The sequence below is a fragment of the Orcinus orca genome, chromosome 16, assembly GCF_937001465.1.
Source record: "Orcinus orca chromosome 16, mOrcOrc1.1, whole genome shotgun sequence".
Lineage (NCBI taxonomy): Eukaryota > Metazoa > Chordata > Mammalia > Artiodactyla > Delphinidae > Orcinus > Orcinus orca.
This window is the reverse complement of record NC_064574.1, coordinates 56,657,843-56,728,477: the sequence shown is the minus strand read 5'-3', so window position 1 is coordinate 56,728,477 and position 70,635 is coordinate 56,657,843. Positions and strand designations below refer to the sequence as shown.

General features: G+C 49.5%; 2 protein-coding genes and 1 pseudogene across 12 annotated transcripts in view; 2 read left to right on the top strand and 1 right to left on the bottom strand.

Moving 5' to 3' along the window:
• The window catches only part of METTL22 (methyltransferase 22, Kin17 lysine), a 17,640-nt gene extending 11,823 nt beyond the window's left edge, over nt 1–5,817 (bottom strand). For 7 of the 11 annotated variants that reach the window (XM_049699931.1, XM_049699927.1, XM_049699935.1 and 4 more), the window contains exons 1-4: nt 5,715–5,808; nt 5,009–5,150; nt 2,713–2,879; nt 792–1,148 (exon numbers count right to left, since the gene is read on the bottom strand). In XM_049699931.1, coding sequence (XP_049555888.1) covers nt 792–1,148; nt 2,713–2,866 — 511 coding nt within the window. In that variant the 5' untranslated portion in view covers nt 2,867–2,879; nt 5,009–5,150; nt 5,715–5,808. Of the gene's footprint in view, nt 1–791; nt 1,149–2,712; nt 2,880–5,008; nt 5,151–5,714 lie in introns of all 11 variants that reach the window. The other 4 variants (XM_049699937.1, XM_049699932.1, XM_049699929.1 and 1 more) reach the window with 3 other exon arrangements.
• Nucleotides 5,818–10,677: 4,860 nt separating this feature from the next.
• LOC117201539 (NADH dehydrogenase [ubiquinone] 1 alpha subcomplex subunit 1-like) lies at nt 10,678–11,161 on the top strand (annotated as a pseudogene).
• A 23,734-nt stretch (nt 11,162–34,895) lies between these two features.
• TMEM114 (transmembrane protein 114) lies at nt 34,896–49,624 on the top strand. Its single transcript, XM_004270201.2, has 4 exons — nt 34,896–35,168; nt 35,427–35,507; nt 45,449–45,586; nt 46,716–49,624. Exons 1-4 carry the CDS (start codon nt 34,949–34,951, stop codon nt 46,946–46,948), a joined length of 672 nt encoding a protein of 223 aa, XP_004270249.1. The 5' UTR covers nt 34,896–34,948; the 3' UTR covers nt 46,949–49,624.
• Nucleotides 49,625–70,635: the final 21,011 nt, after the last annotated feature.

The window sequence follows — 70,635 nt, the reverse complement described above, 5'->3', positions numbered from 1 at the left end:
ACCAAAGCCCTCTGCCTGCCCCTACGCCCGGGCATGGACCCTCTGAGCCCTGCCTGAGTGCCTGCTGAAACCTCCTTCCACCCCACCTCTCCTGCCACTGCATCCCTGCCTCCTCCACCCCCCACGCCCCCAGCTTCTAGCTCCCAGCCCATCTGATGGGCCCACACACTCCTCCAGGTTAACTCTGGATCTCCCTCCCCCTCCCTCCCCCTCTGCCCTGCTCCAGCTCCAGAATCTGCCATGGCTCCCTGCTGCGGGCTCCTGTGGGCCAAATCTTCCACAAACAACCCCGACCCACACCCTGGCATGCTACGTAGGATCAGAGTACTGATGCAGGAGGCAGCAGCACTGAAGCTTCCGGAGCAGGGGACGGCCAAGCTGGGACTTGTACGATCAGGAATGTGTTAGGGAGCGAGCCCTCTGAGAAGGAGGCAGAAGCAGAGGTGCGCAGGGAGAAAGCGCACAGAGGCTGAGCGGGTGAGGCTGGTGTGAGTTGAGGCTGAAGAGGAGGGCGGAGCCACCTCACACAGGGGCCCCGGAGCTATGCTGAGCCTGTGGACTGTGTCTCGAGGGCAATGGGGAGCACTGAAGAGTCTGGAGCAGGAGGGTGACCCGACAGCACTTTGGCAAGCTCCCCTGCTGCCAGCGGCACTACTGGCTCCCAGTGTCTGGACACCGGTTCTGCTAACCTGTCCTGCCCTGAGATGCCTGGATGGGCCCGTGCTCAGCAGCCTTGCGCCCCGACCGACACTGTGGCGCCGCCTGGCGGCAGGTGAGCAGCCCTTTATTACCTATTTTGATGACATCGTAGGGGCCACTCTCTCGTGCTTCGTCTCCCAGGACGTCATCTTCCTCCTGCGTTAGAATCATGGGATGTACCTTGTCTCTCGGAGGCCCCGAGGGCTTGGAGGGAGAGGCAGCCCGTGGTCTTCTCACAACGTCCAAATCCCCATCCTCGTCCAGCTGAGCTGCCACCCCCTCCTGGCTGGTGGCATCAGCCCCAGCCTGGAGGGAGACTCCCTCACTGCTGCAGCCGCTTCTGGCGGGAGGAGTCGCCTCTGCGTGATGGGCTCTGTGATTGCCACCCTCAGCCCCCGAGTCTGTCTGAGGGGCTTGGTTCCACAGAAGCTTGAACTGGGACAGGAAGACTGAAAGGCAAGACAAAACACAAAAGCAGTATATTTCCAAACCGTCTCCTTTTCTATTTCCCTTCCTCAATTTCCACCTGGGAAGAGTTTTAAAGGCCAGGCGGAAAAAAAAAAAAAGGACAAGGACCTACTGTATATATAGCACAGGGAACTATATTCAATATCCGGTAAATAGACCATAATGGAAAAGAAAAAAAAAACAAAGGCCAGGTGGAAATATCATAAAACCAGCAGCAAAGGTCTGTCTGATTCGGCTGTGACGCTGCAGCCTCCAGCGCAGCCCCGCTGATGAGCACCTGCGCTGCAGGCGCTCGGCCCACAAGACCGCATTTACTCCTTCCAGCGGCTATGGAAGTGGCAGTGTCACTCTATTTTATTTTTTATTTAAAAATTTTTTTGGCTGCGCCACACGGCTTACAGGATTTTGGTTCCCGACCAGGGATGGGACCCACACCCCCTGTAGTGGAAGTGCGGTGTCTTAACCAACAGACTGCCAGAGAAGTCCCAGTGTCACTCTGTTTTACAGATGTGGAGGCTGAGGCTCAGAGGTTACGTGAGCTGACCAAGGTCACACAGCTGTGGGCGTGGCTGAGGATTCAAACCCGGTCTACTGAACCCCTGCGCTTCTGCCCTCCTCACCGCACTGCTCAGCCTTAAGGTTGGAAGTGAGGACAAGGATACTGTGTCCCTTACCACCTGGTGGCCAGAAAGTCACTGGGACAGGCTTTGGTAAGAGTATGGGTGCCGGGAGAGTTGGGCTGGAGGCAGGGGGTGTCCTGGGCCAGAGTCCTCCACGTCCCCCGACTGTCTGACCCTGGGGCAACTCGCTTATCTGTTCTGAGCCTCAGTTTCCTGAATCCAGGAATCCAAACTGGGACATGAGGGAAAGGGGAGTTATGAACTGCACCAGAACAACAAGCAAATACAACAGAGTGATCGGAGCTGGGGAGGGCGGCCAGGGAGGGATGAACGTTCTAGGCAGAGCGAAAAGCAAGAGCAAAGGTGCTCAGAGAGGAAGGTACATGCAGTGTGTGAGGGGCGGAAAGGGGCAGAAAGCGGCCACTGAGCAGCAAGGGCGGGAGAGAGAAGTGTGGACACAGGGGCAGGGGCTGGGTGGGGCTGGGCCTCGCAGGCCAAAGTGAGGGCTCTGATTTCCTTCTAAGAGCAAGGGAAGCCACTGGAGGGTCTAAATCAGGGCAGTGGTATGATTTGTATTTTTCAAAGGACCCCCTGCGCTGCTGGGGGGAGCAGTGAGGGAGTGTGTACAGGAGAAAAACCAGGGAGCCCTGGTGGGAGGAGTCAGCCGGGGGTAGGGGCAGTGGGCTGGGGGAGCACTGGAATCGGGGCCTCCCCCAGGGCAGAGCTCGACTCATTCCCTCTGCCTTCCCGGCATCGCGTCCAGGTCTGGCACAGAGCAGGTGCTCGGGAAAGCACAGGGGTTTGCTCAGTGAAACAAGGGCACTTAAGAAATGGTGTGAGGATAAGCTAAACAATCCAGTCTTCCCAATCTTTTCTGTGAGAAAGCAGGAAACACAATGGGCTCCCTGGGGTGCAGGGACCTTACCGGGCTGCCCCACGCCACTCAGCCGCACCATGAGGTGTCTCTGGTTTGGGGTGTGGAGGTGGACATCTGACAGCACGGTGTCGCTTTTGAAGGTGATCTCGTCCATGGCCGGGGCGGGAGACGGCAACCATGGCCTGGGCTCCCCATCAACCATGGGACAGCAGCACCTGAGAGGCGAGAGCAAGTCCTCAGGACAGCAGGTCCCAGAGGGGAACAGTGCAAACGACCCCAGCCAGGTGGCAGAGAGCTCCCTTTTAATCCTCTCTTAATTCTTCCTGAAGGAGAAAGTCTCAGAGCCTTGGCAAGGGAACAGAATCCAGCTAGAACTGTTATTTTGTTTTTCACTGTGTTCATTTTCATAGTAATCGTTTATTTATGGTAAGAGATCTACATTTCCATTTATACTGATAAAGTTTTCCTTCCTTTTTTATTTTTTCCAATTTTTTTATTATGAAAATTTTCAAATAGCAAGTTGAGGGCATAGCATAATAAACAGCCATATACCCACTGCTTAGATTCAATGATCATTAATGCTTTTTCACATGATCAATCAATCCATCTATCTAGGTTTTTTCTCCCCTGAACTGAGCACCTTCTAGACATCACACCATTTAACCCCTAAATAATTCTTCAGCATCTGTCTCCAAAGAACACGCTCCTACATAACCATAAGACCATTAGCAGACCTAAAACAATGAACGGTTCCCTTATACCATTTAAAACCCAGTTCATGATCAATTTTCTCCATTTGACACCCAAACGTCCTTTGCAGCTAGTTTTTCCTAAACCAGTATTCAATCACAATTTATGCTTTGCATTTAGAAGTTGTTTTCCCTATAACCTTTTTCTACTAGAAGTTGGCCCCAGCTGCCCATATGTCATTTGTTTTTAAACCTTCTTTTTAAATTAAAAAAAAAAACAGTGGATTTAAAGGAAAAGCAACTAAGGGAATCACTGTACAGGTGATATACAGATGTGGAAAAATTATGAAGGCGACACAGCAGTAACTAAAATTTGGAAAACCATGCTGGAGGCAAGGTGGTCAAAAACAGGAAGGCTTTCCCTCCATCCAAATGTTCCACCTCATCAAAAAGCATTAAACAGCAGCGGCCGCGTGCAGACAGATCCTCGAGCTGTGATGCTGGGCAGAGCAGGTATAAACCCAGTCTCCTACCTCCTTGCTACATGACCTTGAGAAAATTACTCCACCTCTCTGGACCCGTTTCTTCAGCTACATTCTCACCTTGCAGGGTTGGCAGTAGGTGGGGGGATGGGGGGAGATATGTGGGGGAAGGGTGTTAAGTGCTGAGCAGAGCCCTTGGTCCGCAGCAATTGTTAATAAATCCTTGGTTTCAGATGCTTAACCCAAACCTGCCCACAACCCCTGACCTCCTACGGGAACCGTCCCTACTTGGGTGGGTGCGTGCACTACGTGTGTGCCCCACGCATGTCATGAGACCTCTCGGGCCTCCATGTCTTCAACTGGAAAATGGGATCGTCATAACCCAGGCTGTCCACAATCTGAGTCCACATAACTGGAGTGCCTACATTTAAGTACTTTCCACGGGGAAGCAAAAGTTGTACCAACACAAACATTTTGATACAAGAGTCGCCCCCTGCTGGCTGGCTTTCCTATCTAACACTATACGCCAGCACAAAGCAAGCGGCTTGTGAAGTGAGCCTGTGAATCTGGCAGATGGATGCAGGATTTCATGGTGTCAATGAAAGCAATGGAGAAGAAATGCTCGACCCTCAGGTAGAAGTCCTCAACCAATGTGGACTGGAAAAATTAGGACGGATCCAGGAAGCGTATCCAGTATAAATACAGCTTAGACCTACTATGACCAATCGTTTTAAAGACAGATCTGGCTCTCCAGGGACTGAAAGAGGTCCTGGGGGAAAATACTGCAACCGCATACCAAATTTTCTTAAATACTGAGAAAAGCCAAACCCGTATTCTTAATTTCTAGTTGAAATTTCAATTTTAAAATCCAACCTGCACAGGTCTCCCAGGAAACGCACTCTACAATGGAGTACTAGGTTAAGTGGATTCCCTTTAAGGGGCTTTTCCTAGAACCAGACCTCTGGGAATGCAGTAGCACTTTGTACCTGTCTCAGCGTCTGTGTGAGGATTAAGTCAGACAATGATCATTTTCAGGGTTCAGGACATAGTAAGTGCTCAATAAATGACAATAGAAAATATTATCATTATAGTGTTGATAAGAATAATTATTAACTGATGTGCTGGAAGATGTAATAAGGCAATAGCTTCTCTATTTAGGAATAGCTGACTCACAGTCTCTGTCTGGGAATGCTGGGGCTGGATGGGCTTCAGTCCCCTCTTCTCACTGGGGAGGAGGGAAAGGACACCCCGACTGCAGATGGGACCTCTGCTTCCTCTTTTGGGCAGCTGACAAGTGTCCTTGGCTCCTTTAAGGCTGTGGGGGCCAGACGCAGACGTTGTCATCCTAACCCCGTCAGGAGTGCCCACTAAAAGCAGTTTGCTGGGATCTGGGGGTTGTAATGCCTCCCCGCCTCCCAGGCTTTCTCTCTGCCAGGTGTCACAAGGTCATCAACAATCAGGAAGTAGGAGGGATTCTGACACCGAGGCCCGGGTCTGTGGGGCAAAGACTTGGCCCTGGCCGCGGCGCGGAGCCGTAGTCAGGGGCTCCAGGGTCCTCGACCCTCGGGGCTCTTCGTTCTCTCTGTCTTGCCGCTCCCTTAACTCCAGCTGGCGAGCTAAGCATTGCCCTCTCAAACTGCAGTCACAGCTCGGGCATACCCTCCCTTCCTAATCCAAAACCGAGGGGGCTGCGTGGACCGCGAACGGAAACCCAGAGGAAGGCATGGACTCCTCCCAACACCCTGGCTTAGAAGGGGAAACTGAGGCTGAGTGGGGACTTAGGCTTCAGGCCCGTGGGAGCCCGCACTTCAAGGCCAGGCTCGGTGCCAGGAGGCTCCCTGCACCCTTCCGCGTGCCGCCGCCTCTCCCACGGGCTTACCCACCGCCGGCCGCCGCCTGAAGTCCCAACCGAAACGCTCAGCACGGTGCGCAAGCTGCCGCCATTGCAGGCAGCCTGCGCAGGCGCGGCCCCACCCCCTGCGCGTGTGTCCCTCCTCGTCGCCCGTGACCACGCCTATCTGCCGAATCGCGCATGCGTGCCAGCCTCGCTGGCAGACTGGTGCAGCCCTGAGGAGGTGAGTTTCGCACCTGCACAGGTCTGCTCTCACCTGCCCTGGTTTAATGGGGTGGCCGGCCTGGGTGGGACGGGTCTGCGAGAGGGGGGCCGTTAGGTCGCCCCAGGTCACCCAGCTAAGTGGCAAGGCTTGGATTCGAACCCGGGTAATAGGGCTCTAGAGCCTGTGCTGTTAACCAGCATACTAGCTATATACTAATTATCGTTATCCCTGCTCTTAGTACTTATTAATATAATAGCTGGTACTCGTTTCATTCATTCAACCACTCGTCAAGTCTCCAACACCAGGCGAATGAAGAACCTCAGGTTAATTAGCGTCTAACAGGAAATGAAATCTGATACAACTGTTGCACTTCAAGTAAGCTTCCAAACACATAGGACCACAGATGTAAAATGTGCACACATTTACATGCACATACGGAGGGTCAACATCAGTTTCATGGATAAAACATGAGGGGGTGGTTAATAGAGTGAGCAAGCAACATAAATAAGTGTTTTTAAAGGAAACAGATTGTCTCTTGAACTCCCCAGGACAGTACAGGGGGAGCCGGCTGGGCATCTTGGGACCCCGTTCTAGTCTTGGTTGGGTTGTTCCCAGGGGATGTCTGGGTGCTAGGAGGGCACCGAGGAAGGTGGTGTAGACATCTCTGGGTTTTTGTCTAAAAGCTTGTGAGAATAAAGCAGGCAGAGCCATCTTTTAAAAACAAAAGTCAGATTACGTCCCTCCTCTGTTCAAACCCTTGGAGGCCCCCACCTTGGACAGAAGGAAGTCAGTATTCTCACAGTCATCCCCTCCCCATCTCATACCCGACTCTGCTCCCTCCTATGCACCCGGGAGGCTTCTCTCCAGGACACCCACCTGCCTTGTTCCATTCCCTCACCTCCTTCTGGCCTGTGCTCAGGCATCATCCTCTTCTCAGTGAGATCTTCCCAGACCATCCTATTTAAAATAACCGCTTCTCGGGGAATTCCCTGGTGGTCTAGTGGTTTGGACTCTGCGCTTCCACTGCTGGGGGCCCAGGTTCAATCCCTGGTCAGGGAACGAAGATCCCGCAATCCCCAGGCCCTGGCCAAAAAAAAAAAAAAAAAAGCCACCTCTCCCCACCCAGGCACTCCCTGGTGCATAGGAGCTGCTCAAAAAGTTCAATTTGTTGAATGAAAGAAGAAAGGAAAGAGGAATGTGTGCTCACGGAGTGTGCAGAGAGGGTAGACAAAAGCAGACGTGATGTCACTGCCCATCTTTGGGCTGCCCGGATGTGTTAGGGAGCTGGACAGAGAGCTGCTGGGGGTCTGGGTAGCTCCTCACTGAGATGTTGAGGTAATTCACGTCATCCCAGGCTTCCTGTCATCCTCAGCGTCAAGTTCAAACTCTCCACTTGGACCCCGTTAACCTTTCCTCCCTGAGGCACGGACAGTATCCATTCTCCTCTCCTCCTATAGTTGTATAATATTTTTGCTGGGCACACGCCTCCCTCAAATTAAAGACTATTTCCCAGCCTCCCTTGCAATAGCAAGGACATGGGGTTAAACTAAAGGGATTAAGCCAATGGGATGTAAAGGGAAGTGTTACGGAGCAGTTTCCGGGACCCTCCCTTAAGCAGGAAACTGGGGAGTCCTTGGTTCCTGATACTTTGTCCCTTCCATCATTCATGAGGCCCAAAACAGATGTGCTATGAGGGCTCTACACTAAGTTATGGCAGAGTGGCAAACCGACTTGGGGGTCACCTCCTCCAGGAAGCCTTCCCTGATTCCCCCTCCTCCAGTTCACGACTATGAGTCTCTGGGCCCTCCCAGTCCTCTCTACGGTCTCCATCAGAGCACCTGTGACTCCCCCACCAGGTTGTGAGTGCCTTGGAGGCAGGAGCAGCTGCTGGTTCCCATCAGCAACTTATGCAGGATTTCTCCGTCCGTATCCACAAAGGAAAAGAGAATAATGCTTGTAAAGCAGTTAGCATCATCCTCGGCATGCTGTGAGCACTCAAGAAATGACAAGAGCACCTATAAACTATAACAGTTGACCCTTGAACAACATGGGTTTGAATTGTGCATCATGGGTCAATTTATAGGAGGATTTTTTTCACTAAACAGGTACTGTGGTACTATACAATCTGTGGTTTGTTGAATCTGCAGGCTGTAAAGTTATATTTGGATTTTCTTTTTTTTTCTTTTTCAAATGATTTTCCCATTTAGGTTATTATAGAATATTGAGCAGAGTTCCCTGTGCTATACAGTAGGTCCTATATTTGGATTTTCAATTCTGCAGAGGGTCAGTGCCCCTAACCCCTGCGTTGTTCACAGGTCAACTATATTATTGATTATACTAGTTCATTCAGGTGGTAAACGCCCCAGACATGTCTGAGGGGGCGGGCAGGTGTAGACCCTCTGGTCAACAGGTCCAGCTGAATCCATTGTTCACCATTCGGCCAGGCCCTGCAAATGTGAATGATGGAACTGTATTAAGGTTCTTATGGCTGCTGTAACAAATTACCACAAGTTTGGTGAATTTATTTTCACCACAGTCCTGGAGGCCAGAAGTTCAAAATCAAGGTGTCATCAGGGCTGGGTTCTCTCCAAAGCCTCTCAGGAAGGATCCTTCTGTATTAGCTTGAGCTGCTGTAACAAACTATCATAGATTGAGGGGCTTAAACAACTGAAATTTATTTTCTCACAGTTTTGGAGGCTGGAAGTCTGAGATCAAGGTGCTAGCATGGCCAGGTTGTGGTGAGGGGATCGCCCCTTGGGTTGCAGACAGCCACCTTCTCACTGTGTCCTCACACAGCCTCTCCTCTGAGTACATGAACAGAGAGAGGGAGCAAGCTCTCTAGTGTCTCTTATAAGGACACTAATCCTATCAGATCAGGGCCCCATCCTTATGACCTCATTTAACCTTAATGACTTTCTAGAGGCCCCATCTCCAAATACAGCCACACTAGGGGTTAGGCCTTCTATATATGAATTTGGGGGGGACACATGCAGTTTGTAATACCTTTCTGGCCTTTCTCCTAGCTTCTGGTGACTCCTGGTGACCCCTGACTTGTAGATGAGTCATTCCAGTGACACGTTTGCCTCCATCTTCACATGGCCATCTTCCCTCTGTGTCTATGTCCAAATCCCCTCCTCTTCTCAGGACACCAGTCATCGGATTAGGGCCCACCTAAACCAGTATGACCTCTTCTTCACTTATTTACCCTGCAAAGACCCTATTTCCAAATAAGATCCCATTCACAGGTTTGGGACTTGAACACATCTTTTGGGGGAACGTAATTTGACCCATAATAGAAAATATCTTAGAAGGGATGCTCCAGACCTAGTTTTTCAGCCCGCAGCTGTGTGAGTCACCTCAGCTATGGGGGTCCTCCTGGCTGAGGCTCCCAGACATCGTAGTGCAGAGACAAGCCCGCCCCACTGTGCTCCGTCTGAATTCCTGACCCAGAATCCATAAACACAACAAAAGTGTTATTATGGTCTGTGCCACTAAATTTGGGGGTAGTTTGCAACACAGCAGTAGATGCTCAGAATAAGGGGGAAGGAAAGCTGCCCTTCTTCGCAGAACTTTGCAGATTAGGGGGAGAGGGCCCCCCGCGTTCCTGAGTCTCAGTTACATACACAACCACCCCTGAGGCTCAGACAGGTGAGGTGCTTTGCTCAAAATGCCAGCTGCTGAGTGGCAGAGCTGGGATGCAGACCCAGGTCTCTGATATGCCCCAGCGTCGGATGGGGCCTTAGAGTGAAAAGCCGTTTCTAGCATCCGAGGCACGTCTTTTCCTTTGAGAGTCTCCCCCGAGGCTTGGCGATGCAAGGGTTACTGGCTAACTCCCATATGCCGGAGTGTACATCACCCCCACTGCCTGGGCTAATGAAAAATCATGTATGCAACAGAGGAAAGCGGATGGCCTGCCAGATGTGTGATAAGAAACCAGCTTGCAGGAAATTGCTATCAGGTGATCATTATTAGCCCGGGTATTCAGAGCAACCCCGTTTCCAAAGGTCATGCGTTTACTAAATGCTTGATGCGTTTTCCCAATCGGCCCTGGAAGATTTTGTCCTCCTGGAGAGAAAGCTCTTCCCCTGGATCTGCTGAGAGCAGGTGATTATAATTCTACACCTCCCCACCCCCGCATCTCACCATCCTCTAACAGCAGCTGCTACAAATGCACAGTGATTGCCTCTCTGGTTCCTGGTACTGCGTAGAGAAAAACCAAGCTGACCGTCGCGTGTGATGGAGCTGGGTTCAAATCCCAGCTCGGCCACTCAGTAATCATAGTCGCTCATTTGATGCGTGATTGTGGAGAGCTTTTCACATGCTAGGTACTCGGGCAAGTTACTTTACTTCTTTGAACTTAATTTTCTAATTTCTCGAGTACTGATAATAATACCTACTTTGAAGCGTTGTTGTGAGAATGAGTGAAATAGAATGTGGAAAGTTCCAGGCACGACTTTCCTGTGCTTCTTGAGCTGATCTGACCGTATCTCTTCATCTTAAAGAACGCACCAATTTCACTAATTTTACCAAGTCATATATTGTTAGATTTTTAAAAAGCCAGTTAGGGCTTCCCTGGTGGCGCAGTGGTTGAGAGTCCGCCTGCCGATGCAGGGGACGCGGGTTTGTGCCCCGGTCTGGGAAGATCCCACATGCCGCGGAGCGGCTGGGCCCGTGAGCCATGGCCGCTGAGCCTGCGCGTCCGGAGCCTGTGCTCCGCAACGGGAGAGGCCACAACAGTGAGAGGCCCGCGTACCACACACACACAAAAAAAAGCCAGTTAAGCCAGGTCACCTTTAAGGGGCCTGGAAGGAAGTGTTTGGCCTTGGTGATGGTGTCACGATGTGGTTCGAGATTCTCCCCGGGGTTGCCGTCATGGCCGCGTGCTTGTTCATCCCGGGAATGGCCACTGCACGCATCCACAGGTTCACTAACGGGGGGCAAGGAAAAAAGGGTTGCCCATTATTCGTATCTGTGGAACTTGGTGGAAAGAGATAGGCGCATCTCTGGAGTTGATCGTTACTATGTGCCAAAGGGTTTGGAGAACATTGATTAAGAAAGCATTTTCCTGGAGCTTCCCTGGTGGCGCAGTGGTTGGGAGGCCGCCTGCCGATGCAGGGGACCCGAGTTCGTGCCCCGGTCTGGGAGGATCCCGCATGCCGCCAAGCGGCTGGGCCCGTGAGCCATGGCCGCTGAGCCTGAGCGACAGGAGCCTGTGTTCCGCAACGGGAGAGGCCACAGCAGTGAGAAGCCCGCGTACAGCAAAAAAAAAAAAAAAAAAAAGCATTTTCCTGATTGATGAAAAATAACTCAGTTATGCTCATCTACCGCTGCTAGAAGGTTGTGCAGTGTATTGTGTAGCATGCAGTGTATTTTGTACTCTGTAATAAAAATAAAACAAAAAAGTAAAATTTAAAAAATAAATAAATAATTTTAAAAGCCAGTTACATAAATCAGGAGCTTGGGATGAACACACACACACAGCTATATGTAGGACAGATAACCAACAAGGACCTACTGTATAGCACAGGGAACTCTACTCAATATTCTGTGATAACCTATATGAGAAAAGAATCTAAAAAAGAATGAATATATATGTATAACTGAATCACTTGGCTATACACCTGAAACGAACACAACATTGTAAATCAACTGTACTCCAGTAAAATTAAAATAAAAAAAATTTAAAAGCCAGTTACGATGCCATACATACTGTATAATATTAGTTAAGTAACAGAAAACACTCAAAAATTATATGTTTTCTCAGGATATGTGCATATTATATAAATACACAGAAAAAATCTGGAAAGTTGCCTTCTCAGGATAGGGGCTGGGATGAAGGTAGGTTTGAGAGGACTTTGTTTTAATTTTTAAAGGGCTGCAACATATATCACTTCTATGGTTAGAAATTTATTTAAAAATGAAAGTGCACAGGGGCTTACACTGGTCAAATGTGGGACAATATGAGCCTTTAAATGAATATTCATTGGCAAGAATAAAACATGACACATTGAATAAAAGCAATCTATGTAAACAGGTACTCAAAACAAATGTGTCTTAGTCCATTGAAACTGCTATAACAGCATACCATAGAGTAGGTGGTTTATAAACAACAGAAATGCTTACAATTCTGGAGGCTGGAAGTCTGAGTTCAGGGTACCAGCGTGGTCAGGTTGTGGTGAAGGCCCTCTTGGGGTGACACAAACATTCAGGCCAGTGCTTGTACACGAATGTTCATAAATCACTATTCATAGTGGCAAAAAGAAACAACCTAAATGTCCGTCAACTGGAAAATGGATACATAAAATGTGGTCTATCCATACAGGGGGAAATTAGCCAGCTTTAAAATGGAAGGAAGTACTGATACATGTTACAACGTGGATGGACATTGAAAATAGGATACTCAGTGAAATGTGCCAGACACAAAAGACCACACACGTACTGCATGATTCCACGTATAATGAAACATCAGAAAAGCAAATCCATAGAGACCATAAGCAGACTGGTGGTTGCCAGGGCCTGGGGAGAGGGAAAAATGGGGAGCGACTGCTTAATGGGTGCGGGGTCTCCTTTGGGAGTGATGAAAATGGCTTGAAACTAGATAGAGGGCGTGGTGGTACAACACTGTACATGTACTAAATGCCACTGAATTGTTCACTTTAGAATGGTGAATTTTATTTCAGTGAAAAACTCCATGAGTTCATAATGAAACTAAAAGACTTTTTAAAAGGGTGGTGGATGGAAAACTGCAGTGGGAAACTATAGAAGGAAGGATGAGTAGAAATAGAAAATCACTCTTTAAAATCACCTTAATGCTGACTGATCCAGATAAGAATCATCAATGGATGTTTGGGAAAAAGACAGTTGAGGTACAAGACAGTCACACAGGCCACACTGACCTGACCGCACTGCCACCCTGATCTCAGACTTGCAGCCTCCAGAACTGTGAGAAATAAATTTCTGTTGTTTATAAGCTGCCCAGGCTGGAGCATGCGGTTATAGCAGCCTGAATGAACTAAGATACAATCTACATACTGTCAAATTCACTGTTTTAAAGTGTACAAATTGGTGGATTTCGTATATTCACAACATTGTACAGCCATCAGCACTGTCTAATTCCAGAATATGTTCATCACCCCCAAAACAAACACTGTGCCCATCAGCATCCTCCTGTAACTGAAAGTGGGGTCCCTCTGTTCGCCACTCAAAAGCCAATAAAGAGGCAAAGTTGGTGGGAAGTAAAGTTTGCTTTATTTTGGAGGCCGGCAACTTGGGGGAGGTGCAGAGTCCTGTCCAAAGGCCAACTCCCCCCCACTGACAACCAGGGGGCAAGAGCTTTTATAGGCAGAGGGAGGGGGCTACATGCAGAAACAGCACAGTCAGCTCTGACAGTCATCTTGAAATTGGTCATTGGTTGTTTGACCAGCACCATATTGATGGTTTTAGATACAGTTAACCTTCAGTTCCCCGGGTCGGTTTGTTCCCATTTCCTTGAGGCCAATTCTCCGAATTGTGGCAGCTTATGTCATGGCTACAGCCTGGTCATCATGTAGTTAACTTCTTCCACCTGGTGAGGGTTTCAGTATCTATAAGACAGCTCACAGGATATGGCTCAGAATATTATCTGTAGCCCTTGAGAGGGAACTAAATGTCCTTGACTTTGCTTACTGACTAAACTATTATCGTTTCATCCTGTTGGACTGTTTTTCTTTGCTTCTACATTCTCTCACTTCTCTGATTAAACTTGTTCTTTGGCTAAGGTTTTTCCACAGACAAAAGGCAGGAGGATATGGGGTTGGGGGAAGGACCATAGTGTCCTGTTTTGTTTCACTCTCCATTGCCCTCTCCCATGGCAAATGCCAAACCACTTTCTGTCTGTGGATTTGCCTCTGTGGGGTATTTCATATAAATGGAATCCTACAAAATGCACTCTTTGGTGCTTGGCTTCTTTCACTGAGCATGTTTTCAAGGTTTACCCGTGTTGTAGCATGTATTAGTACTTCATTCCTTTTTTTTTTTTTGAGATGTCTTATCAATTGTCAAATTAATTTATTCTAAGTTGCCAGTGTGATTTTTTAAAACATGAGTTGGTAAACTCCAATATGATTAAACATATGTCTTTGGCTGAGAATACTTTTTTAATTGAAGTATAGTTGATGTACAATTTTATATAAGTTATAAGTGTATGGTATAGTGATTCACAATTTTTAAAGGTTATACTCCATTTGTAGTTATTATAAGTACTTTATTCCTTTTTAATGGCAAAATAACATTCCATGGTAGGGAGAGACCACATTTATTTATTCATTCATTAGGGGATGGACATTTGGGTTGTTTCTACTTTTTGGCTGTTATAAATAATGGTGCTGTGAACATTCATGTAAAGTTTTTGTGTGGACATACATTTTCATGTCTCTTGGCTACCTACCTAGGAATGGAATTGCTGGGTCTTTTTGTGACTATGTTTAATCTTTTAAAGAACAGTCAAACTGTTTTCCAAAGTGGCTGCATAATTTTATATTCCAGCCCCAGCTGAGTATGAAGCTTCCAGTTTCCTGGAGTTTAGTCTTATTGGGGAACTCTTGGAACCAGTGTAAAACACATGCCTCTGAGTTGTCTCACCCAAAGGGTGAGGGTGCTGGGGCATTTATACACCAAATCCCGCAGTCATTGGTTGGGGCTGCTAATTTCTTGGCTTTTCTGGTTGGCCGTGGGTGAGCAGAGTAACCCTAGAGGAAGCCTCTGCTGCTGCCTATTAGATGTTGGGCCTGGATGCATGGAAAAAAGGGATGCGGTGAAGTATCTCGGCTGCTGTTCTTATGAATTGTGTAAGGATAACCCAGCCAATTCTCATATCTCCCACAGCCTGCTGTGGCCCTCACAGGACTGCAGATACCCTTTTAATTGTGTTAAAATCACACAATTAAGGATCTGTAGTGATCTGAAAAGCATCCTCCAAAAATTCATATCCACCTGAAACCTCCGAATGTGACCTTCTTTGGAAATACAGTCTCTGTAGACGTAATCATCTTGGATTTAGGGTGGACCCTGAATCCAATGACAAGTGTCCTTATAAAAAGAGGACTTCCCTGGTGGTCCAGTGGTAAAGAATCCGCCTTCCAATGCAGGGGGCACAGGTTTGATCCCTGGTCGGGGAACTAAGATTCCCACATGCCGCGGGGCAACTAAGCCCGTGTGCCACAACAACTGAGCTCACGCGCCTCAACTAGAGAGCCCGCGTGCCACAAAACTACAGAGCCTACGCACTCTGGAGCCTGCGTGCCACAACTAGAGAGAGAAAACCCGCACGCCACAACTAGAGAGAAGCCTGAGTGCCACAACAAAAGCCTGCACACCACAATGAAAAGATCCCACGTGCCTCAACGAAGATCCCATGAGCCTGCAACTAAGACCCGATGCAACTAAAATAAATAAATAAACAAATTAAATAAATATTAAAAAAATAAATAAAAAGAGGAGAGGATGCAAAGAGAAGAAGGTGATTGAAGACAGAGGCAGAGATTGGAGTGACCAGTCTACAAGCCAGGGGACACCAAAGATTGCTGGCCACACCAGGAGCCGGGAGAGAGGCAGAGGACAGAGCGTCCCTCAGAGTCTCTTGCAGGAATCAACCCTTCTGACATCTTGATCTTAGACCTCTGCTGTCCAGAACTGTGAGAGAAGAAATTGCTGTTGTTGAAGCCCCCTAGTTTGTGGTACCCAGTTAGGAAGCTAACAGGTGGTCTCAGCTGGTTGGTGCCTCAAGGCTTTGGTGTCTCCTGGGCTCCGAAGACCAGTGCCCAGCCCGGTTTCCACCTCCACGATCAGCTCCTTCTGAAGTTCACAGTCTAAATGCTCCCTGCTCAGATAGGCCTTCTCCCCACCGTCCCATCCTGTGTTGCCCCCTACCATCTGCGCAAGGATCTCTATCACACACCTGTTTTATTTTCTTCCTAGGCCTGTCGCTCTCCAGAACGACCTGTTATTTAATTTCTCCGTGTTTATCATCTGTCTCTTGCACTAGCATGTAAGATGCATGACAGCGGGGCCTTGCCTGCCTGGTTCACCGTTTTCCTGAGCACCTGTGATCGGGGACTCTGCAGAAAGAACGAGAGGCTGGAGACCTTCGGAGCGCCTCTGGAGGCGCTACTGCCCCAGATGTCATGGGGAAGGTGTAACTTCAGAGAAACTGGCCCTTGACACCCCACCCACTCGCTGTGCATGGTGGGCAGAGAGGTTTTGGTGAAACACTTAGACCAGGATCAAAATGTTCTCTTTTGAGATGAGCTTAAGAAGTCACCCTGTTCTTTCCTGTGTCCAGCTTTGGGAGAATAATGAATATTTCCAAGTGTCCCAAGCCTGCTCTGTTTTCCTTCTTCCCAGATTACCCCAGGACCCAAGATGCTGGTGGAAGTCTTTGAATGGCATCTTCTCTTCCTGGTGAGGCTCCCTCCCTCTTCTGATTATGGCTGTCTCCTAGCAAGGTGTTCAATTGCTGCATCTGAGCACTTATTGTAGGGTGGCAGTGGAATCACCAGGATCCAGATATCGGGGTACATCCTCTGAATAGCAGGACCAGTGTGGAGGGAGGCACAGGGGAGGCGAATGCACCGTCTCCCCAGGGAAGGATTAGCTACTTTGATTGATTGATTGATTTTTAAAATTATTTTTAAGCTGCTTTTCAACTGTCTCTGCCCAACAGCTTCTTTGGGTCTCCCCTCTGATTTCTATTTAATTTTATTTAAAATGTCTCTTTTCTTCAAGCTTGGGCAGGGATTGATCTTTGCTAGCTGAGTAAGGGACAGTAACTCTGGAATGCGAAGCCATGTCCTGTTTAATAATTCCTGGACGAATGGAGGCTGTGCCAGGCATCTCATATGTTTTATCGCTTTTAGTTCCCACAACAACGCTATGAGTGAAGTATTGTTCCCATTTTATAGATGAGGTCAGACAGGTTAAGTCATGTGCCCAACATCCTTTCCTTCCCTTTTCTTTTCTTTCCCTCCTGTTCCGTCCTTCTTTTCTTAAAACATGAAAAAGTTAATAAACTTTATTTTTTAGAGCAGTTTTAGGTTCATAGCAACATTAAGTGTTAAGTACAGAGATTTATATCCAATATATCCCCTGCAAACTGCCTCGCCCCCAATCTGTAGCCCCAGGAAGCTCTCCAGCTGAGCTGTAGTTACCTGTTTCTCCGAGTGCCTTGAAATCCACCATCCAGGCGGGCAATCGTGGTCTCGACACTCAGGAAAGCGGTGACTTGACGAATGCCCATGGTTCCTCTCGTAGAGATGCTTTCTTGTTTGTTCCTGAGAGTCCTCTGGGGGTCATGGCTGTATTGAGTAAGAACTTCCTAGAACACATTGTGGTTTGAAATGCTGGACTTGGTAGATGGGGAATAGGCTGGGGGAGCGAGAAAAGCACCGAATTGGGCCCAGGAGGGACCCTGGGCAGCTTAAGGGAGACATGGGTTGAGAGTCTGGGCTCTGGACTGTAGTAGACCTGGGACTGGCCCCCACCTGTGAGACTTCAGGTGTCCTCTCTGAGCGTTGGCTTCTTTCTGGGTGAACCAGCATAGGCTGGTCCAATGCCTTCTCCCCTGCAATGCGCCCCCATCCTATAGGCACCCCCCCCCCGAACAGGAATGGGGGCTCTTGTTGGAGAGTCAGAATGCAGATGGCCCCTTTCATTCTGCTCCCAGCCTTTGTGATCTTTTTTTTTTTTTCTCTCTCCAACTCAGAATTTCTCGTTTTTAGCTGACGATACTCCGTGAGGCTTCAGCTCTCACAAAGGCACCTTGATCATGTGGCTCATCATCAGCTCCTTTTATCTTGGGAACATCTGGCGAACCAACTCTAATCAATCCAGAGCGGCAGAGGGCTCACGGAAGGTCCACATCGGCCCGGCTCTCCTTCAAGAGCACTGAGTCAGGATGAGGCTGCCTTGCCTGAGAACTCACACCTGTCTGGACATACCCAGCAGTGCAGAACACAGCACCCATGGGTCGGGGGCCTGCAGCACGCTCACACACGTCATCTCCAATTCTCCAGGCTGCCTTAAGAGGGAGAAACCAAGACTGGCCCCATTTTGCAGATCAGCAAACTGAGGCTCAGAGATGTGAAGTCACTTGCCTGCAGTAACTCAGTTCCTAGGGGACTGGCCCAGGTGGGTCTGACTCTGAAAAGTGGTTCAGAAAAGTAAAGTGACTCTTCTAAAATGTGCTTCCAGCTTTCTGGAGTCAGGCAGCCTCGATGCCAATCTTAGCTCTGCCCCCTACCCCCTGTCTCAGGTCAGGTTCTCCCAGAAGCAGACCCAGAGATGGGAATTCACATGCAAGTGAATTTTCAAGGGTTTCCAGGAGAAACTGGAAAGGGAGTGAGGAAAGTAGGACAGGGAGGGCGAGAAGGCCAGCATGAGAGAGGGCTCAGGTGGAATTCCAGCTTCAGCCTGATCCCACGGAGAGCTGTGGAGCATAAGTTATACTCCAGCCTTTCCCCTTCCTTGAGACAAGTGTAGGAGTTTCCTTGGGCGGTTGTAAGAAACCAGCACAAACTGGGTGGCTTAGAACAACAGAATTGTATAGTCTCACAGTTCCAGAGCCTAGAAGTCCAATATCAAGGTGTTGGCAGGGCCAGGCTCCCTCTGAAGGCTCTTGGGAAAGATCTGTTACAGGCTTCGCTTCCAGTTGGCAACCCTGGACGTTCCTTGCCTTGTAGACGCATTGCTCCAATCCCTGCCTCCATCTTTGCATGCTCTTCTCTTCTGTGTCTGTGTCTTCTCTTCTTATGAGGACCCTTGGATTTAGGCCCCTAACAGGTAATCCAAGATGATCTTCTGATGACGGACTCACTCGTCTAATGTCTGATCCATTCTGCACGCTTTCCTAGACCTTTTGACCTTGCACAGCCCTGTGCCTGTTCCGATGGCTTGGTTGGAAGCCCCTGAAACCAGCAATGGCTAAAATATACTAAAAAATATGACAGTGTACAGGGGGACTCTCACACCAAAAGGATGGAAAAGCTGGGAAAGCCAGACCTTGAGAGGGACAGGATCCAGAGAGCTCAGGAAATTTAGGACAAAAGCAAAGCGTCCTTCTTCAAGGCGTTACCTTAGAAATGGGGTAACCCTACGCCCCAAGCACTTTCCTTCATCACGGTCTCTATTCACGAGGCATATTCTGGAAAGAAGAGCATCTGATTGGTCTACCCTTTGGGAATTATGACTCCAGAATGCATATTGGGGGAAGATGGCGGTCAGAACACCACCGCCCCGCTCTGGAGCTCACGTCGTTTCCATTACACACACCTCATCTCCCACGTCCACACTCTAACCTTTTCACACTTCACACTGTCAGCTGACCTGGAAAACAACCCCTCTGCCCAACAGTGTGTGGCTAAAAAGCAGCTCGTAAAGAGTGTCGGTGAAGGAAAGCTGGCTGGACGCAAAGGTCAGAGCCAGCGGGGCTGCGGTGCCCTGGTCCCTGCTCACAAGGGCTCCAGGTCTGGAGCTTTGTCAGCAACACAGTGAGCCCAGGACACGGTCTCTAGAAGGCTGAGGGGCTTCTCCGTGGCCCGCCCCACCCTGGCAACAAAAACAATCATAAATCGGCAAATGTTTGTTGAGTGCTTGCTGTGTGTCAGGCCCTGTTATAAATACTTTACCCATGTGAATTCCATCCTCGCAACAGCCTATGAAGGAATGTGCTATCATTACTCCCACTTTACAGATAAACTGAGGCACACAGAATGGTGATGTAACTTGCCCGATGTTGCTAACCCTCCAATTCCCGCAGCGAAGAGGAGCAAGGTGCTCAGAGCCCACTAGAAGGGCAGCCATGTCCCCCGGAAAGCCCCACTTTTCAGATCAGGAATATTTTCATAGGCATCACCAATGATGATCCCTCCTGCCTCGTTAGGTGGGTTGGGGGCGGGCATCTCCCTGTTCGCCCCTGGACATCATGTCCTAACACATTATCGTAGGTAAGGAAGATGCCGATTGGGCCCATCCCCAATTCTGCACTAACTCAAAGTCACCCCACTATCTGCTCACCAAGACCCTTCCTGGCAGAAGGGCTGCTGGGCCTGTGATGAGTGTCCCTTGGTGGAGATCTGGACAGGAGAAGACGTTGGTCTCTGCCGATCTGCACAGCTGCTTCATCTTTCCAACCCACGCCCACCTTCGACGACTGCAAAGGTGACCGGTGGGGCAAGGGAGGTGAAAGAGCCAGGGTAAGGCAGGGTGGAAAGGCTTTAACATGCGCTTATTGAGCACTTACTATGTGCCAGCAAGTGTACCATGCCCTGGGGAGCAAATGCAGAGCGAAACAGCCCCAGCTGCCCTTCATGAGCTTGCACATGGACCGGTTTCCCAAGGGGGGGGGGCTGCATCTTCTGGAGGTGGGTGGGATGCATCCTCCAGGGGTGGGTGGGATTGGAGAGTGTTTTCAGATGTTGCATGTCAAGGATTGAGTAACATCTGATCACACAGAGAGACAGCCATTTCCTCTCCAATGCTCCTTCAGCCCTCTGATCGCTCCCAGAAGGAAGTCTCAATTTGTTGCTGGAACAAATGCCCTTATAGCTGACGCTTGTCCATTTCCCTTTTTACCAAGACAGCAAGCTTCAGGCTTAGACTTGGGCAGTTCCAGGCGAGAATCCAGTAGGCTTGCCTCGTTTCCCACGATATTCACTTTCACAGCCACCTTTTCTGCCTGGTAAGAAATGGCAGTTTTCCACTGCAGCAGTAGCACCCAGAGCTCTTTTAAAGATGATTTTAACAAGGTGATTCTATTTAAAGAAAAATATTAAGTAGGTAACTGGACATCTGGATTTTGGCAGAAGAAATGTGAAGGAGACAGTAGGTTTATAATTTTATAGATTATGTGGATTAGAGCTATGCCATCCAAAATGATAGCCGCTACTCACCATGTGGCGATTTAATTTTAAGCATTTTAAATGCAGCTCCTCAGTTACACTGGCCACATTTCAAGTGCTCAATAGTCATTTGGGGGACTTCCCTGGTGGCGCAGTGGATAGGACTCCGTGCTCCCAATGCAGGGGGCCCGGGTTCCATCCCTGAGCAGGGAACTAACTCCCACGTGCATGCCGCAACTAAGGAGCCCACAGGGTGCAACTAAGGAGCCCTGGAGCCGCAACTAAGGAGCCCACCTGCTGCAACTAAGACCCGGCACAACCAAATAAATAAATAATAATTATTATTTTTTTAAGTGCAGATTATTTTTAACAAAAGAAAAAAATAGTCATTTGGGACAGTGATTATCATAGTAGATAGTGTTGCCATACGAGACCCTCTTACTTTCAAGACAGGTCTAGGCAAGGCATATAAAAGACACTTCAGCTGTGGGAACACCCCCATTGTGGGCTCCAGGATTCCATACCCCACTCCTTTGCATCACTTGGGTTCACTGGATTAGATAAAGCAACTAGAACAGTGCCAGGCCTGCAGAAAGGGCTAAGTAAGGGTTAGCTGACATTATTATTATTATTATTATTGCCATTATTGTAATAGGGAAGAACAAACTGACTCCATATTGGGTCTGTTTCTTTTACTTGAACCTTTGTATTCTATTGCTTTTGCTTCCAGTTAAGAATGTTGCCTATAGGCTGAAATAGACAGGATAGCCCATTCTCAAGGCTCTTTTCCATTCACATGGAGATAAAAAAATTGCAGAACAGAGAATAACATTTGTCTTATTGGAGGTTTACAGGAACCTCGTGACCTGACCTACGCGGACAGCTGCAAGAACAAAGGATTCCGGCACCAAGAAATTTGCAACAACTAACCACGCCCCTCCCTTACCTTGCCTTTAAAAATGCTTTGCTGAAACCCTTGGGGGAGTTTGCAGGTTTGGGGGCACGAGCCACCCGTTTCCTTGCGTGTCCCTGCGATAAACCTTTCTCTGCTCCAAACTCCTGCGTTTGGGTTTGTTTGGCCTCACTGTGCATCAGGAACACGAACTACTTGCGTTTGGTAACATTATTATTATGTCTCCCCCCTCTTGAGTGTGAACTCCAAACTCTGGGAGGGAACAAAGACCAGGTCTCTGGATGCTCCCATTTTCTATCCAGCCCCAAGGGAGCTTTCTCATTCCTCTTTCCCAGTGTTGATTCTTTGAATACAAAAACTTTTGTCTGTGCTCAAGGAGAGAGATAATCCAGTCAGCCTCCCATTCTGCATGGCTTTTCCTGGCCACCCGATTTAGTATGGCCCCCACCTCTCTCTCCATCCTGCTGCCATGCCTTGCCTCTCATAAGGGCAATTATCACCCCCCAATATTGCAAGTTAATTGACACATTTTCTCTCCCTCCCACTAGAACAGAAGTTCTGTGAGGGCAGGACCGGGTGGGTGTCTCTTTTGTTCACTGCTTTATTCTCAGCTTACAGAAGACTGCCTGGCACATATCACGCGCTTGATAAACATTTATTGAATGAATAAATTTCTCAGTGCCCTGTCTCAATCAAACATGGAAAACAAACACACAACGAAGACGTAGAAGAACTTGTGTTTCAAGAAAAATGGAAGATAGCTTATTCATCCACAAAAATGTTTACATTAGCAAACTGCATGTTGGCATGACTGGTGAGACCCCTGGAATCATTTGAGTTTGGGTCCCCTAGTCTACGGTGACACAGTGACAGTCTAGAAAGAATGAGACTCTGTATATAAGATATATATCTTATATATACACAAAGGGTTACCAACTAACCCTGTATGGTGCCAGAATAGTAAATAGTTAAGAAGGCATTCCTGGCCATATTATCTCTGACACAACTATTCAGCTCTACCGTTGTAGCATGAAAGAGGCCATAAACAACTGTAAATGAGTTGGCCTGGCTGTTTGCTAATAAACTTTACTCACAAAAGCCAGGCTGTATTTGGCCTGGGACCGTGGTTCTATGAGAACTGTTCAGGAACTAAAGAGAAGCATGTGTGTTTATTGAGCAAATACTATAAACCAGGGACCAAGCTGGGCTGTTCCCTTTAAACCCTAAAACAAGTCTGTCAGGTGGGCACTATTATCTCCATTTTATAGATGAAAGAAACTGAGGCTCTGAGACATTGATAACTTGCCCAAATTCACATAGCTCATTAACAAAAGAGGACTTGAATCCAAGACTCCAAGCCCAGGCCTTTGTGCGCACATGGCACTGCCTCCCCTGGGGATGGCTGTTGCTTCCTGTATCCCATTCCAGGTCCCTCAGCCCTTGTGTGCCCCTGCCCCAGCATTCCAGCTTTATCCCAGAGAACATGAAGCACCTCTTGTTTGCCTTCCTGCCAGCACACCTTCCATGAACCACACCCCTAAGCTATCTTGCTCTCTCCTTCTCCGCAGAGCTCGGCACTGCTCTGACAGCAACGCATTTCCCCAACTGGGAGAGAAGAAATAGAAATTTTTGTTTTTTTGCACAAAAGCTGCCCTTTACTCCTGCAGCTAAAATTCCCCCACAGAACAGGAAGAATATCCAAAGTCAGACCAAAAATCGCTATTTATTGAGCTGGCACCAGGGTCAGAAGATGGATAGGGGCTGGAGAGGCGAGAAGGAGACCACAGCGCCACCACCTCTAGGAGCTGATAGAAGTAAGCCCAGGCCCCCCTGCGGGAACACAAAGTTCCCTTGATTCAGCCTGGCAAGGGGATGGGGAAGACTCCAAAAGATGGAGAGCCTGAAAGATGTGTAGGACCTAATCAACGGCCAAGTCACAAGGGAGGGCGTTCTGGGTGCAAAGACTCGGAGGGAGAGCGTTGTCCTTGCAAAACCACCAGCAGCCTGGTACGGCTGGCACACCAGGAATCAGAAGGGACTCTACGGTGGACACCTGGGGTTTGAGGCTCCCCAGCACCCCTTCTCCTTCTTCAGGCAATGGTACCCTAATTTTTCTTAGGGGAACCATCCCCTGCATTGCGCAGTCTTAGCGGTGCTGTCAATCAAGGTGCCCCGCCCATTCTGCTCGTAGCACTCCTTCTTGAATCACTCTACTGACCTAGGTTCTGGGTGGGGCTGTCAATCATGACACTCCTGCCCCTGGAAGCTGGTCATGTGATCCAGGATGGCCAATCATAGAGCCCCAACCTCCAGGTGATGTAATTCTAGCAAGGGGTATGTGACCCAAACTGGGCCAATCATATTCTTCCAGGTTAGCCTGTGGATATTGGGAGAAGGATGCTTGTGTTCTCCCAGGCTTGCTAGGCCGGGAAGAAATAGGTCTGTCATGTGGATAGAGCCTGAAAAACAGAAGCAAACAGAGCTAATAGATTGGTAAAGACAGAGTCCTGCCAACAGATATCCTTCCAGCTCCGGGATACAGCCATGCCTGGAGCCAGCCACCCAGAACTCCCCAGTTCTGTGAGCTCTTTTTAGCTTAGACTGTTTTGAGTTAGGTTTCTGAAACTTGAAACTGAATGAGTACAAACACCGTAAGATTTATTGAGCACTGGCCTTGTGCAAGACGTGGTAGTAAGAATTTTACGAGCATTGTCTGATTCATTTCTGGTGAGTCACTTCATCTCCTGGAGACTTCATTTGCTGGTGTGTAAAATGGGTATAATATGATAAGAATAGCATTGTTGGGAGACTTAAGTGAAGTAACACATACAAAGCACCTGCCACAGGGGCTTCCCTGGTGGTCCAGTAGTTAAGACTCTGTGCTCCCAGTGCAGGGGGCACGGGCTCGATCACTGGTCAGAGAACTAAGATCCCGCATGCCATGTGGAGCAATTCTAACCTTGTAGAATTGTAATTCTATAACCTTGTAGAATTGCCATGAGGACCGGGGCGATGCGAGTAAAACACTCAGAGCAGGGCCCCGCACCCTGAGAGAGAAAGAAATGCTACTATCATGATTTTATTCATAGAAAAAAGATTAGAAAGAAACGCACGTGACAGGTTAACAGAGGTTTCTCTGCATAATAAACAACTTTATTTTTTTTCCTTTTCCCCAAGAATAAAAAAAAGTTACATAGTATTTTTATACTGAACATTTCCACTTCTTCCTGGCCCATCCCATCCCAAGAGTCTCTGATTGTACATTCTCTGTGGGATTCTATTCAGACTTGAAGTAATGGCTGAGGTTGGATAAGGCCAGGCTTGTCTGTCCTGTGTCTAGATGCCTTATTTCCCTCAGCTGTTGTAGAAAAGAGAGACTTCTTAACATTGGAAAGATGTCTCTGAACAAAATTCCAGGGCCAGGGAGATGAATGGAAGCAGGTAGGGAGGGTAGTGAATGTGCTTACTTACTTACTTTACTTATTTATTTATTTGTTGGCCATGCTGCGCGGCTTCTGGGCTCTTAGCTCCCCGACCAGGGATCGAACCTGTGCCCTCTGCAGTGGAAGCACGGAGTCCTAACCACTGGACCACTAGGGAATTCCCCTGAATATGCTTACTTTAATAGGCATCAATTATGCCCATTTTTCAGGTGGGAGAAAGATGCTTGTAGAGGTTTCAGAGATTCAGATGAGTTGGGGACTGGAGGTAAACGACTGAATTGTTGAAGCTTCCAGCCAAGCTACCATTTCTGTCTCGATGATATGGAACTACAGGGGCAAGTGGCCTGGCTTGTTTGGAGACATCAGCTACCTGGTTTCTTTCCCCCATGTTGCTTGCGTTGATGTTGGTCTGGGGAGCGGGGTGGAAAGTGTAGCCAGGTGTCCTGCAGTTCAACCCCAGAATGCCCCAAATGCCCTATTTATGCCCCAGTTGCAAAGGCAGTTTGGCTTGGGAAGCCTCTTTCGGGAAGTCTTCTTTCGCTGGCTCTAGACCTCAACCTTCCGTCTTTTGTAGCAGAGTAGAGACCAGACCATGCTCTTAGGAACCCACTTCAAAATCCCACTTCAAATCTCTTTCGCAATCAGGTAAACCCACTTCAAATCTCTTTCCCTTTTGTGACTTTGGGTAAGTTACTCCACCTCTCTAAGTCCTGGTTTCCTGATCTCTAATGTGGGGGTGATAGTGAGTCCCTACCTTTTGGGGTTTGTGCTGGGCAGAATCATGGCCCCCCAAAAGGTGTCCGGGTCCTAATCTCTGAAACCCATGACTGTAGTACTCTCCATGGCAAAGGGGACTTTGCAGATGTGATTAAATTAAGGATCTCAAGATGGGGAGATTTTCATGGATTGCCTGAGTGTGCTCAAGGGGATCACAGTGTCCTTATAAGAGAGAGCCAAAAGGGTCAGAGAGAGAAGGTATAAGGGCAAAAGCAGAGGGAGCAGAGGTCCGAGAGGAGGGAAGATGCTATGCAGCTGGCTTTGAAGATGGAGGGAAGGGCTACAAGCCAAGGAATGCAGGCGGCCTGTAGATTCAGCACAGCCCTGCCCACACCTTGACTTTAGCCCGAGGAAACTAATTTCAGACTTCTGATCCCCAGAACTGAAAGAGAATGAACTTGTGTTGTCTTAAGCCACTCAATTTGTGATAATTTGGAATAGCAGCCACAGGAAACTCATGCAGGGTTGCGGTGTAGATGAAATCTCAGGAACGTGACCAGGTATGGGGGAGAGTGATTGGCTGGAGGAGGGAGTGGGGGGCTGTCTGAATATCCTGCTATGGGAAGGGTTTTTAAGTCAGACCTTCACAAATGGTAGCTGTCCTCAAAGAGTATGGTTTTGACCTTCTGTGACGGCATGTACTACGTCGTGTTGAGTGTATTCCTTTCCTGTTCTGTGTCTCCTGGGACACTGTGAGGTCCTCAGAGGAGGAAGGGGACCTTGTCTTATTCCTATTGTATCCTTTGTGCCTGGCACACAGTAGCTGCTCAATAAACGAGAGCTTTTGAAGCTGAACAGAGATGCCCCTCTTCTTGTCTTCCATGAGGGCTTGCAGAACTGTGCTCTTTCCTTTCTGCGTCCCGCTTTCCTCCTCCGTAAGATGATTGGGCTGATTCTGTGATTTCTTCCAGCTCTATGGTTCTAGTGCCTCCGCCTCTCCCCCAGACCCCGCTGAGCCACTGTATTGAGAAGGACGAAATCTGTCTCTCATGGTTGCAGGTCCTGGTGGGGAAGGGAGTGGCAATGGCCCCAGCAGCAGGCAATTTCAAGAGAACATGACCTCGGAGATCTGGCTGGTTCCAGACCTACCCCTTGTGATGTCCAGAATCTCTATTAGCAAATTTCTAGTCTGACCTTTGCTTACCCCAGCCTGGGAGGGCTGCAGGGAGCTGGCTGGAGGCTGACGCTGGGCACTGATGTGGCAATTCTGGCACTAACAATCTGGAGAGATGCTGTCTCCTTGGGAGCTGCAAATGCCTTCAGGGGGAGGGCTGGGGCAGGCTGTCTGCTGTCTGCAGCACTGGGGTAGGTGAAGGTGTCAGGCCTAATTGTTCAGATTCATACCCAGGTAGTGGCAACAGCCCAGAGTTGGGAGTCTGGCCTGGATCTGAAAGCCACGTCTGTGCCTTATTAGATATCTGACCTTGCTGGGTCAAACTCTGAATGACTGTGTCATGTTTTGTACAACAGGGACCCACGCTAGTAGCCAGAGCGAACATTTACACTGGCTGTTTTCTAGGGGTTTCCGGGGACTCTGCTCAGGGCTTCACGTGCTTGATTCCAGGTCGTGTCCTTGTAATCCCAAGGTCAGGATCATCTTATGTCTTCTCTACAGATGGAGAAACTGAGGCTTAGGGAGGCTTTGGACCTTGCTCGTGGTCCCAGGCTAGGAAGGGCTGCAGGTGTGGTTTGATCCTGGGTAGCCTGCCTCCAGAGCTGTGTGCTGGTCATAGACCCCCAGCCTCTCAACCAGAACTACCTCCCAGGATCGCCGTGTTCATGAAGTGATATGACGGATGCCACAGTGTCTGACACAGAGCAGACGTCCACTTTCAGTAAGCGGTGCCGTTGTGGTTACTATCGTCCTTGTCACCTCCACCATCATTGCATCACCATTCTCATTGCTCCTGAACTCTTCCCTTTCTGTTCCTTTTGTTCAGGCCTGGGCAAGTCTGGCCTAGGGTTCTATAAATTTGCATATCTATATTTGCATATCTATCTATCTATAGTGTATATATATTTATATATACAAAATAGCTTTTAGTATATCTACAGAGTTGTGCAACCATCACCATAATCTAGTTTTAGAACATTTGTTTCACCCCCAAAAGCAACCTCATGGCTATTTACAGTTATTCCTCATCCCCTCTGTGATGGTTAATTCTTTTTTCTTTCTTTTCGGCCACGCCGCGGGGCATGCAGGATCTTAGTTCCCCGACCAGGGATTGAACCTGGGCCCTTGGCAGTGAGAGCGTGGAGTCCTAACTACTGGACCGCACGGGAATTCCCTGTGATGGTTAATTTTATGCATCGACTTGACTGGCCACGAGGCGCCCAGATTAAGCCTTATTTCCGGGTGCGCCTGTGGGGTGTACCTGTCAGTGTGCTGCCGGATGAGATTACCATTTGTTAAGAGGGTAGATCTCAGCCTAAGTGTTCTTACTGAAAAATAAAAACAAAACAATAGTGACAACAAAACAACAGAGGGACACAAGGAAATTTTTGGAGGTGAAGAACATGTTTATTACCTTGACTGTGGTCATGGTGACACAAGTGTGAACATATGTCTAAACTCACTGAATTGTATACATTAATTTGGTGCAGTTTTTTTGTATACCAATTGTACCCATTATAAGACTGGGTCGGGGGAAGAGCATATTTCTTTCATAGGATTGATGTGAAGATTCAGAAAAGAAATCTATTAAAAAAAAAAAGAAATCTATGATGCCTGCCACATTGCAACTATGCAGCATGTAAACTGTGGCAGGAATAGATTCCCAGAAGAGGACTTCTACGAGCCCTTTTTACCGATGAGAAAACCGAGGCTCAGAGAAGGGAAGCAATCAGTTCAGATCTCTCAGCAGGCTAGTGGTGCTGGAATCCAGGAGCACTGGCTCATGGTCCTAGCTCTTTCCCTACCATATTGCTCCTGGAAGCGGCTTCTCTCTGGCTGAGGGATTTTTATTCCAATTTGGGAAGAGACTCCCTGAAATGAAAAAAGGGCAACTCAGACTTCATCTTGGCATCAGGCCAGGTGTGCAATGGGAAAATTAGACCAGTGAGTTACTGATCCCTTTTCATTCTAAGCTGATTACATCATATAGGATATGAAGAGTGGCAGCCAGTCCTTCTAGAAGTTTCTAATGGACAGATGGAGGCTTTGCACTTAAACAGTTATGCAGGGGTCAAGTCCATGGAGTCCAACTGGCCAGCAGAACATCATGACCTCATGAGATTTAATAAACAGAGGCCATTTGTCTCTAGTGTGGCGATCTTAATAACTGAACCGATATCCTGGCTATATGTCTAAAGCCTTGAGTTGGTTCCTTACAAGTTTGCCACACAAAATAAGCTCTGTGCTTGCAAGAAGAGACTTTTGGGAAGGCCTTTCATTTATTGAATCAACAAATCTTCATTACACATCTACTGTGTATCATGTACTAACCTAAAGGCCAATGATATGCATGGGGTAGGACCAACATATTCTGTGTCTGCCGCAGTTCATAAGGCATTCAGTTGCAAACACAGACAACCCTAAGATGGTGGCTTAAACTGATAGGAGCTTATTTTTATCTTATAACAAGAATTTCTGAGGTAGGCAATTCAAGGATGGGGCAGCTGTTCAATGATGCTATCAGAGACTCAGACTCTTTTTGTTTTTGCCTCCCACCAGGAGGGTTAAACTCATGGTTGTAAGATGGCTGTTGTAACTCCAGACATCACGTCTGTATTACAAGTGGACCAAAAGCCTTCTCCTCCCAGGGCCTGGCCTTTTTTAAATTGGGGGAGCCCTTCCCAACAGACTCTTGCTTCTACTTCATTGGTCAGAATTATGTTACGTGGCCACCACTGGCTGGAAGGTACGTAGAAATAAGAAGGGGGAGGTGGATCAGAATGGTGTTGGATGAACCATCCTCTAGTAACTACCATCCTGCTTGAATGTCCAAAGGAGTAGACGGACAGGTAGCAAATGACTTCGTCACTCGATAATCATTCATTACTATGGGGAGAGTCTCAGTGCTAAGATAGCATATGTTTTAGGTTGGGTTTCTTTCGAAGTAGACTCTGATATAAGGATTTGAGAGCCAGTAATTGTATTTGGGGGGTGATCCTAGGACACACTGGTACAAGAGTGGGGAATTAAGATGAAGAAGAAAGGAAATCAATTGAAGACATCATTGCAGTGGGCAGCTGGGGTTCACTCCCCCTTGGAAACTCTGGGGGACAGAGTAGAACAGGCTTCAGAGCCTTTCCCTCCCCAAAGGGGTGAGGTAGCTAGGGCTATTTATCCTCCAACTTCATCAGTGCTCGGTGTTCCTGGGGGCCTTCACTCTCCAGTAATTCCAGCCTTCTCACTTGGGGAGAAAAGTCCATATGTGGAGAGTCACAGGTGTGTGTGGTAAATGTTGTAGGCATGCCGCTGAGCAGTTGAGAGCCTAAGGAGATACAATGGACCTTAACCACACCTGAATCATCATAAATCATCGTATCCTAAGAGCTTTCAACCTAAATCGGGGGTTGGCTAATCCCTTTCCAAAGAACTAATTTTTAAGTTGAGCACCCCCCCCCCGAAAAAAGAAAGAAATAAAAAGGAAAAAAAAGGTGGGGATAAGAGTATTTCAGTTAAAGGGAAGAGCATGTGCGGATGCTCAGAGGCAGGAACAAACTTCACGTGTTTGAAGCCTGGGTTTGTGAGGCTGGCGAGGCAAGCAGGGCCTCAGGGCTGCAGAGTTGCACAAATCCAGATCTCACTGATTAAAAAAATGTCGGCTTTCCCGTGATACTCAATGCTTCATAATGAAAAGTAACCTTTCTTCCCGGTATCCCAACATCCTCCCTTCCTTCTGCCTTCCTCTTTTTTTATTCTTTTTTAAAGAGTAAAATAGGATTTTATAAGAATTCCTTCACACATCCATTCAAAAACTACTGAGTAGCTGCCATATGCCAGGCGCCGTGCTGGGCACTTGGAATGTAACAATGCATAGGACATTGCAGTAACTGTTCTCTTTGAGGGTGGTAGTCTAGTGAGAAAATTAGATGGCATATGTGAACGCACAGCAGATATTCAGCAATTGTTGGAAAAGAAAACTTGCCCCAGCTGTATCAGTCTAGGAATGTTGATGACTTGAAGAGATTAAGTTATTTGGACGTCAAGACCACATACATCTTTGTATTCTCTAGCGTGCCTGGCCCCAGGATGTGCTCAGTCAATATTCGTTTGGCTCCATGGATGCCCCAAATTCTGGCTCCCTCTGCTTCCCGGCTGCCAGCAGATTGCTGTCCGTGGTGCTGAAAAGCAAATTCCTGCTTCTCAGTATGAGGCAGCGCAGGTGCTGATGCCCTCCTCTTTTTTTAAATATTTCTTTGCATGTTTGAAATGCACTCCTCCCCTCTTCTCAAAGCGTTTCCACATATGCTAATAATTATGTTGGTATGACTCTGCATAGGTCACAAAGTACTTATACCCACCATTATTACACCCTCATGGTGCCCTTCTGAGATTGGTACGTATGAGTGCCCCCATTTTACAGCCGAGAAAACTGAGGCTCAGAGAAGACAGGCAATTTCTCTGGGCTCACACAGCCTGTAAGATGCTGATTTAAGACTCAAAACCAGCCTCTGGAATCCCTGTTCAATGCCCTTTCTCCACCAGTCCGGTACCCAGCATGGCGCCTGGTGTGGCTTAAATCCTAAATGCTGTGCTTCCTTTGCATTCCGCCTCAGGAGCCTTCAGGTTTTATCCTGCCTCTTCAGTTGACTGGCTGAGTAATGATAGCATCCGATATTTGATGTGCTCCATCCCTCCCCAGATTCATTGAAAAACATTACTCTCTGTGCTTTTTAGAGTGACCGAGCACGATTCAGGTACATTATATCAAAATCCTCAGGAAAAGTAGAATGATCAAAGCTTACAAGGTTGTCTTTACAAAGGGGCCAGGAAGAAGTTCTCCTTATGCAGACGAGAGACGTGGGACTTAGTGAAGGAAAATGCATGTGCTGGGTGGAGGGCCACCATCCACCCTGCCATCACCCCTTCTCTTGTTTCTGGTCATAGCACCTTGGTTTTGCTTTGGGGAGCCAGCTATGTTTGCCACATAAAAGACAGGACTCTCAGTTAAAACTGAACTTCAGATTAAACAACAACAATAACAATTTAAAAAGTATAAGTGTATCCCCAATATTGCATGGAACATATTTATACTAAAATCGTATTATTTATTTGAAATTCAAACTTAACCAGGCACACTGTACTTTTATTTGGTACATCTGGCAGCCTTGACACTGCTTAAACTCAAATGGTTAGGATGGGACCAATTCACCCTGCCTTGGTTCCAGGAGCAGGCAGGCCATCCAGGCTTGGCCAATCAGAGCTTTCTATCCCTATCACTCATAGAGATTGGTTCAGAGATGGGGATATAGGCTTCGATTCTGGAAATGTGACTTGCACCACTGAGAAAGAGATTTGTTCTTTTTGTTGGGGTTGCTAAGCAGTGAAAGGTAGCTCCTGGGGTCCAACAAATGAAAGTCTGAATAAGAATGAAGCCAAGAGAGGAAAAACACTTGAGAGATGGAGAGAAAGGGAGAGAGAAGAGATTAAACCTTAAAGACATTATTAGGGGTCCTGGGACCAGCCTTATTGAATTTTACCTTCATGTAGGCTCCCTAATGTAGATGGAACAGTGGAGGACTGGTTGATGATGATGCAATGGAAGATAACAGTAATAAGGTGATGGAGTTGAAGGCAAAACCATCAGTGGGGATGGTAATGGGAGAAATCAATCTTAATCAAGATGGTGGTTGAAGGGGTGATGCAGTAGAATGTGTGTAACATCAAGGGGAGGATGTGTTCTCGCTGATGATGGCTCTGTTCAGCGTGTTGCTGCTGCTGCTAATGGAGATGAGGATGCCAATGATGAAGATTAAGATGGTGGTGGTAAGAGAGAACAAAGCAACAAGGAAAAGAATGGTTCTCAGCCTTAGTCTATCCCCAAGTCCTATCAATTCTACCCCTCTCAATTAAAAAAAAAAAAATCTATTTACTTCCCTCCCTCCTCACTGCTGCCACCACCGTAGCCTAGGCATCCAAGCATCTCTTGCTGCTTCTACTTCTATGTTGCTCCTAACTGGCTTCCTCACTTCCTTTCCTGTTTCCTTACAGCCTCTGTTCCACACTAAAGCCGATACGGAGAGTGAGATTTTTAAAATGTAAATTACCGCATTTCACTACTCTTCTCAAAACTGGTCAGAAGCCTAGACTAGAAACCAAACTCTTTATTGTGACCCCAGGACATGCATGGCCTGGCCCCAACCTATTCCTCCAGTCTCATTTCCCTCTACTTACTCCTCTCTCACTATGTTCCAGCCTGATTACTCTTGGAGTTTCTCTAAAATGTACCAAACCCTCTGTATAAGCCATCCCCTAGGCGTGAAATGCCTTTATATTCTTTGTGTCTCATCCTCCATGTCACTTCCTGGATTCCGAATCCCAGTGAGACCTCCCCTCTTTTACTTTCTCTCAGAGTACCCTGTTCAAAGCAAGCTTTGTTGAAGGATTCTCTCCCCAAGTCATCAAATTTTGGGAGTTGGCACAATATTTCCTTAAGAACGTGTCACAGGAGCGCCAAGATTTTGGTCTCTCAGCCATAAAGGGCAGCCTCCAGGGGCCTTTGGTAGCTGCAGCCCCTGAGGCTGGTCATCTCCAGCTTCTAGAAGCTTCTTCTATTTATCCCGGTGTGCCAGGCAAGTATGATTTTTTTCCTCTGCATTCCTGGCTTTGAAAAAGCTGGGAAGCCTACACCACACACTTCTTAAGGGTAGGGGCTGTGTTTGGATTGTTTATGGCTATATTTTTAATATAAACTGTAGTGTCTGCCACATCGTAGGCACTCAAGAATCTTTCTTGAAATAATGAAAGGTTTCATGGTGGTGAAAAAGGTGGTGGAATTGATAAGGGTGATGGTGATGATAAAGAAGAGGATGGTGATGATAAAAGAAAAGAATGGTGATGGTGATGATGGTGGTGGTGCTGGTGGTGCTGGCGGTGGTGGTGATGGTGGTGCTGGTAGTGGTGGTGCTGGTGGTGGTGCTGGTGGTGGCAGTGATGGTGATGAAGACTTTGGTGGTAGAGATGATGGACTCAGAAGACGTGGCCCATTGCTTTAAAGAACTTAAAATTTTTAAAAAAAATTTTATATTGGGCAATAGTTGATTTACAATGTTGTGTTAATTTCAGGTGCACAGCAAAGTGATTCGATTATACATATGCATGTGTCTATTCTTTTTCAAATTCTTTCCCCATTTAGGTTATTACAGAATATCTAGCAGAGTTCCCTGTGCTATACAGTAGGACCTTGCTGGTAATCTGTTAAAGAGCTTTTATTAAAAAAAAACCTGATCTGTCTTTTTCCTCTGTAGCCAGCCTAGAAAAATCAACTGAAGGTGGATTTTGGAGGAAGGGTGGTTGAAGCTGGAGCGAGAGGCTATTGAAGATTACCTGCAAACCCGACAGCCGTTGCCCGTCCTTCTTGCTCCCCCAGTTTGCGGGAAGGCCGCCCTCCCTCCCCCACCCCACCCAGCCCTTCTCACAGTGCAGGTCACCTGGGCGCTGTGAGCAGAGGAGGGAGCGGTGGGAAGGGCGGCAGAGGGAAGACTCCTGGCGCACCGGGAGGGAAGTGGGAAGTTGAGTCGGTGGTGCGAGGAGAGGAGCCGGGCTTGGGGAGGAAAGGCAGAGGCAGGGCGTAGTGGGGAACGGCTGGGGGTTCGTGCGTGGAGAGCGCGGGAGGGGGTGGGAGAGAGAAGGGTCGGGGGAAAGTGAGGAGTGGGGGTGAGGGGCTGCGCTAGGGCTGGGAGTGTTGATTGAGGTGGGGTTTGGCTGGTATGGGGTTTGAGGGAGGAGCCGGGGCAGGTCCCAGGGCGCAGGTGAGGGGCTGAGAGGCGGAGCCAGGGTCGGAGGGAGGGATCGAGGTCCGGAGGCCGGCTCTCCGGTTCCGCGCTCAGGGACGCGGGAGGCGGCGCGGGGGGCTGCGGGCGGCGCGTGGGGTCCCGGCTCGGCGATGCGGGTGCACCTGGGAGCGCTGGCCGGCGCGGCGGCGCTGAGCGGGGCGCTCAGCTTTGTGCTCCTGGCGGCCGCCATCGGCACGGACTTCTGGTACATCATTGACACAGAGCGGCTGCAGCGGAGCGGCCCGGGGGCGCGGGACCCGGCAGGGGCCTCCAACCGCAGCCAGCTCGAACCTCTGAGCTCGCACTCCGGCCTCTGGCGGACCTGCCGGGGTAAGGATGTACCCGGGTACCCGGGGCGGTGGCCGCCACCGCCGCCCCTGCGCGGCGCCGGGCTCGCCCGGGACTTGTTGCTTGGAGCGCATCCGCCCCCCAAGCCCCGGGGCGCGAAACGCGGTATCTGGGGTCGGAAGGGCAGGTGGGCAGGGCTTCTGGGGCTGCCTTCGCAGTTCCGAGAGGCGCCGGGGCGAAGCCTTGGTCCGGGGTCCGAACCCCGGGGCCCCCGCCCACCGAGTCCTCTGCCCCATCCAGTCCAGAGCCCGTGCGCGCCGCTGATGAACCCCTTCTGGCAGGAGAACGTGACCTTCAGCGACTCGAGCCGACAACTTCTCAGTGAGTCCGGGGAGTGTGGGATGGGGGAGGACCCGGGGCTGGACACCAGTTTGGGAGCTTTTGTCCAAACAGCAGGCGAGGTGGGGTGGGGGGCGTTGGCGCTGCGTTGGAGAGGGCGGTCGGGGCGGCCTCTGGCACCGGCGGGAGAGGGGAACGCGCGTAGGAGCAGGAACCGGGGTCCACTTGCTCCACCCGTAACGTGTGGTTGAGGATTCATTCAACAAACGTTGGCTGAAGGCTTTCTGTGCGCCAGGCACCGTGCTGCTGCCGAAGGCCCAGGCCAGGCGCTCAGGGGGCGCACAGACTAGCTGGTGAGACCGAGGTGGAAGTGCGCAGTTACATTTCAGAGTGACAAGCAGCACGAGGGAGGGTGGCTGGGAGCCCGAAGAGAAACCTAAACCAGCCCGGGGAGCTGACTGTCACAACCCCTTGTCAGCCTTCTCTGCATCCTCGGTGTTGAGAACAAGCGCTTGGCAGTAGCAGGGATGCAGTAAATATTTGTTGAATGATTCAAGAGAGGCAACCAGGAGGCAGAGGACGGCTCCCTGTCGCCAGGGACCATGTGTCTGTTGTTCCTGGCTGATTTCCCAGTGCCTGGCACGGTGATTGGAACTCTGGAAAGGTGGGAGGATAGAATTTGAGAAAGCAAACGGGCTGAATAAACAGTGGAGGAAGGAGGGAAGTCAGAGTCATAGTTCGATTCACTGAGGCTCGCAGCTGGCCAGACATGGAGCTGAACGCTCTCCATCTGTGTCCTCATTTCATCTCCACAGCCTCCCTATGAAGTTCTTTGTCATCTCTGTCTTAATCTTTATTTTTCCAAAGAGGAAACTGAGGCCCAGAGAGGTACCACAGAAAGGACATGATGAGGAAATGAGGACTGAGTTCCATAGACCTTGAAAAGTATGCGCAGCTTTTGATAGACTTACTGAGTGAGGCTTGGGGATGTGACTCTTAGAATGAAGACAAGTCCCTAGCATGGCCCACAAGGGCTGCCAGGGTCCCTCTCCAACTCCACTCTCCCCTTTGCTCCTTCCTCTCCAGCTATGCTGGCCTTGGTCCAGTTCCTGGAGAGGTGCTAAGTTTCCTCCTGCCACAGGAACTTCGCACATGCTGTTGCCTCCAACTGGAGTCTCCCTGCTCCCATCCTTCCAGCTTGACTTGGTCAGCTCCTACTCGTGCTACAGGTTGTGTGGCATTTTTTTCGACCCTGAGCTCCATGAGGGCAGGGACCACGTCTTTCTTGCCACTGCTGGATTCCCTGTGTTTAGCACAGAGCCTGGTATAGAGTAGCCCATGAGCCAAGGTTTGCTGAGCAGGCATGAGAGTGAATGCAAACTCTATTATTTAGAGGTAGAACTCAATCCAAATTTGTTGAATGACTGAATGAGTATATGAATGAACCAGACTCTTTCTCTAAAGTCCAGTGGTGGGCTGGAAGATATTTAACAATTGGCTGTCTGCGGGAGGGGAGAGTCTTGATTTGTGGCATTTGCCAATCTCTGTGGTGTAAATATTCCCACTGTGGTCAGTTTCAGGCTGTCACCATGATGTCAACTGGCTCCTCATACTGCTGAAAACTTAACAGCTGACTCTGTGATACAATCCAGCTCCAGCACACCACTGAATGAAGTTCCATTGAAGGAGATATCCCCTAGATGCTTGGAATATGAGGGGGGTGGAGGAAAGGAAGTGGTCTCACGAACTCTGTCCTCAGCCCCAAGCTGTGCTAGGAGGAACTTTGGGTGTCCTCAGAGCATATCAAGAGTAATAAAGAATTCCTGTTCAAAAACTCCTGTGTTGGCTAACAGGCTTCTGAATGTAGTGCTGTGGTCCACAGAGAAGGCTGGAGAAGGTAGCAAGGAGATGGTGTATCAAGCTACTACAGCCTTAAAACAAAGTTGGTGTCTCTTTGGACTTTAAAATTTTTCCTGTGCAGCTTATTTTATTTATTTTTTATTTATTATTATTTTATTTATTTTTGGCCGTGTCGGGTCTGCGTTGCTGCGCATGGGCTTTCTCTAGTTGTGGCGAGCGGGGGCTACTCTTTGCTGCGGTGCGTGGGCTTCTCATTGCGGTGGCTTCTCTGGTTGTGGAGCATGGGCTCTAGGCACGAGGGCTTCAGTAGGTGTGGCGTGCGGGCTCAGCAGTTGTGGCATGCGGGCTCAGTAGTTGTGGCGCACGGGCTTGGTTGCTCCGCGGCATGTGGGATCTTCCTGGACCAGGGCTCTAACCCGTGTCCCTGCACTGGCAGGCAGATTCTTAACCACTGCACCACCAGGGAAGTCCCCCCAGCCTCCTTTAGATGCAGTCACATCTATGGCCCTTTGCTGGGCTGGGTGCTGGCATTCAGCCTGCTTATCACATCAGTGAGTAAACTGGATGGCTAACCACAGTCACCACTGGTCTGGCCTCTTCCTGAAACTTGATAATGAACCAACCGTGTGTTGTCCAGGGTTTTGAGAAACAGGCAAAACTCACATCCACAGTCTGTTCATCTGTTCCTTTGGCCCTAGGTCTAACGCCCTGCTTCACCACCAACTAGGCACGTGGCTTTGGGCAAATTTCTTACCTCTCCGAGCCTCAGCTCCCCCATGGGCAAAATGAAGATAACTGTCATGTCTCCTCATAAGGCTAATTCAAGGATGAAGTGGGAGAGTATATTTAAAGAGCCTCAGGCAGTGTCTGGCTCCTTTAAGTCTGCCGTAAGTGTTAGCTGCTCTTACTACCATTGTATCATCACAGAGAGGAGGCTGCGCGTCAGACCTCGTGCTCACTGCAAATCACCCCCAGAGAGAGCTTTTTCACAGAATCTCTTTATCCCCAGAAAGAGTTTTGAATGTTGTCCAAGTTCTTTTATTATATGAAGACGTTTCATTCCCTTTATGCAGAGCCCATAGAGGAGAGAGGCCAGGTGACAAGCAGCGTGTTCTGTGAGTCAGCCTCCTAGACAAATCCCCGCGGGGGTGTATGGGAAGAACCATTGGTTTTCCCTCCAAGAAAATCCAAGCAGGTAGCCTACTTCAGTACCCAATAAAAATCCACCTTGCTTGGATGTTTTATCTTCCTGATTAGCTCTGGGGATGTCATGGGTTTGGTTCCCTGGCTAGGGACTGGAATTTGTTTTGGTGGCGGGGGGGGGGGGGGTCTTCAAATTCAGCACAGTTTACATAAAAGAGCCACAGTCTAGAACCAACCAGGCTAGCTGTATCAGCCAGGAGTCTTTTGATGGTAAGTGACGGAAACTCAAATCATACTAGTTGAAACAGAAAAGGAATTCCTGGTCCACGAAACTGAAAAGCTCAAGCCCCCTGGGATCCAGAGCTAAACTCGATTTCTTTTTCTCCTCTCTGGGCTTTGCTTCTGTTTGGGTTCTGCTTTCAACTAAATCCTCTCCAGAATCAGCAACCTAAGCAGAAGGAGCCTGTTGCCCAGTCATTCTGCAAAACCTCCAGGTATGTCTCTGACTGGACTAGATTGGATCACGTGCCCAGGTCTGAGCCAGTCAGTGTGGCCGAAGGGAAGGAATGTGCTGATTGGCTGAGCTGAGTCATGTGCCTCTCCCAGCAGGATGTGGGGGGTGGGGTCAGCCACATCATAGATAAGGGCACTCCTTCCTCCCAGCTGTGTGACCTCTGGCCAGCCACCTCCTTCCATAAATGGGCTGTTTTATAAACAGCAAGGTCCTACTGTATAGCACAGGGAACTATATTCAATATCCTGTGGATGGAAAAGAATATGAAAAAGAATGTATATATATGTATGACTGAGTCACTCTGCTGTGCAGCAGTAGTTAACACAACATTGTCATTCAACTATACTTCAATAAAATAATAAATTAAGAAAATAACTGGGCTGTTTTGAGATGAAATGAGATCACAGAAGGAAAGCATCCAGCGTAGGGTATCACCCAAAGCAGGAGGTCAGTTATTGTCTCCTCCTTCTGCTCTAAGTCATATTGTCTCCCTGAACCTCAGGCTTCTCATCTGTAAAATGGAGCTAATCATTGCAAATGCCTTTGCTTAGTGCTGGGGATAAAACATGATGAGACAGGTGGGGTCCTTGCCACATAGGCTTAGTGTCTAGTGCAGGAGACAGACAATAAACACACGGACCAGTGAATAAATTAACATAAAATGGCTTCAAATAGTAGTAGGTGTAACAAAGGAAATGAAACAGGGGCATGTAATAAAAGGAGGTGGGGACCACTTTCAGTGGAGTGGTTGAAAGGCAATAAAAATAACAGTCAATGATTACAGAACAGGTGCTGTGTGCCAAACCCTGTCCTGAGGTCTTTACGTGTTTAACCCATTTAAGCTTCACAACAGACCCACGAGGCAGGTACTGTTATTATGCTCCTCACTTTTCAAATGAGGAAACCGAGGCACAGAGAGGTTAGGTAAGTTACCAAAGTTTGCACGGTAACTGGTTGATCTGGGATTTGAACCCAGGCAGTCTCTATTCTTTTAGAATGATGCTACACCGAGGGTAATTCCAGTATAACGTGAGTGTGCCAAGACCGGAGGCCACGGCAGACCAGGGGAAAAGTTCCTAGCCTGTTTCTTGGGTTCAGAGTTCTGCTATCCTCCACTGCCTACAGGAGGAACTCAACACGTGAGAACTAAGATTACCATGTAGAATTAATAACACTAATAATGTTGACAGGTCATTTTTTTCCATCAAGAGCAAATACGTACCAGGTGCAAGAGATCTTTTCGGCTCAGAAGTGCTTTGCTGCAAAGGAAAAGCAAACCCAGAAAAATGCCAAGTCGTTCACGCCAAGGATAACTGTGTGAATGATTCATTATTGCACTGTTCAAAGAATAGCTCGATGGGAAAAGCAGCCTTGCAGAATGCTTGCGAGGTCAGGAAGCCCCGGGGTGGTTAGCGAAGTAACAGTCCTTCTCTTAAAGAGAGCAGAGAAGTATTCTCCAGAAACATCAGAAGCTCTGGCGAAAGAAGGAAGTCTCAGGAACCATTTCCCAAAGGGGAAAGTGTCACTATCTTTATTTTCAAACCTTGTCAGTATGACTTGGAGACTCCAAGAAATGCTCAGAGATATTCAGTCCTATTATGCCTGGTAAGGAAGTGGATTTTTATAATTTTTGTAAATTTTCGAGTCTACTGTCATCAGAACATAGCTTCCTTGAGGACAGGGCTGCATGTTAGTTATCTTCCTGATCTCCAACATTATTAGTATTATTAACTCTAGACGGTAATCTTAGCTCTCATGTCTTGAGCTCCTACTGTAAACACTGTAGTGGATTGAAAGGTATCACCGCCCCCCCACAAAAGATGTGTCCACATCCTAACCCTCGGTACCTGTGAATGGGACCTCATTTGGGAAAAGTAACTTCGCAGGTGTAACTGAGTTAAGGCTCTCGAGATGAGATCATTGTGGATTAACCTAAATCCTGTGAGTGTCCTGGTAAAACAAAGGAGAATCACAGAGGAGAGAAAAGAAGGTCATAGGAAGATGAAGGTGGACGGAGGGATGCTGCCACGAGCCAAGGAATGCCAAGGACTGCCGGCAACTGCCAGAAGCTGGAAGAGTCAAGGAAGGATTCTCCCCTGGAGTCTCTGAAGGGAGCGCGGTCCTGCTGACACCTTGATTTTGGACTTAGGGCCTCCAGAACCGTGAGAGAATAAATTCCTCCTGCTATTAAGACACCTAGTTTGTAGTAATTTGTTATGTCAGCTCTAGGAAATTAAAACAACGATCTCATCTATAGAAGTGCACCCCCCTCGCTGCCCACCCTGTTTTTCTGCATCATCACACTCATGTCCTTTGTGACACTTGGTCTGTAATTATCCCCTTTATTTCCTACTAGTCTGTCTCCTGTACTGGACTGTGGTCTCCATGAGGGCAGAGACCTTGTCCCCTGCAGCAGCCCCAGGCTCTATGGGGCCCATAGACGTTTGTTTCTGAGTGAGATGTGACTGGAGGTGGGGACATTTCCAAGTAGAACATAACTCAGAATCAATATTTATGTCCCCAGACAGCAGTCCTGAAAATCAGAAAATAAAAAATACCAAGGCACATACCAAAAAAATATATATATACACTAAACCAAATTTCAGCAGGAGATCTTACAGCTTTCCCAGCGGGTGTCCTGTTCTTGCACAGACATTTAATTGAACATGGACGCGAACTCAGCAGCAGCGTTGGCTGGGGACCTCACACATGGGACTGCTGGGCCAAACCAGCTCCGGGAAACCTCATTACTTTCTAAATGAGAAATGATTTCATTTCTCAGCCATCATCTGGAGACAATGCCATGCAGGAGACAGAGCTTACAGAACCAGGTTTTCACACCAGCTGTTGTGCTTCCTTTCCCAAAGTTTTTCCTTTAGAAAGAAAGGAAAGAAAGAAGGAAGGAAGGAAGGAAGGAAGGGAGGGAGGGAGGGAGGGAGGGAAGGAAGGAGGGAAGGAGGAAGGACTACAGGTCCCGCCCCCTGGAATCACATTTTATCGTGTGACAGTCCCGGAGAGGAAATCAGCTTTGTTTCCTCGACTTGCCAAGGCTGGTGGCATTTAGGGTCTTGAAGACAAAGTGATTTGATCACAGTGGAAGTCCGACTGAGTGATTATCTTCATCATCTTTATTGTTGGCAGGGTTATGGTTTATTTAATACTTGCTCTATGGAACTCTCCATTTTCTCCACACACATTGTTCTTATGATAATACCATGAGCTGCACATTATGACCTCCATTTCATGGATGTGAAAATGGGGTTCTGAGGATTAAGTGACTCACAAAAGACAAGCAATTTGGGGTCAGAGGAGGGGGGGATGGATGCTGGTGGCACTTTTCTGAGTCATTCTTTCTCTGACCTCCCCCTATTCTCTCCTGCTCATCCCCCCACCTGTCACTCTTCTCCAGCAGAGGATGCTTCCAGTGGCTGGGAAGGATATGAACTCCTGCATCCTTGCTGGCTTTGCTCCCTGCTGAGCCCTGGAACCTGGCAGGTGCTGGATACACACTTGTTGACTATCGCCTCCGTCCTCTGGTGAAGCCGCATTCCTTCACGTCTTAGCTGCAGCTCAGCCCCTGTGAGATTTTCTCAAACACCCTGGCTGAGTTGGGTCCCACTCTGTCTGCTCTCTGTTCCAACCTTCATAATAATGGTACCATATTGACACCCACCCAGATCTCCCACTGAACTCTGCTCTACTGTAAACCACTGCTTGTGGCATCTCTGCTTGGAGTCCAGCAGGCGTCTCACCCTTGACAAGTCCTGGTATCCACCGCAGCCCACTCTGCCTCCCCCATCTTTCCCATCTTGGCAGATGGCAACTCATCCATCCCGTGGCTCAGGCCCTAAATCTCAGTGTCACCTTGCCCCTCTCTTTTTCTCCTACTCTCATCAAAGTGGTTGCTTGTTTTACCTTCAAAATATACCTGGGACCTGACCACTTCTCACCACCCCACTGCTTCCATCCAGGTCCAGGGTTATTGCAGTAGCCACCCCATGGTCTTCCTGCTTCCAGCTTGGTCCCTGTACTGTTTTCTCGGCCAGCTGAGAAGTTACCGCAAGCTCGGTGGCTTAAAACAACAGGAATTTATGGTCTCAAGTTCTGGAGGTCAGAAGTCCAAAATCAAGGTGTCAGCAGGATTGGTCCTTCTGGAGGTTCTGGGGGAGAACCCATTCCAGCCCTCACTCCTGGCTTCTGGGGGCTGCCGTCCCTCCTGGGTGGTCCTTGCCTTGTAGAAGCATTACTCTGATCTCCATCTCTGTTTTCACCTCATCTTCTCCTCTGTATTTCCCCCCCTTTCTCTTATAAAGTCAAAGAAGATATACAGATTGCCAACAGAGACATGAAAGTATGCTCAACGTCACTAATATTAGAGAAATGCAAATCAAAACTACAATGAGGTATCACCTCACACCAGTCAGAATGGCCATCATCAAAACATCTACAAACGCTGAATGCTGGAGAGGGTGTGAAGAAAAAGGAACCCTCTTGCACTGTCGGTGGGAATGTAAATTGATACAGCCACTGTGGAGAACAGTATGGAGCTTCCTTAAAAAACTAAAAATAGAACTACCATACGATCCAGCAATCCCACTACTGGGCATATACCCTGAGAAAACAAAAATTCAAAAAGAGTCATGTACCACAATGTTCATTGCAGCTCTATTTACAATAGCCAGGACATGGAAGCAACCTAAGTGACAATCGACAGATGAATAGATAAAGAAGATGTGGCACATATATACAATGGAATATTATTCAGCCATAAAAAGAAACGAAATTGAGTTATTTGTAGTGAGGTGGATGGACCTAGAGACTGTCATACAGAGTGAAGTAAGTCAGAAAGAGAAAAACAAGTACCATATGCTAACACATATATATGGAATCTAAAAAAAATAAAAAAGGTTCTGAAGAACCTAGGGGCAGAACAGGAATAAAGACACAGACCTAGAGAATGGACTTGAGGACACGGGGAGGGGGAAGGGTAAGCTGGGACGAAGTGAGAGAGTGGCATGGACATATATACACTACCAAATGTAAAATAGCTAGCTAGTGGGAAGCAGCCGCATAGCACAGGGAGATCAGCTCGGTGCTTTGTGACCACCTGGAGGGGTGGGATAGGGAGGGTGGGAAGGAGGGAGATGCAAGAGGGAAGAGATATGGGGATATATGTATACGTATAGCTGATTCACTCTGTTATGCAGCAGAAACTAACACACCATTGTAAAGCAATTATACTCCAATAAAGATGTTTAAATAAATAAATAAAGTCATTGGGTCTCACCCGAGATGAGCTCATCTGGAGACCCTGGACTTCGTTACATCGGCAACGACTCTTGTCCCTAATGAGGTCACATTCACAGGTTCCTGCTGGATGTGAACTTGGGAGCCGCCTTTCAACCCACTACGCCCTCTGCTGTCCACTCTCAATATAGTGGCCAGAGCGACCTTTAGAAACTGAAGTTAAATTCTAGTTTCTTCCGCCCCAAACTGTCTGGTGGCCTCCATCTCATTCAGAGAGAAGTTCAAAATCTTCCCGTTGGCTCAGGAGCCCCACGTGAGCTGCTGTTAACTCTGCCTTCCTCCTGCACTGCCTTCCCCTCCCTGACTCCCCGCTGCCCTCGCCGGCTTTGGCCAGCCTCAGCCGCACCGGGCACACGCCCTCCCATCTCAGACTCCGCCCCCGCCCCTCCCTGCGGCCCCTCCCTTCCGGCCCTTGCGCAGCTGCCTCCCTCGCCTTCTTCAGGTCTTTGCTCCAATGTCACTTCTTCAGTGGAGCCACTGCTCTGGCCCCTCCTCTGCTTTATTCACGCCCCGCCCCAGGAGTTTGTCACCACCTCTCAACTTTGTCACTTATTTGTTCACTTGCTTGAATCCACACAGCCCGACGAGGGCAGGAGTCCTGGTGGATTTGCCGCTGAATCCGCTGTGCCGGGGACAGAGCCTGGCACAAAGCATGCACTCAATACACATGTGCTGAGTGAAGAAGCGAATGAACAAGGACAATACTTCCCTCGCAGGGTGTGTGAGAATTACTTGAGCTGATACTCATACAGCACAAAGTCTGGCATAGCTGAGCCTCGATAACTGTTGCTATTAATAATATTATTATCATTATTATTATTTTTTTTTGCGGTACGCGGGCCTCTCAGTGTTGTGGCCTCTCCCGTTGTGGAGCACAGGCTCCGGACGCGCAGGCTCAGCGGCCATGGCTCACGGGCCCAGCCGCTCCGCGGCATGTGGGATCTTCCCGGACCGGGGCACGAACCCGTGTCCCCTGCATCGGCAGGCGGACTCTCAACCACTGCGCCACCAGGCAAGCCCTACCATCATTATTATAAGCAGCAGTGGTGTTGATTTCTTCCCCCAGCGTTTGGGTGCTGGCCCACAGGAGGTGCTCAGTGAATGTCTGTTGATTAACAGAAGGATGTTAGTAACCTGCTGTCCTCCTGTCTCCCCTAAGCCATGCATGGGACGTTTGTGATTCTGCTGCCCCTCAGCCTCATCCTGATGGTTTTTGGGGGGATGACAGGGTTTCTGAGCTTCCTCCTGCGAGCCTCCCTCCTTCTCCTGCTCACGGGGACCCTCTTCCTCTTTGGAGGTAGGTGCCCACCCTGCACGGGGCCCGGGTTCCAGGAGGGGCCGTGCCCGATCCCCCAGAAGGGAAGGGTTGGGGGGGTCCCATCGTTTCTGGGGCTTGCTTCCCCCTCCTGTGATCTCCTAGCTGGAAGGGATCAGTAGCTCCCCACCCAGGGTCCCTGGGTCTGTGTTCCCAAGAGAGAAGCATAGGGGTGAGAGCAGATTCTGAGAATCGCTTTCATTATTTCACAGAAGAAGCGTGTTATGAGAGCGTCAGCGTTAGGGCCATGGGCTGGAGGGAGACCCTCACTCTGGCCACCCTCAGTCTTTCATGTGCACCTGCCATCCTGACAGGCGTTGCTTTGATTGATTAAAACCAAACTCACAGCTGGTTGTTTTATGGCCTCCCTGCTTCTGGTGCATTTGAAATGGACCTTAAAAAAGAACAAGAACAGTAATGACACACACACGCAGAATCCATGGAGGGAAATAAAGAAAAGTAATGCCTGGAGATGAGAATACGGTGAGGCTCTGATCCCCTCAACCCACCTGCTATTATTATTAATATTGGCATTAATAGTTTGCCCAGTGACTAATTCTCCAAACAGCACCTTCCAGGGGAACTCTCCTGATGGAGAAATTCTCTAATTTGCCACGAAACAGGCAACGAGCACTTGGCGTGTGGCAGGTGCCAACGTGGAGCTGAGATGTTCATTTAAATTAATAAAAGTTTAAAGAGCCGTGTGGGGCCAGTGGCTATGGGACTGGACAGTGCGTTCTAATAACGTATGCATGGAGCACTGCCGTGTGCAGGGTGCTGCTCTGGGGGCTGGGCATCCAGGGTGGACCCTCTGGAGCTCACATTGGGGCAGACAGGCATTGGTTAAGTCGTTTCACAAACAAATTCTGACCTGGGAAGTGATGGAGGGCCATGTGATGCTGTGAAACCCCATGGTGGGTTGGACTGGCTCGTGGGGGGCGGGGTCCAGGAATCGCCAGGAGCTGAGATGCGGGGATGGGCAGGAGTTACCAGTGGCAGGAAGGGAGGGGAAGGGAGGAGGGAGCACACTGAGCAGGGGGACCGGCAGGGGGAAGGAGGGGCAGGGCCCGGGAATGGGGGTCTGATCTGCTCTCCTTTGCAACCCCTTCAGCCTTGGTGACCCTCGCGGGCATCAGCGTCTACATCGCGTATTCAGCCGCCGCCTTCCGGGAGGCGCTGTTTCTCATGGAGGAGAAGGCCCTGCTGGACCAGGTGGACATCCGCTTCGGCTGGTCCCTGGCCCTGGGCTGGATCAGCTTCATCGCCGAGCTCCTCACCGGGGCGGCCTTCCTGGCAGCAGCCCGCCTGCTCAGCCTGAGATGGAGGCAGGACCAGGCCATCTGAGCCCCGATGCCTGGTCGTGGTGGGAGGGAGGGGTTTGGCGTGGGGGCCTCATGGACCCATCTCGGTGGGCTGCGGCTTCCTCTTCCTCAAAGGCCACCACCTGAGAGCCGCTGTGGACCGGGCTCCAGCCCTGGCTGCTATCTGAGTGCTGCCTGGCACGGTGTGTGCTCTGTCTAGGCACGTGTGTCTCGTGTGGGCTGGAGGAGGCTGAGTGCCAAACCCATGAAAAAGCAAAAGCACCTCCTTCATCATGTACAGAACTTACTGATTGCAACCTCCGTGAGTCTCCTCTGGCTTCACTTCATCCTCACTCCTGCCCTTTGGATGGGTTTCTCTTCTTTGTGAAAGAAACGGAGGACCAGAGAGGTTAGGTAAGTGTTGCAAAAACACACAGCAAGCTAGAGGCATGTTCTCCTTTATCACAGCTTTCCTGAGCAGGTGCATGCCGGCTGGCTGCGACATGGATCCTGTGTGTGGAGGATGCTGCGTCTCAGACCCCGGGCTTCATGCTTCCCGCGACCTGGAACCAGGCGGGAGGCACCGTGGGAAATTGGAGGGCAGGCAGCAGAGATCTGGGCTTCGCAGCAACCAGGAGGTGGACGTGTCCTCCCTGACCCCAGCCGGGCTCGTGCTCACCTGGTCTAGAGTCCTGAGCCTCAAGCAGAAAAGGCTCAGTTAATGCAATGATTCTCCGTGGTCAGCGACTCGCTTTTGAAACAACACAGAGTCATCCCAGAGATGAAAGCCCCTCTTGGACGTTCAGGCGGTCAGTGGTCCCATTCATGTGTCACTTCGCAGGTGCCAGGAGGTCCTCATGGGAGGAGAGGAAGGGTCAGCAAGCCACAATCAGCAGGAAGGGCAACAAGCAAACTTGTGATGCCCAAGAGGCGCTCATCGGCAAGCTCGCCGCGGAGGAGAGCATTACCCGCACTCACACTTAGTGGGAAACAGTGATGCTCCAAACACAACGAGCATCTCCTGGACCGTCGGCTTTGCATTTAGCCTTCATTCCAAACGCTACCTGTGAGCTCAGGACACCCCGAGCCTGTGATAGAAATAGTTTCCACATCAAAGTGTTGATGGAGTCCAGTTCCCAGATCCAAGGCCAGTGAGATTTAAACACGCTGGGAAACACATAACCAGTGTCACGTGCTAAGTCCCCTGACATCCCCTGAATAAGGCCTATGCATGGGCATCAGCAGATCTCAACCCTAACACCCCGCTGCAGTCACCCGGGGAATTTAAAAAATGCCCAGGTGTCACCTCAGGCCATGAAATCACAGTCTCTGGGGTTGGGGGCCCAAGCACCGTTAGCTTCCAGAACTGCTCCGGTTTTCCCCGAAGTACAGCCTGGGTTGAGATGAGCACCAGACTGGCTTAGAACCCCGACAGATGCCTGTGTGTGACTTTATAAAACACAGGTGGGATTTCCTGTGGTGATGGTCTCAGCTCCATAAGAGGCTGCATTTGGGGGAACGACAACAATAAAAACCTCAAGAAGGAGAGCGGCCTGGCATCTGGTTCATACTGGCACATCTCAAATTCATGGAGATCTTATGAAAATGCAGCCTCTGATTCAGTAGGTGGGGTGCGGGGCTGGCGATCCCGCATCTCTAACCAGCTTTGATTGGGAGGATTTACACAGCGTAAACACACGCGGTCTCCTTGAAAGCAGCAGGGGTTGTGGCTCGCTTCTGCACTAGCATGGGAGGTCTGTACTATCACAGGCCGGGTCCTGGTGACATATTGCAGCCCTTCTTCTCTGAAATAATGACACCCCATAGCAGTTGTGTGGCCAGAGGAAGATGTTTTCTTGGCGTGGCTACAGCGAGTCTGGGTGAGGGGGTGCACCTATCTCCTCAGCCCTGTTGGTATTGAGAAGACTTGGCTCCTTTGGGGTGAAAATCACTCCAGTTTTGATACAGGGTGTTTATCGTGTGGGGTGGAGCTTTGGTCTAGAATACGGAGTTGAAAGTTTCCCACGGAGTCGGTCAATTGATAGGGTGATCTTTGGGGACTAATTGTAACACTTCGTCCCTCCCCCAGAAAATTCCATCCCTCTTTTATCCTGATATTTCGGCCCATGGGGATGGGGGCCCCAAGGTGGCTGCATGTCCAAATCCACCTGGCCAGAGTCTCTGAGTCAGTGGGGCTGGGTGGGGTCCCACAGTTCACAGTTCTCACCGGTTCCCAGGTGGTGCAGATGCTCCTGGTCTGGGATCACCCTTTGTATCACACTGACCTGGGAGTTTGTTAAGTGGCAGGGCTGGCTGTCACCTTCCTGCATATTAGAATCATGAGGGCATCTTAAAACCCCTGATTCCGGGGCTGAATCCCTGCTCTGATCACCTCTAGGGAGGGAGTCCAGGCACCGATAATTTTTAAGGCCTCTTCAGATGATTCCAACATCAGCTAAGGTTTAGAACCTGTTCCTGTAAGATGCTGAGTCATGAGATGTGGGGAGGGATTGGGGAACCTCAGGTTTAAGAAACTGCCTGAGGGGCTTCCCTGGTGGTCCAGTGGTAAAGAATTGGCCTTCCAATGCAGGGACGCGGGTTAGATCCCTGGTCGGGGAACTGAGATTCCACATGCCACGGAGCAACTAAGCCCACACGCCACAACTACTGAGCTCGCGCGCCTCAACTAGAGAGCTGCGTGCCGCAAACGATAGAGCCCACGTGCCACAACCAGAGAGAGAAAACCAGCATGCCACAACTAGAGAGAAGCCTGCGAGCCACAACGAAAGATCCCGTGTACCACAACTAAGACCTGATGCAGCCCAAAAATAAATTAAAAAATAAATACAATAAATTCAAAAAGAAAAGAAAAGAAAAGAAACTGCCCGGGCAGGGCTGATGGCAAGAGGTTTGGGGACCACTGGTGTGGACCATGAGAACACCATTATCAACTGCATGATGTCATCATCCTCACCATGACCTCACCCCACCATGACACCCTTACTCTCACCATGACATCTCCTGACCATGACATCCTCCTCCTGACCATGACATCATTACTTGAACTATGACATCCTCCTCCTCATCATAACATGACCATCTCCATGATGTCATCATCCTCAGCATGGCATGACACCATCACAGCTGAAACCCATTGAGTCATCCCTTACCTGCATTGCTCAACGAGCTCATCAATCAATCAGTCGTTCAACAAACCCCCGAGGACAGGGCATTTCATGGAGGGAACTAGGGGCAGTGACCCACCAGAGCAAGCCCTTGCTCTCTGAGCGGCCACATGGTTGAGGAGAGACTGGCAGGTGAAACATGGTTGTTGGTGATGACTGGAGACAAGCGAGGCAGGGTACAGGTCAGGGAACCGAGGCACAGGTGGACTAAATTAAGGAGAGAAAGGGTACAACTAGGACTGAAATTCAGATCTGCCTGATTCCAAGATGATTTCCTTTCCACTTCTGCCGACCCTGTCTGCTCTTGGGTTCAGGATGTTGCTGCTGCTTCTCTTTTGCTCTAGTTCGGAAAAGCGCAAACTGAGTGGATGGCTCACAAAGTCCCATTGCACCGCGTGAACGTGGTTGCAAAACCAGTTTCTAGGCTGAGGAAAGAAAATTTTTTTCACAAAGCGAGAGCAACCGTGCTAGTGAGAGAGCGGTCTTTGCTGCCACCTGCTGGTCACATGGTGGAACTGAGGCTGGACTTGACATTCCAATCAGTCCAGGGACATTTGTTCTCAGCTTCCTGAGTGCCCAGCAGTGGGTTAAATACTGCAGGGCAGGGTGTCTCAACTGGGGCGATTCGCCGCTCCCTCTCCACCTGGGGCTTTTGGGAATGTCTGGAGACATTTTTGGTTGTCATTACTGGGGACGAGTGCTACTGGCATCTAGTGGGTGGAGGCCAGGGGTGCTGCTCAACTTCCACAGTGCACAGGATGCTCCCACCACAAAGAACCGTCTAGTCCCTCATGTCAAAGTGCCGAAGGTGAAAAACCCTGCTAGGGGAACGAAAGGAATAATAACAAGAGAAAGCATGTGTGTTCTAAAGGAACTGACAACACGGCTGAAAAGAATCTCATTCATTAAATAAATATTTACCAAACACCTGTTATGTGTCAAGAACTGTTCTGGGGGGTCTGAGGACACGTCAATGGGGATGACTGACAAAATCCCTGCAGTTACATGGAAACAGATGGTACACGCATGAACCAATAGTACCCATGAGAAATTCACATAGTGAAGAAAACAGGGCCGTGAGCTGGAGGGTGGCTGGGAGGTGCTACTCTAGGAAGGAGAGTCAGGGAGGGCTTCTTGGAAGAGGTGGCATTGTGCTGAGACTCAAGTGAGGAACCTACCAGGTGGGGAAACAGAGGACCAGGCAGGTGGCAGCAAGTGCAAAGTACCTGAGGTGGGAACAAGCTTACGTGTTTGAGGGAAAGAAGGAAGGAGCATTGAGGGAGAGTGATGGACGTTAGAGGGGTGATAAGGAGGCAGAAGATGTGGGCTGGAGAGTGCCCATGGTCCAGGGTAAGGAGGTGCTGATGATTAAGCTGGGTTTAGGATTCTATTCTATACTATTCTATTCTATTCTTCTATTCCATCCCATCCCATCCCATTCCATTCCTGCTTTGGGAGCAATGGGACACCTCCAGAGATGGTGCAGAGATGCATCGGCTTCAAGACAGCGGTTCTCAACCCAGGCATCATTCAGGGGCTTTAAAATAAAATCAAACTTCTAACAACTGAACCTAAAGGAATCAAAACCTCAAAAGTGGGCCCAGGCACTGGTATTTTTAAAAAGTTCCCCAGGTGACTGTGCTGTGCAGGGGTGGTGTGAGAACAACTGCTGAAGCTCCTTTGGTCTGGTGAGTGGAGAGCAGATGGCAGGGAGGGGCTTCTCCTATCACCCAGGTGAGATGAAAGAGCTTGGACTGGGGGAGGCGTGGCTTGGATTCAGGGGGGGTTTGGGGGTTCAGGGGAGGCGACTTTTGCTCATAAAAAGGTAAATAGGACAAGAAGAAGGGTAAGTAGGTGCCTCCCCTTTGCGGTGGAAGCTCGGCCCAGACCTGTGTCCTCAAGTCCAGACCTGGCTGGATGGGCCATGGAACTGTCCCACTGCCCCCTCGGAGATGACCCTGCCTGGCAGTGAAGGTTCATTCATTCACTCGTCCATTCATTCCCCTCATTTACTCACACACTCGTCCACCCTCCAACCATCCATCCGCGGATTTGTTCATAATTTATATATTCATGTACCCATCCACTCATCTCTTCATTCATTTCTTCACTCACTTATACACTCATTCATTCATTGGTCATTCATTCATTCACTACTTCATACATTTGTCCATTAATTGATTCATTCGCTCATCCATCCATCTATCACCCATCCATCACTCATTCATTCATTCATGCCTTCACTCATTCACGCATTTATCACTCCATTCACTCATTCATTTAACAACTATTACTTACTGGATGTCTGATGTGCCAGGTGCTGTTTGGAGCACTGGGAATTTAGCCATGAACAAAAGCGGCAAAAACCCCTGTCATCATGGAGTTGACATTTGTGTGTGTGTGTCTGTTGTGTGTGACATACAGACAATAAACATGATGGATAAAACATAGGGTAAGTCACCTGGGAAGAGGTTCTAGAAAGAAGTGGAGGAGGGGCAGGGATGGGTGCGTGGGGAGTGTGACCTTGGCAGTGACCACAGTGTCCCATGGAGCTGGTCCTCTGCTGAGCAGGATTGAAGAACCAGTCATTGATTCATCAATTCATGAGTGTTTCCTGGGCCCCTCTTGTAGGGTCTGGAAGGGGAGTCTCCCTGGAGGCTGGACACATGGGTTGAGTGAAGACCTGGCCTTGGTCTCCCCAAGCTGACCTCGGTGCCTTTTCCTGGAGATGAGCCTCAGGGCTGATAGGATCCTGGCTGCGGTGAGGGGAAGAGACTGGGGGAGACAGGAGCTCGCAGAGCAGGCACTGTTGCCCCATTTTGCAGATAAGGAGCCTGCGGCCCCCAGGCTCCTCATCTGCAGAATGGGGACTTGATGCTGCAGGTGAGACAACCAGGACCCAGACCCTGGCTTCAGGGCTTCAGGGCTTCAGCGTGGTCACTTGTTTCCCATCCTCTGACATCGTGGGCTGCTCCCTCGAGAGTCAGAGGCCTGGATTTCCTTTATAGCCAAAAAGGGAGCAACCCATGGCCTTTGCTTATCCCGTCAGTGAATTTCCGTCTGTCATTTCCCAGCACATGATACCCAAGGGCAGAGACGCTGATATGAGGCCTCTGTGAACACTGAGGAAGACGCACAACCTCTGCCTGTTCCAACAGCTGCCTGAACTTTCCCAAATATTTGGGTCCCCGCTGGAGCGTCTGGAGGATGGGGGAAGGGAGAGAGAGTGAGAGAGAAGGACAGAATAACAGATGGACCCACACCCACACCCACACCCACGAGAGGCCCAGAGAAACATATCAACAACAGTAAAAGAGATAAAGACAGAGGTGCAGACAGAGAGGAGTGGACAGAAGACAGAGGAAGACAGAGAGGAAGGAGCTGCGTCCAGAGAAAGAAGAGAGAGAGACAGGAAGAGACCCAGGGAGGTTCAGAAAAAGGCGGAAAGAAGGGCAGAGAATCTGAGAGAGGAACAGAGAGTGAAACGGACAACGAAAAACCAGAGATGCATATACCTGGAGAAAACCATAGTTCAGAAAGACACATGCACCCCAATGTTCATAGCAGCACTATTCACAATAGCCAGGACATGGAAGCAACCGAAATGTCCATCAACAGAGGAATGGATAAAGAAGATGTGGTACGTTTATTCAACGGAATACTACTCAGCCATAAAAAAGAACAATTGTGCCATTTGCGGAGTGGATGGACCAGAGTGAAGTAAGTCAGAAAGAGAAAACCAAACATCGCATAATATCGCTTTTATGTGGAATTGAGAAAAATGGTACAGACGAACTTATTTGCAAAGCAGAAATAGAGACACAGATGTAGAGAACAAATGTATGGATACCAAGGGGGGAGGTGGGTGGGATGAATTGGGAGAATGGATTGACATATATACACTACTATGTATAAAATAGATAACCAGTGAAAACCTACTGTATAGCACAAGGAACTCAGTGCTCTGTGGTGACCTAAATGGGAAGGAAATCCAAAAAAGTGGGGATATATGTATACGAATGACTGATTTACTTTGCTGTACAGCAGAAAGTAACAACGTTGTAAAGCAACTATACTCCAATAAAAATTAAAATTAAGAAAAACACAAGAAAAAAAACCGAATGCAAAGGATTCAGGGTGCAGGAGAGACCCTCAGATCGAGGGGGTGGGTGACACAAAGGGGACTGTGAGCTTGTTCCGGGCTGGCAGGCAACGGGGGTCTGGGGGCGGGGCGTGTTGGGCAGCCCCCAGGGCAGCGCAGACTCCCAGCCCTCCTTTCACCTACGACCCTGGAGCCCCTGCTTCCTCCCTGCCCCTCGGGGGAGGGGGACGGTCACCTGGCTCTCGGGAGGTTCCCCATCTGGGATTTGAGGGCCTCTTGGGATGCAGGGACTACAGTATGGGGGAGGGGGAAGAGGAAGAAAAAGTGACGGAAGGAGGAGAAAGACTGGGATGAGAAGGCGCAGAGAAGCAAAGAGCATTTATTATGCACCTACTACACACCAGGCGCTCCTCACCCGTGCCATGGGGTTCGATTCTTACAGCATCCCTAGGAGGCCAGCGCCACGGGCCCTGGGCTGAGGCTGGGAACACCCGCGGCTGCACAGTCCTCCGCGCAGTCAGGGTTCAAAGCCAGCGTCATCCACGCCGAACTTCTGATCTTTGCACTGTGCGTTGCCACCCGCATCTCACCTCTTCTATGATTCTCCTGGGTGGGGGCGTAAATTTTATTCTGCATCTTGTTACAATCAGCCGTGGGTGCCGTGGGTCTTTTCAGAGGCTGCAGACAGAACCCGGCTTTGCAAGCACTTTGCCCTCTCCTTCCGCTCGGCCCGCCTGCAGGGGGAGCCCGGCAGGGTCAGGCCCCAGGAGGAAGGTGTTTCTCCAAGGTGTCTGGGAAGGGAAGATGCTCGTCCCAGTCTCTCACCATCACGGCTGCCCAAACCTCTGCCCTGGGGGCTATGAGACCCTTCTCCAGCAGGGGCTCCGAGACCCCCAGGATCACACCTTGGCCCAGCTGAGACTGGGGAGTGGTGCAAGATCGAGGCAGAGAGGTCTGAGGAAGGCGGGCAACAGACGGATGCACCTCTTCCTGCTCAGGGTTGTGGCTTTGGGGACGTTCCTGTCTCCCTCTGGGCCTCAGTCTTCTTGTCTGTAAAATGGGCCCACGGATGGTCCTCCCCAAGCCCGTTTCATCCAATTAAATCCCGCACATGTCTCCTGAGAGCCTTTCTGTGCCAAGTCCTCTGCCAGGTACTGGGGACGCACCAGTGAGCAAAACTGCTTGTCACCAGGTCCCATGAAATATCAGGTGTGGATGTGATGTTTGGGTCTAGGAAGTCCCTCTTAGGGGAATGGCATCCCCTGTCCTGCAGGCTGTCTGGTGGCACAGCTATCCCACCACCCTCTCTCAAATGCAGGGGCCCAGCCCAGGGGACAAGAGACTCTGTAAGTGGGGCTGAGGCTGGCACGCAGGAAGTGTGGTTCAGGGAGACGTAGGCGGGTGGGCTCAGGCAGCCGTGCTCCAGGGCACTCGCTCTTCTGCCTCCCAGACGTGTGCCTTGGGAAAGCTCCTTCTCCTGCTTGAGCCCCAATTTCTCACCTACCCTGCAGGTGTGAGCTTGTCACGGTAGGACTGACAGATGGAGAGGGAGGACATCACCTCACTGCTGCTCAGCTGTCCCCGATTGTCCCCAGGAGGCGTCTCCCCTGTGCGCAGCCACGAGTGATCTGCTTGGCTTCTTCTGGAAGCCTCCCGGGAACACCATTTAGGGTGGGTCACCCGGCGCGCATGCCTTTCTCACACCTGGGAGCACTTTAGAGTTTCCCAAGCTCCTGGCTCCCATCTGACCCTTGCCGCTGTCCTGCAAGGAGGGGGTGTCCACCGTGGTTCCCACCGAGGGACGCTCCTGCAGAGGCTCGGTGAGGCCAAGGATGCGTCCAAGGTCATGGGCCAGGACCAAGACCCAAACCCAGTGTTCTGATCACTGAGCCGAGCTGTGTGCTTCTGCCTCCTCATCCACCATCCTTGGGGTCTGAGGACCTCCTGGTGGCCCCTACTGTGGTCATGGCACCAGATGCTGCTGCACCTGAGGATTCCTGCCCTTTCATCAGCAACTGCAGTAAGTTGCTAGTATTGCAACCGCAGGGCGGGGGGACCTCTCCCTGCTGGGAGGACATGCGGGTTCTCTCAGTACATCGGCATTTGTTCCATGTTCATTTCTATTTCCTCGGTTAGAAATGCTTCATTTAACGGAATGGTCGGAGCCCCAGAGGAGGAACGAGGCTGTGATGACTAATGAAATATTTATGCGCTGGGAGAGCTGACTCCCCCATCCCATCTCCTTGCTTCTTTGTGGGGTTTGCTCCCTCCTGCACCCCTCTGGGTTGTGGAGTCCTTGCCTGGAAGCAGCAGCCTCGGGGAGCCCGAGAGGTGAGCTGAGGCCTCACCTGTAATTCCCGGAACCAGCTGTTTGTTTTTCTCTTTGCCTGGGACTGGGTCCTGAATCTGCACCACGGAACGAGCTGGTGTCAGACCTGGATGGTCTGATATCCGCATCTGACCTTCACTTTTCACCCACGAGGCCCTTTGAGGTGAGGTGTGTGCTAAGCGCGCTGTACCTGCCTACCTAAACGTGGGCCTGCCGTGGGTTCAAGGCTCCAAAAGATATTGGGGTCGTGATTCCAGTACCTGGGACCTTAATTGGAAAGAGGATCTTTGGACCTCCCTGGTGGTCCAGTGGCTGAGACTCTGTGCTCCCAATGCGGGGGGCCTGGGTTCGATCCATGGTCGGGGAACTAGATCCCACATGCCTGCCGCAACTAAGACCCGGTGCAGCTAAAGAAATAAATATTAAAAAAAAAAGAAAGAAAGAGGGTCTTTGCAGATGTGATTAGTTAAATTAAGGTGAGATCACACTGGATTCGGGTGGACTCTAGACCCAACGACTGGTGTCTTTCTAAGAAGGCCATTGGAAGACACAGACACACAGGGAGGAGGCCAGTAAGTCAGAGGCATAGAATGGGGCAGTGCTGCCGTAGCCGAGGGACATCTGGAGCCTCCAGAAACGAGAAGAGGCAGGAAGATCCTACCCTGGAGTCTTCAGAGTGAGCATGACCCTCCCGACACCTTGATCTTGGACTTCCGGCCTCTAGAACATGGAGAGAATAAATTTCTGTTGTTTTTAGCTGCCCAGTTTGGGGTACTTTGTCATGGTGGTCCTGGGAGATTAATACAGGCACGGTAACAGGATGGTTTTAAACCTCAGAATAATAACCACAGCTACACTAGCAAGTGCTTACCACCTGCTGAGTACACTTTATCTTCTTCAGTCTTAAGATACCTGTGAGGCAGGTGCTGTGATCACCTCTTCCACAATGAGGAGACTGGGGCTTAGGGAGGGGAGATAATTGCCCAAGCTGCACCCCTGGTAAGAGGTGGGGGGGGGGAATGGGTGGAGGCTGGCTGACTGGCATCTGTGCTCTTGGGCACCATCCCTGCCTGTCTCCTTTGTTGCTTCATAACAAGTCACCAGAAAAGCAGTGGCTAAAACCAGCAAGGATCATTTTTTATCCTTTGTCGTCTTTGAGGGTCGGGAATTCAGAAAGTGCTCAGCCGCTGGTTCTGGTTTGGTCTCTCTCATGCAGGGACTGGAATTGGAGCAACAGGGGGTACAGCCAAGCAGGCTGAGCACTCCTCTGTGTCTCCTCAAAGCCTTTCCATACATCTTGAGACAGGCTGGGACCCGGGACCTGGGACCCTTTGCAGCAGGGCTTGCACCTGCACAAAGGTCTCCTTGAGCAAGAATATACAAAGAACCTGTAAGGGACTAAAAATAACTGCGTGCATGTGCAGTTGGGGCAAATTATGGACAACAAGATACAGAAAGACCAAAAAGCCTAACTGCCACTTCTGAAGAGCCGGGAGCAAAAACAGGGCGTTGGGAGCAAAAGCAGGATAGTGTGCACGCCCCCTGCACTCAACACCACCAAAGGGGTGGGCAAACTACCTAAGCCAGCCCTCTGACCTGACCCCTGGACCCACCCCTACCCTCACCCCATATAAAGAACTAGCTTGCCCCCCACCCCGGGGAGCGAGTGAGCAATGGAACCTCTTACTTGTTCTCACTCCCCACCCTTGCTGCAGCAGGGGCCCCAATAAAGCCTTGCCTGAATTTCTTGTCTGGCCTCTGATCAGTGTCTGTTGATTAAGGAGGCCAAGAACCTGGGTTGGTAACAATCTCTCCACCTGGGCTAGATTGGGCTTCCTGACAACATGGCGGCAGCAGGGCAGTCACAGGCTTGGGATCCAAGGAGCAAGGTGCCAGCTGCACGGCCTTTTGTAACTTAGCCTCAGAAGCCATATCCCCTCTGCCGCCATCACCAGCCTGTCCTGATACACGGGGAGGGAACACAGACCCCAGCCTCCCTGGGAAGAGTATCAGAGTCACATGCTAAGAAGAGCCTGGGGTGTTGGATGTAGTGCTGGCAGCATATTCAGAAAACACCACGTGCCACCCTCTACAAGAGTAACCTGCTTCTTTTTTTTTTTTTAAAGGTACATCCTGGATCATTTTAATTAATTTATTTATTTTTGCTGTGTTGGGTCTTCATTTCTGTGCGAGGGCTTTCTCTAGTTGTGGCAAGCGGGGTCCACTCTTCATCGCGGTGCGCGGGCCTCTCACTATCGCGGCCTTTCTTGTTGCGGAGCACAGGCTCCAGACGCGCAGGCTCAGTAGTTGTGGCTCATGGGCCTAGTTGCTCCACAGCATGTGGGATCCTCCCAGACCAGGGCTCGAACCTGTGTCCCCTGAGTTAGCAGGCAGATTCTCAACCACTGCGCCACCAGGGAAGCCCATAACCTGCTTTCTTTTTTTCTTTTTTTTTTTTTTTTGCGGTACGCGGGCCTCTCACTGTTGTGGCCTCTCCCGTTGCAGAGCACAGGCTCCGGACGCGCAGGCTCAGTGGCCATGGCTCACGGGCCCAGCCGCTCCGCGGCATGTGGGATCTTCCCGGACCGGGGCATGAACCCGTGTCCCCCGCATTGGCAGGCAGACTCTCAACCACTGCGCCACCAGGGAAGCCCATAACCTGCTTTCTTAATCTCACTGCCTCACTGTTTCCACCTGCAAGATCTCAGCCACCTGCCCCCACCCCCCTGCCCCCTGCTCCAGTCCCCAGGAAAAGTCCAATGATTGAGTCCTTAGCAAGAAAGAAGGCTGGGGGGATAGGCAGGGGCCGGATCGTGGAAGCCGCAGAGAGGAGCCCAGACGCCAATGGGGAGGTTTTTAAGAAATTGTGGTAAAATATATACAGAGTAAAATTTCAACATTTTCAAATGCACAAGCCGGTGGCATTCAGCACCTTCACAATGTTATGCAAGCAACCACCACCAAATTCGGTCCTAAATGGGGAGTCTTCTGGAGGAGGTGACGCTTTCTTGCTCTAGAAGGATCTCTCTGCCCATTGCTTGGGTGGTGGGCTGGAGGGGGTCGCTGGTGAAGCTGCAGGGACAAAGGCCAGCAAAGAGGCTGTTACTGGTGTAGTGGAGAGAACGTGGTGGCCCGAGCAGGGCGGAGGTGATGGGAGGGCAAGAAGAATTCTCAGCTGGCATTTAGGCGGGGGCGGGGGGGGGCGTTGCTGAATTTGCTGTGTGTGTGATGTGCGCAGACGATGCCGGTTCCAGCTGGAATAGTCATGTGAGTGGAACCAGATTTCCAGAGGTGGAAAATGCTGGAAGGCAAGCCAACCGGAAGTATTGGGGGAGGGGTGCAGACAATGAGTTCCTTCTGGAAGATATTGAGTTTGAGACCCTGGGGGACAGCCAAGTGGACACGCCCAGGAGGCAGCTGGGAATACTTCTTAGCACAGAGTGGAATCAACTGGAATTTCCCAACCTCAGCCCTAGTGACATCTGAGGCCAGGTCACTCTGCGTTGTAGGGGCCACCCTGTGCAGTGGATGGGTGCCCAATCTCTGACCTCTACCCAGTAGACGCCAACTGCACCCCCTTCCCAGGCATGACAATCACAAACGTCTCCAGACATTGCCAGATGTCCCCTGGCGGCGGGGGTGGCTGGGGAAGCTGGCCCCGGTTGAGAACCACTTGGTCTAATGCTTTGGAGAGTCTGTATCTAGACGGCAGTGTAAGCCTTTGGGATCCTTGAGATGCTCAGAGCGTCAGTGTGGTGTGAGAGAGGAGAGGTCCCTATGTGTCTGTGATAAACACAGGCTCCAATAGGGCAAAACCAGTGGAGACCACAAGGCTTACTAAGAAGGAGGGACCAGCGGGGAGGAAGGAGGGAGAGTCCCAGAAGCGGGCAGATGGTGATGCCACCTGCTGCCTGCACCTCTCTCTGTGCACCCACCATGGGCATCATGTTTCTGCTTGGAGTTTGTGTCGAGGGAGGGCCTGCAGAGCGTGATGCGCAAATGGCTTAAGCTTCCTGTGCCGTCACTTCCTCAGCCATGAGACGGGGCTCCTAGCGGTACCTGCCTTCGGGACGGTCTCAGCGATTACACGCGTCCCCGCTGCGCAGAGCTTAGAATGGGGCCTCTCATTTGTAAGTGTAAACCAGGGCTGCTCTTCTCAGTGTTCTGCTCATTTCCAGACCTCGGACCTTGCCTCACTCCATGGATTCAATGAACTCCACGGTTCATACTTCCAACAAATCTGTATGGGAGGCGTACTCTGCGCTCCCCCTGGGGGTGGAGCAGTGAGCAGGATGGAGGCAGACCCCACCCCACGGAAAGCCTGGTTTGGGGGGGGGCGAGGGAGGCAGATATTAATCAGGTGGCACACACGTAATTACCAACAGAGACATGTGAGGAGGGGCATGAAACTACGAAAAGCCAAGATGCAGGTACCCTCTCTGCCCAGCTCTGGAGCAGCTGTACAGAAAACACTGCCTCATCTGTTTGCGCAGCCCCAACGCTCCACCAAGGGAAAGATTCAGGGGTGGGAACCCTCTCCAGTGCATCTCTTATCATCCTGGAGGAAGGATTCCTGGGAAGCAGTCTTAGGACCTGCTATTTCTACTGAAATGGGCTTCAGTCCCTTCAAGTTCAGCTTTGGATGGAAACACCAAGGACTCAGAATGTGGATAAGAACGTAGAAAATCAGGGGCAGCGGTAAAGATGTTTCTTATGCTTCCTGGCTCTTCTGGAGAAAACCACCTGCTCGTACGGGTTGACTTTAGTATTGATGGTGAGGGCAGGGGACACACATGCACACACCTTCCCTGAAGCATCTTCCTGGCAGGGCACATGCCACCCAGTGGGATAGAAAGAACTCCTGGTTACAGGCTAGGAGATTTGGACCCTGGTCCAGGCTCGACCTCCAAACCCATAGGATGACCTTGCGCTCACGGAATTCCCCTCCTCGACACTAGCCGTTCAATCACTCCCGCACTGGAGTCCAGGTCTCGGGGTTGAGACCAGGGTAAGGAGAGCAAGGCTTGGCGGAGCTGCAGGGTCAGATCCCATCTTCATTTAAAGATGTTGATATTCTGTTCATCATGGGTATTTGGAGGATTACTTTTGATTTTAAAAGAAGCAGTGCACTGCAGTGTTATCTGTCCGGATGAGTGAGTCATTTGGGGCCCCCCTACATTTTGCACCCAGGGCCTCACCTTAGTTCTGATCCACGTGGGCCTCCTGCTGGACCCACCCTTTATCTGGGGGGCATTTGGGTTGAAAATGTCCTTCCTATGTGCAGAACATCATAGAGCTTCCAAAGCTTGTTCACTTCTGGGATCTCTTTCGAGACTTTGAATGCTCCAGAAAACACCCAGGGTGTGGGTGTTGGTCACCCATTCACAGATGAAGAAACTGAGGTCCAGAGAAAGGAAATAGCTTGTTTAGGTTCACAAACCAAGCTACCAGGTATGGGAACTAGGGTCAGATCCAAGTTCAGGGGGATTTTTCTGCTCCATTCCCTGGACAGCTGGACAGGTACAGTTTATGTATTTATTTATTTAATAATTTATTTACTTTTCGCTGCATTGGGTCTTTGTTGCTGCGCGTGGGTTTTCTCTAGTTGCGAGGAGCGGGGGTTCTCTTCATTGCAGTGCGCGGGCCTCTCATTGCAGTGGCTTCTCCCGTTGTGGAGCACGGGCTCCAGGCGCATGGGCTTCAGCAGTTGTGGCTCACGGGCTCTAGAGTGCAGGCTCAGTAGTTGTGGTGCACGGGCTTAGTTGCTCCATGGCATGTGGGATCTTCCCGGACCAGGGCTTGAACCCGTGTCCCCTGCATTGGCAGGTGGACTCTCAACCACTGCGCCACCAGGGAAGCTCCAGGTACAGTTTAATGGGTCGACTCAGGTGACTTTAATAATATACTCTTACTTTTTTCTTCACAACAATAATATGCGTTCTTTACAGGAAATTTGAAAACTACACACAAACAACAGAAAGAGAATAAAAATCTCCTGTAGGTCCAGCACTCAGCAGTGATACCTCTTAACATCTTGTTGTGTCTCTTTCTAGTCTTTATATCCACTTAACTATTCTTGATAAACACACACACTCATAATTAACTACCTGGATGGCTTTCCCTAATTCTTTCAGCATCTACGTGTTCCCCTTCCAACCTTGGGCAAGTCTTTAAGTATCTACTTATATAAACAAGGCCACCAGCCATGTGGCACTAGTGCATATGGCACCTGTGGGTGAATTAGCAGAAGACGCCCCCTCCAGGTAGGGGCACATGGCTTAGCAGGTGAAACCAGAAAATGTCCTTCTGCGAACCAGCCCTGCACCAGGGCTCACCATCTGATGAGCAGGTGCAGCTTGGGTTTCATTCCCACCGTTTTTTATTTTTGGCCGCACCATGTGGCTTATGGGATTTTAAGCCGGGCCCTCGGCCTGAAAGCACCTAGTCCTAACCATGGACCACCAGGAAATTCCCTTCATCCCCACCTTGGTTCCTCGGAGGGGTGCCCTTGTGCAGTGCCCAACCTGCCTCACTGTATGTGGTGGCCCTGGGCACAGAAGTATTCTTGAACAATGTAAGTATTTCTGAATCATTTCATAAGAAATTGGTATTAATCAAAAATTCATGCAAATTATAAAATTACTGTTGAGATAAGTAGGGCAATGAGCCCAAACACTTTGACTCCAGAGTTTTTTTTTTAAAAAGATCTCTCTTCCAAATGGATTGCCCATTTCTGTCACCCTGGTATCTAGCAAAAATATGTGGCATAGAGGAAATGCTCTGTATTTGTAAAACTGAATGGAAATGTGTAGTGTGGTGGTTCTAAAATATGTCTGCAGATTCTTTGACACTCCCCCTCTGAAAGATGGAGTCTCATTCCTCTTCTCTTAAATATGGGCTGGCCTTTGTGATTTGCCTCCAACCAGTAGGTGCTGGAAGTATTGTTGCATGACTTCTGAGGCTTGGTCATAAGACAATGTGGCTTCTGCTTGGTTCCCCTCCCCCTGCTCTGTGCCCTTGGAATTGAGCTGCCGTGTTGTGAGGAAGCCCAAGCAGCCACATGGAGAGACCGTGTGTAATGTTCCAGCTCCAGCTCCATCCCCATCCCCAGCTGAGGGCCTGGCGACAGCCAGCATCAACCCCTGGGCATGTGATGGGGTGACCTTTTAGATCAGCGGTCCCCAACCTTTTCTGGCATCAGGGACCAGTTTTGTGGAAAACAATTTTTCCATGGATGGGGCGGGGGCAGGGATGGTTCAGGCAGTAACGTGAGCGATGCAGGGCGGCAGCTGAAGCTTCGCTCACTCACCTGATGCTCACCTCCTGCTGTGCGGCCTGATTCCTAACAGGCCACAGCTCGGTACCGGTCCTCGGCCCAGAGGTTGGGGCCCCCTGTTTCAGATGATTCCAGACTCCATCCTCCAAGCTGTACCAGATGAGGCTGAGTGGAGCAGTGACTAGCTGTCTGCACCAAGCCTTGCATACTTGCAGATTCATGAGCAAAACAAATGGGGTCATTGTGATAGGTCACTCAGTTTTGGAGTGGTGTGTTGGCAGCGCTAGATAAACAGAACAGTACTCTGTGGAATAGTATGTTCACAGCAGAGGCTGTCAGTGCCTGCCCATCTCCTTTTGGCCGTGACCATTTCCCCTTCTGGGCTGATGGTTTTCTACCTCAAGTATCTATGACCCTCTCTTTGGCCTCAGGAGTCAGCTTGGCTAATACCCGGGGTAGGCTGGAAGTGCAGGGGAGCTAGGAGCCCTGGGAGCATCTCTTAACCTACAGTGGGTGGAGCTTGTAGATACTCCGGCTCCCTTGCCTTCGGTTTGTCTAATGACAGATGACATCAGATGAATGGCCAATGAGGCAACAGCAAAAAAGTGTTCTTGGAAGAGGAAGAAGATGAAACTAAGGTAGTAACTTGTAAATTTTATTTGCAAAGTGCTGTCCTGTTTGCCGATCCCTTTCCTGCCTTTATCTCGTCAGATGCTTGGAGCACATCTGCAGGTACACTACAGTCATTCACGTCTCCAGGAGAGGTAAAGCCTTGTTGGCAAATGGTGATGCGACTCCTTGAATGCCCACCTCCTGATTCTTTAAACTCCATGGCCTTTTTCATTCTCCTGAATGAGTTCTCTGGCCGCAGGTACCTGCAGTAGGGACCACCTGTTGCCAGATTTTTCTAGGACTCCAATTCCAAACTATGAAATGATATGGATTAAATCACAGGTCATGGTTCGGAAAGCAGGATCCCTGAGCCAAAGCCCTGGGGTCAGCTTAGTATTTCTTAGACCAGAGGGATACAACAGCGGTGGTCAGAGGTCCTGCACTCCCCTGGCATTTCCGTCGTGGCCTTTCAGCCCAGCAAAGGGCCAACAACAAAGGAAATGATGAGAAGGCGGAAGAAAACCTGGTGGGAAGCAGGAAGCTCGGCCGGATTAGTGACTGACCAGAACTGAGTCATCAAAGGGCCTGGATGAAAGGATGGAGATCACTCAGGGAGCATGAAACACAGGCAGCTTAAGTGGTAAGAGACCAAAAGTGAGGGATCAAAGATGCATTGGAATCACAGCGCAGCCACCTGTGAGCGGAGAGCTGCATCAGCCTTGACTTGGGGGGGCCGCAGGAAGGGCAGGGGGGTTGTGCTGACCCAGCGAGGATTCACCTTCAAGCTGGAGGCAGAATTCTCGGGGTTGGAGAACTCGCGAGAACGCCTAGATAACAGCCGACGTCTTTAGTTGTTGTTTTTACTTGGCATTTTGAAATAATTATAGACTCACAGGAAATTGCAAAACTAGTACACAGAGTCCCGTGAACCCCAGGGGTGACACCCTATGTAACTGTAGTACAATGTTAATATCAGGAAGTCGGTGCAATGCTAAGGTGAGGACAGACCTCATTTCTGTGTGTGTGTGTGTGTGCGCGTGTGTGTAGTTCTATGCAGTTTCCTCCTACATACAGGTTCCTGTTACCGCCACTATAACTAAGATGCAGAACTTTACCATCACCCTAAACAGGACCATCGTGCTACTTGTTTAGAATTGCACTTCCCACCCCTTCCACCCCATGTCGGATCTCGTTTTCCATCGCCAGAGTTTTGTCATTTAGGGGCTACGACGTGAGTGGAATCATAAAGTACATAACTTTTGTTTTTTTCTTGTATTCTGGATTCTAGCGTTGCTGTTGAGTAGTTCAGAGTTGTGATTCTTTTTCTTTTTAAAATAAATTTATTTATTTATTCTGGGCTGTATTGGGTCTTTGTTGCTGCGTGTGTACTTTCTCTAGTTGTGGGCTACTCTTCGTTGCGGTGCACGGGCTTCTCATTGCGGTGGCTTCTATTGTTGCGGAGCACGGGCTCTAGGCACGTGGGCTCCAGTAGTTGTGGCACACGAGCTCAGTAGTTGTGGCTCACGGGCTCTAGAGCGCAGGCTCAGTAGTTGTGGCGCACAGGCTTAGTTGCTCTGCGGCATGTGGGATCTTCCCAGACCAGGGCTCGAACCCGTGTTCCCTGTATTGGCAGGCGGATTCTTAACCACTGTGCCACCAGGGAAGCCCTGAGATCATGCATTCTTAACGTGAGTGAAAATTGGCTCTTTTTAAAAAAAATTAGGAGGTGCTTTATTTCTTTTAACACTAGTTCCTCCTGTATGTAAAATGTAAATATTTCACATTGTCATACTAATCAATTAATGTAAAGCTACCATCATCAATATATGTGTGTATATGCTTTGTACACGTATATACACAGTGAATCAAAGGTCACTTCCCTCTGGGCAGGGAAAAGAATAAAAGATGCATATAAGATTTCACCCCTGTTGAGAAAATTGGTTCTTGGAGGTGAAAAAAAATTCATGTTTTTTTTTGCTCTCCGAAGAATCACAGTCCATAAACGGATATACAGTGTATCTGTGCTATTAAAATTTCGTGGGTGGGGTGGCAATTAAGAAAAAAAAGTCTAAAAGACTCTTTGGGGAGGTGGTGATGAATAAAAGGTCATGAAGTGCTGCTGTAGATCTGCATGGGCCCAAGGGGCTTGCATTTGGAAATTGCTGACGTCCACTGCGGGATGCTACAAAGTGCCACCTGGAGCTTGAGATGTATGTGTCGTTATTGTTGGCGTTTGTTGTGGGTCAGGCCACCAAGCCCTTCACTTGCACCATTTTGCTCTGAGAGGCAGATGTTCACGTTGCACCCGTTTTGCAAACAGGGAAGCGGAGGGATGGAGAGGGTAAGGCACTTGTGCCGTCGGGTGCCCACCGTTGCTAAGCACCGAGGCTTGGATCCAACTCGGGGCGTCCGACTTAATTTATTGGAAGATCAGGGTTTTCTGGTGTTCTGGCTTGCAGCACCTCTGAGAGTGTGGAATGTGCATTTCCCATCCTCATGAAATTTAAGAAGTCTGGCCAAATATTCTGGGCAGAGTCTCATTCCTGGGATGCCTATCACCTAGCCTGGAATCATTTCCATAGCCCCAGCAAGGCCAGATGTTGGAGGGCAAAAGAGCAAGCCACGGGCCCATCGAAGGAATGATGGGTCTCCCATACCCAGCAATTAAGAGGGGATTCTCAGCTGTGAATGTGCCTCTTGGTTTCCTGATGAAAATCTACTGTGCTAATTAAATAACCATGACCTTGGGAATTCCCCTGCAGTCCAATGGTTAGGACTCAGCTGCCAGGGCGTGGGTTCAATCCCTGGTGTGGGAACTAAGATCCTGCACGTCAGGCATTGCAGCCAGGGGAAAAAATAAACAAAGCATGACTGTGGCCTGGGACTGCACGCAGCTTCACACGGAGGCCACACGAGGCCCTGCCTGGGAAGACAGTGACCCCACCCTTTGTGATCAGGAGTGAAACCTTGGCTCTCCAAGGGCAATGGGAATTCACTTCAGGACCAGGAAAGGTACATGGAGACAGGATCTGGTCTACAGTTCTTGTTCAATCTCCTTAAAGAAACCCTGATTGACTCTTCCTGCCCTTCCTTATTCCTCATCCTCTGCACTGCTGCTGGGATGATGATTTTAACGCACAGATCATACATGTCTCAGCTCAGAAATTCCTAGAGGGCTCCCACTTGCCCACAGCCATGGCTGCCATCACCAGGGCCACATAGTCCTTCAGCATAATTACGGAGAAGGGCCCGAGAGCACGTACGCACAGCAACCATTGTATATAATATCCTAATGGGTCTTACATGTGTAAATCTTTCTATGAAATGCTTAGAGACCCCTCCCCAAGGTTCAGTTGGCTGGGGCTTTCCTCTGGTTCCTCCATTTGACTGAGGAAATGAAGAGCGACCAAACGAGCACAAGCAAAGGCTGTTTGTTCAGAGCTAGCCAAGACGCGAGTGATGGTGGCTGACTCCCTTGTGTTTGGGCAGAGGCTCAAAGGCAGGCAGAGGAGAGGAAAAGCTTTGTAGGAGAAAAAGGGGGGGTCTTCAGATGTGCCCTGAGTGGAGGCTGTTGGCATGGGGAATTGGGGATGAGCTACTTAGAAGTGGGGCATCTTAGTGGTTGGTTAGGGGTATATACGAGACATTCTCTGGTTAGTCCCATGCTGGCAGGATGGACAACAATTAGGGAAGCTGTCAGTTATTAATCAAGTCCTGACCGTTTGGGGCCAATTTTGGCTTCCTGGACTGGTTGTTAGAGATAATGGTCTAACTTCCTACAGTCTGACCTATGGAATGTATGTAGCTATAGCGAGCAGGCTGGCTTCCTGGCCTGGTTAGTGTAGATAACCTTCCTGGGCTGTTTGCTGCCGATTGTGGGTTAGAAACCTATTTTAATATGCTCTGGCCATTGTCTGTTTGTGTATTCAGTTTCTCATAATGAATATATAAACATAGAGCGATCACACAAAAGGTTTGGCTCTTAATTGATAAGTGTTTACATATACTGACAGGTGACAGAGGTAATGCAAATTAGAGGCATTTATTTACTTAGTTTGAAATGAGTTAAGAATTCCTATAATTCTTAGGAATATGTACCATCCATCGTAGACATCAAGCAGATGTAAAACTGTTATAGGGATTGTACGCATTGCCTGACATTTATTTCTTAAGTTAATTATTTCATATTTTTTGAGCATTTGTTTCTGACAGGGGTGCCCACCCCTGGGCTGTGGACCAGCACCGGTCTGTGGCCTGTTAGGAACAGGGCTGAGCGCTCACTCGGCGGGCAAGTGAGTGAAGCTTCATCTGCCGCTCCCCACTGCTCCCCACCGCTCCCCATCGCTCCCCATCGCTCCCCACTGCTCCCCATTGCTCCCCACCGCTCCCCACCGCTCCCCATTGCTCCCCACCGCTCCCCACCGCTCCCCATTGCTCCCCACCGCTCCCCATTGCTCGCATTACTGCCTGAACCATTCCCCCCCACCCCCCGTCGGTGGAAAAACTGTCTTCCACGAAACCGGTCCCTGGTGCCAAAAAGGTTGGGGACCGCTGGTTTTTGAAATCAAGGGTTTGGAAATTTTAAGAGGGTACAAATATGTAAGAAATCCATGAACCCATAGACAGATTGCTAATAAAGTAGAAGAGAGATAATGTAAATCAACGGTCCCTCAACCAGCAGCATCAGTATCACCTGGGAATTTGTTAGAACGCCATGCTCAGGTCCCAGTCCACTGAATTAGGAACTCTGGGGCGGGGCCCAGCAATCTGTGTTTTAACCTCTGGGTGATGCTGATGAGCCTGAGAGTTTGAGGACCACCAATTTAGATGAACGCATCAGAGTGTAACTTGACAACAACAGATTATCAATAAAGAATATTGAAGAAAGTGAAAAACACTTACAGAGAAGAGAAAAGGTGCAGAACGGGCCTAGTTAAATAAAAGAGAGAAGCATCTGATAAAAACAGTCCATGAGTTGGTACCACAGTGGAAAGACATAACGCAGAGACTATAGTACTTCAATGCTGAGCATCACAATGTAAGGTGCTGGGGAGAAGGGTAACCACGTGCAATAGACACAGTCATATTTTATTTATAGCTACGAGGAGAACAGCTTATGTTTTGCTGGGTGCAGCTATTTTTCAAACGTCTATAGATTTGATTGGGCTGAACAAAGTACAAATTAATTTAAATGCATCACTGGACTTACCATAACTTTTGCTGTGATGTGTTTTCTCAGACAATTTGCACTGAAACTACTGCCATGAAATTTCTGAACATTGAAATGGGGTCCCCGTATGCCAAACAGTTATTATAGACCAGTGGCCTGTAGGATAAGATCTAAACTTGGCAGCAAGGTCTTCCTCTGTGTGTTTCATGATCTAGCCTTTCCTTGTCTTAACAGGCTGGTCATCTACCGACCTCCCACCCCCACTCCATATGTGGTCCTCCAACAATATCACTTCACTTTTTTGAAGCAAACTGATGTACTCCTATGTATCCGTTAAGACCCTACTCAACATTACTTTCTCTAGAAAACCTCCCCCAACTTCCCCAGGAAGCCTCATGCTTTGCTTTCCCTACTCCTATGGCACCCAGGACAAACTTCTATCATGGCAGGTACCCGTGCTGGGCTGTAATCACATCTGCTTCCCAGCAGACAATGAACTCCTTCAGTGAGGGAACCATATGTTTTTCTTCTTTGGATGCATAGGGCTTAGCTTACTGCCTGTCTCACAGTTAATGCTTAACAGACATTTGCTATTTGGTTACTGCTTAGACAAATTATGCTTGTTATTTATCTAAATGGTGTGCTTATCTGTTAAGTCAGACATAAAGCATGCATCAGAGGGTATTTCCTTTACTTATTCTTTGCAGCCCAACTATATGAAGATGTTTGCAATACCAATGATGAATAAAATGAGAAAATAGGGCCAGTATATTGAAAGTAGAAAAGAGTAACAATAATAAAATAACAGAGAGGAAAAGAGAAAATTAATCAGCAAAATCTAGACTAGCACCATCGTGATGATTAAGTATGGCATTTAACTTTGAGCTTCCTGGCAGGCTAGGCAAAAAGAGAAATAATGGGGGGAGGGATAAATTAGGAGTATGGGATTAACAGATACACACCACTGTATATAAAATAGATAAACAACAAGGATTTACTGTGTAACACAGGGAACTCTGTTCAATATCTTGTAATGACCTATGGTGGAAAAGAATC

What these genes read in the sequence shown, in the direction of transcription:
- TMEM114 (XM_004270201.2), top strand. Translation starts at nt 34,949, where the DNA reads ATGCGGGTGCACCTGGGAGCGCTGGCCGGCGCGGCGGCGCTGAGCGGG. An exon ending in CCTCTGGCGGACCTGCCGGG is followed by an intron (nt 35,169 to 35,426) that starts GTAAGGATGTAC and finishes TGCCCCATCCAG; the next exon opens with TCCAGAGCCCGTGCGCGCCG. An exon ending in CTCGAGCCGACAACTTCTCA is followed by an intron (nt 35,508 to 45,448) that starts GTGAGTCCGGGG and finishes GTCTCCCCTAAG; the next exon opens with CCATGCATGGGACGTTTGTG.